Source organism: Lygodium microphyllum, chromosome 5, assembly GCF_053477565.2.
Source record: "Lygodium microphyllum isolate KBCC chromosome 5, Lygodium_microphyllum_v1.1.10, whole genome shotgun sequence".
In the NCBI taxonomy this organism is placed as follows: Eukaryota; Viridiplantae; Streptophyta; class Polypodiopsida; order Schizaeales; family Lygodiaceae; genus Lygodium; species Lygodium microphyllum.
In genome coordinates this window covers 171,547,727-171,608,674 of record NC_141139.1, presented here as the reverse complement: position 1 = coordinate 171,608,674, position 60,948 = coordinate 171,547,727, and the positions used below count along the sequence as shown (strand labels likewise).

The window sequence follows — 60,948 nt, the reverse complement described above, 5'->3', positions numbered from 1 at the left end:
TCTGGGTGTCTTTTCATGTAGGTCATATATCTCAATGCTCTCCTTGTGAGTTCTAATTTTCTTCTAATCTCTTCCATTGTCTCTTCTCCTTCAACCTCAGTGACATATAGCACTGTGTTTAAGAAGGCCTCTTGCTATGCTAACATCCTTGTCTCTAACACCTCCGCTTTTCCTTTAGCAATTATGTGCTCACTTTCTAACAATGCTAGGCATTCTGGTAGGTCTCTGATCCAAGCCTCATTCGTTTCTGCCCATCCTTTCACTCTCTCTTTCATCTATTCCAGGCTCTAGTTCTATTCTTGTGAGAGGGTCATTACCATCTACTCTTGCTCTTCTTGTCTCTTTTTGCATTCCTCTTTGAGTTTCCTAGATTCTTCTTCAACCCTTCTCGATTCTCTACCTCCTTCTATGGTGGACCTAGTTCTCCTCATGGGAATCTTCAGCATGATTCTTTGCATGTGCCCCTAGCTAGATGGTGCTAAGCCTTGCTGCCTTGCTCACTCAGTGTTCTTTTGCTTGAGGTTCTTGGTTGTTGAGGTTGATGGTTGACTTGCCTTTTCTTGGCTGCTTTCTCCTCTTCCTCTCATTGAACCCTGTTAGCATCTTCTTCTCCGAGGTTTTCTGTGGAAAGAGAGACTGGAGGGCTCACTAGAATGGGTTAGTTGAGCTCATCGATCGATTATTATTATGGTGTCTCCTCCTCTTCATCTTCTCTATCCATTTCTCTCATAGCCTCTTGTACTAGTGTTGTTAGCACTCCTCCAAATCCTCCATAGCCAGCCCATCTTGTGTAAAGACAACTCGGGTAAGACTATATCAGGTGGCATGCCAAAACAATCTTAGCTCATGGTTTGAAAGAGCTTGTAAAGCCCACCCTCCATCATCACATGCAATCAAACTCATTGGTTCCTTCTCCTCTCAACACCCAAATGACTAGGTTATTCTATAACAACAAGGCAATGTGCCTTCAATATCCAAGCTTAATGTTCCATCATATCCAAGCTCATCATGTAGTAAGGACAAAAATTGAGGTAAGTCAAAGGAAGTTTGTGATGGAACCACGTGAGACCTTCCGTATAGTTTTTATTTGAAAAAACCCACAAAAAAGAAAGGCGTCCATCTTTTCGTCAGCAGTAGCAAGAAGAGGCATAGAAGCAGAAGTAGGTGTGTCCATGATAGAAGAGTAGGATAAGCACGTATAAGCAAGAGCAAAATAAGCAAGATGACTTACTATCAGTGGTTACCATTGTTAAGTGGGCCTAAAATTTGAGGTATCCTACATTCAAGGCTTATCGTCGGGCAAGGCCTCAAAATATGCACTTTAGATGTGATGGCCATAGATTGACCCTCTAGCAAGGCAAACTTAGAGTAGGAATCCTAGATTGATTTGATGCAAAGAGAGGTAATTATTTTGACTATAGGAACTTGGCAGGCTCGTTTTGACGAGCAAAGTTGACCACAAATTATCTTTTAAAGGTACTAGGATCCCCCCCCCTCCCACGAGTGGAGGATTTTTTTTAAAAAAAGTTGACCACAAGCACTCAAACAGTTGTGAGGCCATGGACTTGTGACTTGAAGGGTTGTGACTCCAGGGACTTATGGGGTTGTTCACTTGCACTTGCAGTGTAACAACACATAGTTGTAAAGTTGATCGCAAGTACTTGAAGGCTTGACTGCAAGATGGGATAACATACTTATTTGGGGATCTCGTGCCATGGTGTACTTAAAGGGTTGTGACTCCAGGGACTTGTGGGGTTGTTCACTTGCACTTGAAACATGACAACACGTAGTTACAAAAAAAAAGTACTTGAAGGGTTGTGATTCCAGGGACTTGTGGGGTTGTTTACTAACACTTGCAACATGACAACACGTAGATGCAAAGTTGACTACAAGTACTTGAAGGCAAGATTGCAGGATGGGATAACACACCATGATTTGGGGATCTTGTGCCATGGTGTAAGGTGAGGGGTACCATGGTGGGGGGAGTGTCATGTCATCATCTAATGGCAAGGTCAAGGGAGATGACACAATGCAGTGTGGATCACACCGAGGGGAGCATCACATTGCATCATGGGGAGGGGTTGACATGGTTCTAATGACAAGACATGATGGCATGCCATGTCATGCCATAGAGGGTGTGGGCAAGAGAACATGGAAGCCCAAGTTTGGAACACATAGAACCTCCTATACAAAGCTCAATGGATGATGTAGCAACACAACTAGCACCACAAATAAGAACCAAAGAGATATCATCAATTGTGATTATTATATCCTCTGAACAAAGATCCAAGAGTCAATCTTCTTGAGAAGTCATATGACACGAAGGGCAAGAGTGTGTGTGCATGGTATATGACACTAGGGTAGTGTGCTATAATGCAGTGCACTAGGGTGGGGCTAGTGCACAATGTGTGTGCACTAGGATGCAATCTACAAGAGAAATATACTAGTGTCCATGTGCAAGTGTGAGACTAGTGCACTATGAACTTGGGTGTATGTGAGTAGTGTACGAGAGTGTAGTGCACATGGGATGCTAGTTGAGATTCATTTTTCTCTTATAATACTTGATGATCATGGAGTTCATGGACTCCTTAATGCCATCAATTGATGCAGAAGGGATTGCATCAATCCTAAGAACAATTGATGTTCATGGAGTTCATCCACTCCTTAATGCCATCAACTGATGTATAAGAGATTCCATCAATCCCAAGAAGGTCACGCTTTAAGATCCTTGAAGAAAATGGTCGTATCAAAGGCTTTTTGGCCTAGATCAACTCTTTCCAAGTTGACTATCTCAATATTTAGAGTGATCACAAAAAAGGGCTACTCTATGAGTTCAAGCAAATAGTTAACTGTTGGAATAATAAAAGCTAAAGCTTTGTGAGGTACCCTATGGAACCTAAGCTCTCAAAAAGGCACATCAAACTCTAGATCCAGATCTTAATCAAATGGTCAAGGCTAGGATCCTACAACAACACACACACACACACACACTGTGTGTGTGTGTGTGTGTGTGTGTGTGTGTGTGTGTGTGTGTGTGTGTGTGTGTGTGTGTGTGTGTGTGTGTGTGTGTGTGTGTGTGTGTGTGTGTGTGTGTGTGTGTGTGTGTGTGTGTGTGTGTGTGTGTGTGTGTGTGTGTGTGTGTGTGTGTGTGTGTGTGTGTGTGTGTGTGTGTGTGTGTGTGTGTGTGTGTGTGTGTGTGTGTGTGTGTGTGTGTGTGTGTGTGTTGCTATAGTTTATTGCTATTCTCCTTTGTGCAAAGTTCATAAGATTTAGGGTATGTAGAAAATGTCGAATCAATCAAACTTACTAAAAAGGACGTTGATTGAGAGAAGGGTCATTAAGACTCAAAAAATTTGGGAAAATTGTTCTCACCATCACACTCCGGAGAAAAATAATAGCCTCAAAGTATCATTCAAGCAACAAACATGGTGCATCTCCAAAAGAGAGTGGATGTAATTTTCATAAGCACACACATCATGAACCCCACCATCACGTTAACTATAAGTTTTTTCACTTCTTTAGAATAAGCACTCTGACTAATTACCACACTTGAGCTTCTTAAGGTACACATACATTTTTCATTGGTACTTTGCAAGAACATCCATTTCATACACTTTTAGTCTTGCATGCATGAGATCCTAAAACTTTAGTCTTGCATGACATCCTGAAACTTTATTTGGGCTTTATATTGCACTTGGCCTTTCATTCTAATCCATCTATTAAAGTATCACATCAAGAAGCAATTAGGATGGTAGTACACTATATCTAGTTGTGGGGTGGGTGATGATCTTAGAATATGAAAGGGGTGCCTAACCAAATGAAGTTGAATCTACGGGGTTTTCTCAAATACCCAATAGCAAAACAACCCAACATGGCTCGTAGATATATAAAAGACCCACCTTTGCACATAGCCTCCTCATAAGTAAAGGTCTCATCAAAATCACTCACCATCAAATAATGCATAGAGGGCTCATATCGATCATGAGGACATGAGGCTCTTGTCAACCATCTCCAAGCCAACTATGGGGCCTATACAACATGTCCTTTCTATCTAACATCATGATCTTGCACAAGTGCGTCGTAGACCACTACATCATCATTCGCTATATGCTATCTAATTTGTGTTGGTTGTACTGTAATAGGAGTTTCCTCTTGAAAGATCACCCTACATTCCTCAACTACTTGCTTTGGTCTCATATGCATCTTTTTCTCATAGAACACAACATCATGGCTACGAATAACCTTCCAAGCATGTGCATCCCACAGGTGATAGCCTATCTCATTTGCATCACCATATCCAAGGAAGATGCATTTAACAAACTTCAAATCCAACTTGTTACATTTGTCTTTAGAAATATGGCACAAAGTCTCACATCAAAAGACTCACAAGTGTTTACACAAGAAACGCTTACCATACCATAATTCTTTTGCAACTCTACCACCAAGAGAAGTGCATGGGGATGTGTTAATCAAATGAATGGATGTAGTAACTATCTCAGCCCAAAAGTGTTGTGATAAGCCTCCCTAAATAAGCATACTTTGGACTCTTTCTTGAATAGTCCTATTTATGTGCTTTGCAAAACCATTCTTGTGTGCAGTGTATGGGGTGGTCAATTGGCGCTTAATACCCCTCTCATCACAAAACTGCTCAAATGCCTTAGAGACATATTCACCGTCATTTTCACAGCATAGGCATTTCAACCTATGTCCAATTTGATTCTCAACCATAGTAAGAAAGTGTTGAAATGTAAGAAAAACTTTTGACTTTACTTTTTGGGACATGCCCAAAATCTTATGCAAATAATCATCAATGAACGAAACAAACTACTTTGTACCACCTGATGAGACTGACAAGGCATGGGACCATAAACATTAGAATGTATAAGAGGTAATTGTTCATCCATGTGCATAGAACTAAACTTTTTCTGCCAGCTACAAGTTTACCTACCATATAAATGATGATCACATGAATCAAAACATGAGTAGTCCAAAGCTGGTAAGTACTCTAGACAAGCAAGGACTTTCATTACTTTAAGGGGCATATATCTAAGACAGCAATGCCAAATAGATACATGTGTAAGATTGGTCACGACCAAAACATGATCAATGGATCCAGATACAAGCAAGCAATATAGGTTGCCAACCTTGGCACCTCTAACAAAAATGAGGTTGCGACATGCAATCTTCTATGTAGCATCACCAAAAGAGACATGATACTTGTCATCATCTAACTTTGTAGCTAAGATGAGGCCTTTATCAAAATTGGGACATGATATAAATCATGTAGCACAAATGGAGGACCAGCACCAAATTATAGTCTCACATCACCTATTCTGACAATGTCAAATACATGATCATCACCCAATCTAGCTGAACCTGTAATAGTGTGGTAGGTATAAACCTAATAATGACACAAGGTAATATGGAAGGAAGTCTCCACTGAATCAAGAAGTCAACACTAAGAGCAAGCAGACCGAACATCAAGTAACTAAGTAGTATCAAGTGAAGAAGTAGTAAGTATGTAATCATTTGAGGTGTACTATAATGCATTTATCTCGTCTAGCTTAACACTAGACTTAGGAACAATGGTGCAATCATTAGAAGACTTGGCATTATCCTGTGTTTTCCCTTTGCCTTTTCTGCGAGACTATCATTGTGCATCTATGGCACTATGGCTTTATGTGACCTTGCTGCTCACAATAATGACAAGTGAGTGAGAACTTAGGATCACACGATTTACTACATGATTGCTCATAAGACTTAGACTCACCCGTATTGGGCTATGAGCCTCTACCAATATTATTATTCCCTTTCCCAGCATGTCTATCTCTAACTATAAGTGCATGAGAAGTATAGGCTGCATCATTATTCTTCATATTCACTTCTTTTGTAAGCAAATCTCCCTCTACATTGAAGCATTTAAACCCAACTTTAGGGGGATTAGCACTCATAATAGTTTGGAATATATCCCAAGACATAGGTAGTATAACAAGTAAGAATAGAGATTTTAGGTTATCCTCAAACTTAATGCCCTGCAAGATAAGCTAACTCATAATGGAGTGGAACTCATTTAAATGAATGGACATAGGAGCACCCTTCTTCATACAAAGGTCCACAAGCTTCTTTAGCCAATACAACTGCAACTGAGATGCATGACTTTACCTGTCATGAATATCACATATCTTTTGCCGTAAATCATACACACCACCTTTTGTCTCAATAACATTGTAATAAACATGCTTGGACAATGTCAAGATAATAGTGGACTTGCATAGCTAATCCAAATCTGCCCATGTCTCTACCTCAAACTCCTCAAGCTTTATGCCTTTTCATTTCATCGTTTGGATTTGCTTCTTTTGCACCAACACTTTCCAATTTTGGGTCTTCCAGTAATTTAAATTGGTGCCATCCAACTTATCTATGTTAAAGATGGTATTATCCCCAATAATAGCAAATGCCATGATAACTGCAAAGAAAGGAGTAAATGGGCTGCTATAATAGCACTAAAATAGCCCCAAAAATCAACAAAAAAAGGAAGGATATAATGCAAGATATAGTTGTCCACAAAACAGATGCCATAGAGTTCCTGTATCCAGTGTCTACTCTCAAAGGACTGCTTAAAATTGAAATCACGCCATGGCTGATCATGAAACAATAGTAAATAGGTGTGTGACTATGGGCAAAAAACCAAAATGCAAAGCTCCCATTTGTAGGAATATCCAAATAGTAACCTGGATATGCAATGCAACTAGCAGTGCAAGATAGGCATAAACTATCAGAGTACCAAATATTGTCAAAGACCCAAAGACATTAGAGACATATATACAATCTAAAAGAAAAGAGTAGCATGTACATAAGCCAACTATGCATACAAGATCTCCAAAAGCAACAGAGATCCATGAATCTACAACTAACTCATTGCATATGCACAATAAGGCTCAAGTATATAACTAAGCATGCATCCGAAGTTGAAAAATCCATCTAATAAGAGGAAGTACCAGGTGTACAAACCAAAGCCAAGTTTGCCCACAATCATCAGTATTTTCATGAACAATGTAGACCATAACTAGCTATATATATAGGCAAGTAAGAGTCTCCCATTGACTCAAGAGTCCAAGCTCTACAAAAAAAGAATCAAAGTGCTCCCATAGAAGCAAATCGGAATATTCAAGATCCAAGCAAAGCTCAATACATATGTCTCATAGCATTTTGTGCCCAATGATAGGAAACAATGCAACTAGTAGCATGTACTTGCAATAAGCCTTCAAGCCCATAATAAAAAAAGCTTCAAAACAAGTAGCCATTGCAAATATGCAACCCTTGGAGCTCAAAACCAAAGCCTAGAGCTCAACATAAGCATATCCGTGCATAATAACCAATGCCAAGCATCAATATATCAATGTAGCATCCCAAAAGCATCTGTAAGTAGTCAATACATAAGCCTTCATAGACAAGCTCTGATCCATCCAAAAGCCTTTCATCTTGAGCATTAATACATCATTCGAGCACAAGAAACGAGCCCCATAAGCATAAGTAGAGCATAAATCAAGCAAATACTTGTTGTCCAAACAGTGAATATCATGTCTTTGGTCTTGAAATGTAGGTCAAAGGCTAACCTCAAATACTCCAAATAATGCTCAAGATCAAAGCCACATGTGTCGGGGATGATGCCAAGTAGTTGAAGAATGATGTTGGAGCTCAACAACAATTAGAGAAGATGCAAGCGCTGGTTGATCCTAGGGTCTTGTAGGCTATGGTTGAGCTTGATGATCACTTGTTGCAACTCAAAGCAATCCCTAGAGAGTCTTGATCAATGATGGAAAGGATGGAAGGTATCAGCAAGGCAACAGAATTGATGCATGCCTCGTCGAGTGGCTACCGTGGAAGCTATGAATGAAGCTCTCTCCCTAATTGAAGTGAATATCGGTGAAGCTCCTTGAATGCTAGCTTTGATACTAGTTGAAAGGTGAAGCAAGAGGAGGTGAGAGCACAAGTGGAAGTAATAAGTTGCAAGAGCTATGGAGGTTCAGGCAGGAGAGAGAGTAAGATGATATGTGGGAACTCCAATAGTTACAATGTGTGACCTACCTACCCTTCTTCTATTGTCATAGAAAGAATAAAGAATAAAGTGACAGTGATGGGCGGCCACCACCTACAATATATAGGTGTATGAGTAGGGAGTATAAGTAAATGTAGGCAGTTAGCCAAAGACAACCTTTAACCCCCAACATTGCTACTCCTAGTCTCAATCTCAAGCTAATGAGAGGATATTCTGAGCTCGCCTATGGCTACTCGCATCTCTTGTGGCATGTATATATCTAGGTATTAGGGTCTCACAATGAAGCCATCCTCTATAGTCTTCATAAAGTGATCCTTGTAGTACGACATCTTCTATGGAAGAGACTATTGGGGTGAAATCCATGTGTGATGTGCATACAACTAGTAAAGGTCTTATCACATGACCAAGTTTCTCTTAGTGTGGAAGAGGTGTATGGAGGGGAAATTAGGATTGTATTGAAAGGGTAGGGAGGTAGTCCATGTTGATCCCATATCCTATGAGCCACTCTCATGGACCTATGCATACCATGAAACCCCATGTCCTACCTGAGCTAGCTATTGAGAGGCTTCACAGGCTTTCCTAGGTAGTCTATGTGGATGCATGTCATGTAATCTATGTGCGAAGCTAATGGTATGAAAAAGGGCCTCCTTCATCATGGGGGGTAAATAGACTCGGCTCTAATGACCTCATGTGGTATTGATGTTTATTGTGGATCATCTATGAGGGCATGATGGCTTGTGGTCTCTCAATCTATGTCCATGGGCATGTAGGACCAAGGGTTCCAAATAAGAGCACTATACATCATGGCTAGTGTGACCAATGTGTCAAATAGCCACCTCTGTGTGCATGGCTCCTGGAAGTGTGCATGGTGGCACTATCTCTCCATCATGGCCAATGTTGCATATCCTCACATGAGTCAGTCTCTAGCTGCTTGTTCCATGGTGAATCTCCTAGCCAATTCAATGAATGTGACCCCTAAGTAGACATATGAGTCCACGACCTCCACATATTATGCTTCTAGGGTGAACAATGATCACCTTCTCATTGGGGTTGATGTGTGGAAGATCAGGATCTTGGTCTTCCCAAGATTAACCATCAATCCATGTTGTGCGCAAAAGCCATGAAGGCATGGAGATGTCGTAGAATCTCTTGTGACTTAGAGACCAGAATAATATCATTGGCATAAAGCATAATAAAGACCGATATACTTGCTATCTCCATCCCATCCCCTCCTTCTCATGTGACATGGTCTTCTATCTCATCGATATTGTAGATTCCAAAGAGTGTAGGGGAAAGGGGACATCCGTGCTTCACTCCAATGGTGTTACAGACCATGTTTGAAAGTCCTCCTAGGTATCTCATCTAACTACCATCCTCTCATACAGTGCATGGATACCCTAGATCATGTAAGATGGGATCCCCAGTCTTTGTAACATCTATAGTAGTCTATCTTATGGAACTGTATCAAAGGCTTTGTGGAAATTCCACAAAGCAACAGAGCAGAGTCTCTTCTTCCTCACATTAGCTTGCTCAACCATGTCCCTCAATGGTGAAGATATGGTTAAGTGTATATAATCCCCATTTGAATCCAGCCTATATTGCTACCTTGATCTCCCTCTCTCTACATATGCACTGAGCTGTGTCTCCATCACTACTTCATATATCTTAACCAATGTATGGCCTGCCATGATGGTCTTGTAATTACCAAGATCTAGGGAACGCCTTGATTTATGGATAGGCATGACGATATGCATGGCTCACTCATTTGGGAAGCCTTCCACTAGAGCCCTGCTGAACGTAAAAGCAAGGAGACGAGCCAAAATGTACATTGCATAATTGAAGTGCTCACCCTGTGTATGTGTGTGGTTTATCGATCATCCATGATGTAGATGCACTATTACTCTCATCACCATATCATGTGTGAAGAAGGTGGATGTGGTAGGATGAGGCTCCGGTGGGTGAGGAATTGGTGGTTGGTGTGGTACATCATATAGTCCCTCTACATATGAGTGCTGTGTCTCTAGGTCTCTGATGGGTGCAGTGCAGCATGGTTCTTGTAGCATGTGCCACACTATGGCTACATCTTTGTTCATGAATAAATGGTATGGATCCCAATACCATGCATCCTCATATGCTTGTCGCTTATGGTTCATTAGGGTCCTCATCTGAATATGGGTCTCCCTCTCAGTGATAGAACCTAGCCCTCTCTAAATCTAGAGGTGTTTGTATAGCTCCATGCACTCATCATCATACCTTTTGTTTTAGGGCATGGTCCTAGGACTTGTGAGTTTGCTAGTGTGTGTGGAGTGTGGGAAGCTTTGGAGAGCACTAGAGAGAAAGAAAGAAAGAAAGTTATATTAACGTCTTCTAAAGACCAAAACTGGCCTATGAGACAAACTGTGATACAACTGATGAGGTCCAACTATCCAAAATCAAAGTGCTGAATGAAAAGCTAAAAACTGGAAACTGAAAATACGGTGCTGTGAGTGTGATAAGTGTCGTGTATGTGTATGTGCGTATGTAGCTCTGGTACTCCAGATAATGGCTACAAAAGGGGAACAAATGTCAGATGTGATAGGGGAACAACTGTCGGCTGTGATAAAGTGGTGCGATGTGTATATGTAACAGATGCAGGGAGATATACTATCCTGGGATGTAGTAGCAGTCGTTGAAGTCGCTAGTAGGTGATCCCTCCTGGATGCAGGATGTGGTACATCGGCGGTGGAGAAAGAGCAAACTGGAGATCTAAGATCCAATGTGTCGAGTGTCGTCGGATCTCAGTCTGCTGTCGATGTAGATCAAGAATCCTCCGGATCTCCTGTCGGTGTGGCTGTGGGGTCCAAAACCCACGGATCCTCGTGCGGCGTCGGGTATGCTGGTCCTCAGCCTGTTGTAGAGTGAGCCCGGAGGTCTGGCTGGAGGCTGGTACAGTAGCTCTCACTCTGTCTGTCTGAAAGAACTGTGTAATAGTCGTCTGGGTGGGCCCCTCTCTGACTAGGATCCACTGTGTGCTCTGCTCTCTGATGTGCCATGCCTCTCCCAGAAAACGGCCAAATGATCTCTGATCCATATCAGTCATACAACCCTGAAGTGAGCTGCTCAATGTGTATCTAGATCTCAACTCTGAGTATGCCGGGCATCTGAGAAGAAAATGCTCCTCACTCTCCACCTTTGATCTGCAAAGGGGGCATATCCTCTCCTCCCGCGGGATGCCACTGGCTCTGCCACTCTCAATCATAAGCTGATGTCATGATACCCTGAGCTGTCCAATAAGAACTCTCAATCGATGTGACATATAGATCTGCATATATCTCGGAATCTCTATGAATCCCTGCTCTGATATCCTCAAGAACTGTGTATAATAATGTGCCATCTTCGATGGCAGTGGTTGTGCAGGGCTGACCCATGTCCTCTGTATATAAATATGCCATATCTCCTGTCTGATGACTCTGTTCCTCTCAGAGAGAGAGAGGGTGTAAGTGGGAGCCTGAGTATCATATAGAAGAGGTGGGAGTCTATCAATGTCCAGCCCATGTATGTCAAACCAAGCTCTAGTTTGTGCATACCATGATGTGGTATCCCCCGCTCAAGCCATCTCTTGAGATGCCATATATGCTCTATATGCAATGCGATCTCTGTCCATATCCTGAAATCTGTGTAGGAAGCAGACTGTCTGAAATAATGCCTCGACTAGCATGGGCGGTGTGGCAAGCTCTGCTCGCACAATGCCATGTGGGACTGAGGCCTTGCTGTGAATCAATCTAGATATCATGATCACCTGAGGTCTCTCCATCAATGTCCATACATAATCGGCAAGGCCTGGCCCCCATATAGTTGCTCCATACATCAGTGCTGGAGTGGCTAGAGTATCAAAGAGCCACCCCTTGGTGCGGGGCTCCTGGAAATGTGCCTGATGACACTGTCGCTCCATAAGAGCCAATGCTGAGTATCCTCTAGTGAGGCGGTCACGAGCTGCCTGTGTCATCGAGAAAGTCCCTGAAGCTGCTGTAAAGGTGACTCCCAAATATACATATGATCCAGTGACCTCAATACTCCCTCCTGCTGCCATGAAAATACTATGTCTGCGTATCTGAGCTGATGTATGGAATATAAGAACCTTGGTTTTACCAAGGTTCACTGTCATGCCTCTCTGTATGCAAAAATCATCCAATGCTGATAAATGCTGCTGTAATCCCTGAGTTGAGTCTGAGACCAACACAATGTCATCTGCATATAGTAAGATATGAACTGTGGCTCCACTGAGATCTATACCTCCACCGGCTCGCTGTTGAATAAACTCTGCTATCTCATCAATGTATAGCCCAAATAGAGTCGGTGAGAGTGGGCATCCTTGCTTTACACCAATGGTGCTCACAAGGGGATCTGATATACCTCCTAGACATCTGACTCTGCCAGTGACCTGCTCATATAGTGCATAAATACCCCACATCATGTAATCATCCACCCCCAGATCAAGTAGGCGTCTGAAAAGCCTCTCTCTTGGAACCGTGTCAAAGGCTTTGCGGAAATCCACAAAGCAACAGTACAATCTCTGTTTCTTCACTTGTGTCTGGTCGATCAGACAACGGAGAGTGAAGATGTGGTCTATGGTAGAAAATGCCCGTCTGAACCCTGCCTGTCCAGGTGTGCGCATGCACTCTCTCTGCTAGCGTGCTGAGCTCCTCCTCCATCACCGTGCCATAAATTTTGGACAAAACTTGCCCAATCATGATGGTCCTATATGTGTTAGGATCCATAGGATCCCCTGACTTGTGGATAGGTACAATGGTGTGCTCTGTCCACGAGTCAGGGAACCCCTCAGACAATGCATGGTTGAAGAGGTGAGCAATGAGTGGAGCCAATGTGTCTCTGCCATATATAATATGCTCTGCCTGAAGATCAAACTGGTCTCGAGCGCGGCCATGCTGTAACCGTGAGATAGCATGTTTCACCATACTAGTGGTGAAAAAGGATGAAATACCTGGTCTCGGTGTACATGGTGTGGGTGTCAGCGGCTGTGAGGGTACATGATATAAACTCTGTGCATATCCATGCCATACTGCAAGGTCATGTATCGGTGTGGGTGAGCGTGGTTCTGTGATCTGCCTCCATGCCTCTGCACAATCTCTGCTCATAAGAAGGTGGTATATATCCCAATATCTCTCCTCCTCCCATTCCCGCTTTTTACGGCGGGTCAAGCGGTGCATGCGTCTCTGCACCTGTCTGTGTGTGATCTCTCCTCTGGCCTCCAAATCGCGTAGTTGTCGACGTAGATCTCTGCACTCATCATCATACCACCTGTTCTGTGGCATGGTACTAGTCCGAGGGGGGTGCGTGTATGTGTGATGTGGAAAACTGAGTGTAGCAGAATCATGCAGAATGCGTGTGATATCAGTGGGTCAGTGTATCAAGGGGTGCGTATGGATCAAGTGACGTGATGTGCTCCTCCAGATGCTGTGAGTAAACATGTGAGAGCTCATGAGTGAAGTGTATGGTAGTATGCATGTGGGGTATGATATCTGCAGGTGGTGATGGTAATGAGGTGAGGAGTGAGAAACTGAGAAAGGTGTGATCGGCACCGAGTGTAAGTCTCCAAGGCCAAAGGACTCGATAGTATGCATCCCATCGATCGGTCCGAGCAGATAATCTACAGTACTCTCGGCCCCCCCCATGTGGGAAGCATGTAAGACCTCCTGAATATGGCCATCGTGCCATCCGTTATAAATAACGAGATGATGTCTACTACCAAGCTCAAGTAAATGCCCTCCATACCCTGTGGCATCTGGCCCAGTATCTGCTAACTCCCTACTGATCCCCAACTCCTCAAGGTCTAATGCTCTCATGATCTCTGGTTGCTCCATATCAAAACTCTCACACTGTCGGCTCTATGTGCACCCATTGAAGTCCCCCCATAAGGAAGACCTCACCCAAACTAGAATACAGAATAATGTCCTTTGAGAGCTGTGAATAAGGGGAGGGGGAATCTCTGGCCTGAATATCACCCTACGTAGTAGCATATCTGGACCCTCGTGGTGAAAAGTAGCATACTGCCATATAGATCCATCTCTCATCTAATATCTGCACTCTGATCCATATGTAACTGGCCTCCTCATCTCGTCTCACTAACTGGATATGTCTCTGTATCCCCTGACGGAATAGAACTGCCACCCCTCGTGAGCCCCTAGATGTGCTCTGCCTAGTAGTAGCCCGGTATGCAGATACCCAATCAAATCCTGTAATGCGTGGGAGTCCTCTCTCTGGGCTCTCATGTGTCTCTGTGAGGCATATAACATCATAGTCGGGTAAAATCTCCTCAAGTCTGTCCAGTCATGACCATAGGGAGCCGTTGCAGTTCCAAACTGCCACACGTATCGGGGTCTCCTGTACAGTCCTCTGCCCCGTCTCATAGGCCATGCCCCCCTATTTGGTGGGGCGTCCATCTATAAAAATCCGGCCATCTCGATAGAAGGCCTTACGGCCTTCTCTACGTGCTTGGAGTATCTGTGGCATGCATGCTCGTCTGTGTGCAATTTGCATCTGAGTCAGGTCCTCATCCATGAAGATGGGAGCCCCAGTCATCCCTCGGAGCGAAATCCGCTTCCGAAAGAAAGCGGCTCTATCCTCCAGTGTGCTCATATGTAATATCAGAGCTTTGACCTTGGTAGTATCTCGTCCTGCACGCCATGCTTGAGTAAAGGGCATACTCGTGTACCCTAGTCGGGTGCATAGCCCGCGTGCGTCCTCCTCCGGAGAGGCCCCTTCGGGGAGCCCAGTAATACGCATGTTCAATCTACGCACGTTCCTGAGCCTCTCCTCCTCTAAGGTCTCCTGAACCCGGACTACCTCCTCCTTTTTATTTTCTTCCTGGACCTCCTTCTTAATGTTCTTCTTCACTACCTCAATCCACCCCTCCTTATTCCCTTCTAATTCTTCCTTCATGTTTGCTTTGATTTTTTCCTCCATCCCTCTCTCGAAGCCTCAACTTCGGTTTTAATGCATACCTGGAGGTCCTCTCAGCATTCCTTTGTGATAGCCTCTCGGAGGTCCGCTTTGAAATCCGCATCCTCTCTTGCCTCCCGTAGATGTGACACTTCCATTTGTAGCTTGTCCAGGTCGGTTTTGAGATCCCTCTTCTCTTCCGTGAGTGTCTTCACCATCTCCTCTAGTCGCCGGATCCTCTCATGGAGCCGGCGGGTTTCTTGGTTCAAGGCATTATCTACATCCTTCTTGAAATCTTTCTTCGCCTCCTTGATAGCCTGGCTGATTAGAAGCTCCACGTTATGGAGCTCGAGCGGCATGTCGCCTCACGGGGAAAAAGCCCCGTCGATAGACCTATTGAATGTCAGAGAGACCATCTTCAATGAAGAAAGTTTCCCACTTTTCACCTTCTCCTGAAACTGCACATCCACAAATGCTGTCCCAGCTTGCACATTCCAGGAGCCTTCCTTCTGCAATGCCTCTAAGCTTGACAATGTGTAACCCTTTGAAAGAACAGAAAAATCCTGCACACTACGAATCTGAATGTATGTGACCCCAGGCTAGGCAGGCTGTTTTAGAGCATGAAAAGCGAGAGCAAAAATGCCAGATCCTCCAATGCCCAAAGATGTGAAGTCGTATACATGACCTCTTTCTAGAGAGAGAGAGAGAGAGAGAGAGAGAGAGAGAGAGAGAGAGAGAGAGAGAGAGAGAGAGAGAGAGAGAGAGAGAGAGAAGTTTTTTGAAATTCAAACAGATTTAGAAATTGCTATAGGCTCAAGAGACCCTTTAGAGGTTTGGGACCTCTTGAGCCTCTAGCGAAAATAATATATAATAGATGATTCAAGTTGAAAATTTAAACTCAACATCTAAGCACATTGTTGTAGTTGATGCTATCATTGGAGAGTCCATACGTATCTTTCATTATGATTGTAGAGGTAGATCACGGTACTATGATGATAGATAAAGCATTGCATGTGAAACATGATATTGTGTATGTGTAGTAAAAGATAAAAATAATAAGCATTACATGCTTACTGCACATTCTATTTGTGCAAATTGATTTATGAGATGATCTCTCTCCTTTCTCTCTCTCTCTCTCTCTTTCTCTACACACATGTGTGAATAAATAAAATTTTATTCAATAGATTATTTTCAATGCTTTGTTTTAAAATGGTTGTGAAGCCTCTTACCACACAAAGTATGGCTTTGGACTCAAAGTGCCGTGACTAGTGATGTATCGGATTGATAAGACTAGTGCTTTCTGAAAGCCTTAAAGCAGCCTTAAAAGACAAAGAGCGAAGCATTCATTTAATATGAGTGCGAAGCACCAAGAAAAATCTATGCACCAAGCGCCTACAAAGAACCTTAACGACCAACACGCCTGTAATTCTATGGTGAACCTGAGAATTCTTTAGCTTTTCCGATATATGTTGTTGCACCAGGCGTGTTCTTCGTATGCACGGAAATTTGCGTTTTCCTGCTATGGACAGTAGCTCTACATCCTCTTCTTCCCTCTCAGCGACTGTCTCAAACGCCTCCTCATCGCCTGACACAGGGTTGCTTCTTCAATCAACCCCTGCCATCAAGAAGTTTCTATATTCCTCGTCTCAGATTGAAGCAGATGATGACGCGGTGCCTTACAAGCTGGTAAGGGATGCATGGATCAAATCACCTCCTTCTTCCAGGCCGCCGCTGCGCGAGATTCTTTCAGGCTGCAGCATCATCTTCAGGAGTCCCGAGCCTCGGAAGAAGGTAACTTCTTTGTTTTGTTCTATCGTTGTTTGATTTTTTATATCCCTTTCTGTTTGATCTCTTGCTCTTTTATTGTGTCTTTCATTGTTGTAATTTCTCATTTTCTGTTTCCTGGTTGTTTTTGGTTGCCCTTCCCTTTTATGTAGTCTGTCGTTGTTGGTTGTGTTCACAAACGACCAAGGTCGACTGTCGAATGAATTGTAAACCAGGAAAAAGAAAGCTGAAATCCTCATATTGGAGGTCTTCAATCTGATAAAGATGAAGTCATGTATACAAACACTGAAAATTAAAAGTGAAATTTTCGTGAAAGTGGTCTTAAATTTGATAAAGATGAGTCCATTTAGTTACTCCCCCCTTTTTGAACACAGTATTGTTACCGATCTTGCTCTCTTTTTCATTTTTCCTCCCAAAATTCTCTTTGTTTGCCATTTACTTCTTACTTTTCTAGCCTTAACTTGTTCTTCTTCGATATTTTTTAGAGCGAAGAACTCAAAGCTAGACTGGAAAAGCTGCAGGACCTTGCAGACAGGAAAGCCTACAAAGATCTCATAAAGGATGTTGCTCCAATTCAAGAGGAGATAGAATACTTTTCATCTTATAGGGACCAACTTGGTTTTGGTAAGCTATTATTTGCTTGTATTTTACAAACAATGCTTTTCATATGATTGAGGGTAATGCAAGACAATTAGGTCTGGCTGTGCATAGATCATAGAAACTCACTTCCTAGGTGCCAAGTCCTCATTATTAGGGTATCCTCGCATGCCAGGCTGTGAAAATAAAGCTAGCGATGGTATTGTGGTTGTGCATACTGGTATTCTATGACAAATAGTTATTATACTCACTCGAATCCGTAGGTATGATACCGCTTGATAGCATGTAATGTAGATGGTAGTCAAAATTTCCCAAAGAGCTATCTTGAATGGAAAGGTTGGAAATGTGTCTATTAATCGTGATTATGAGGCTCATTTTAGAGGGAGCGTATGGAATGTCACATGTTATGTCGAGTGGCATGTTCACGTCTGTTGCATTGTGTGTCCTTTTTGGGCCTATAAAATAGTAGCCTATGTAATATTGCCTTGAACCAAATTTTGCTTTCATTCATCTTAGAAGGACACATTCAGATGCTGAGCTACTTACACAGACACAGGTCTCATGCTATGAGAATTGTTTTGAGCATATATGAGTATTGCCACATTAGCTGCTGATTGAGGCTATTTGACCAGGTGGGTATACCACAAGAGGATAGAGTTTGCATATATCTCGTATGGGGAAATTAGAGTTAGAGGAGTACCATAGCTTTAGATGCCCCGTGGACCGTTTCTTGAATATTTGAGTCTTTAGACCAAAGATACCTTGTACTCTTCTTGATACAGGTGTGATGTCCTAGAGACAAGTTAGCAAGAGTAGTAGGTGTCTTTCATGGTTTCACTATTAGAAGTGCATTATGTAATGAAATAATGAAAGAGAATCCACATAAACTGTAAATAAATAGTATAAAATCACACGAGAATAGGAATTGGCTAATGCGAATCAAGAGTATTATTATTGTGTATATGTGGCCAGATACTCTCATTTGTTAGGCTAAAGGTGGGATGACATATGTGAAGTGGATCAACCAGAAATTGAATATCAAAAAGAAAGCTGGCTGCAAGCTAGGCCTTGGTGCTGTATTAAAAATATATAGACAACTTTTAACACTCGCGAAAGCAGCCTTCATATCCTTCAAATCCTTCAGCTTTGGCTTCAAATGGGGGTACTTTTACCAACACTTCTCCTCGGGATGAGTGCTCTTTTCACAGTGCGGGCACTTGGGCTTCTTCTCCTTCTTCTCATCCTTCTTGTCCTCTTGCTTCTTGTCCTTGGCCTGCACCTTCTTCTTCCCTCCACCTATACCTGCAGTAAATGCCTTGGTGGAGCCAGAACCACTAGCTCCAACCGCTCTGAGTCACTCTGTGAGAGTATATACCGGAAATATAGAAACAAAGGAATAGAGAGAGACTGCAAGAAAGGAAGAATGAAAATTGCACTGAACAAGAAAGAATGCTGATACAAACAGAGGAGATTGATCAATCCACGCATGCAGCCCATAATGTTTGTGAGGGCACCGGATCAGGCTAATGACAATGGTAGCACCAAGCATGAAGGAGATGGAGAGTGAGTGTGTGCACCTATTGGAGAGGAAGAAGACCGATTGAGATAAATGACTACCAAGTGGGGACAGCTATAAATAGCCACAAAATCCCCAAATTGGCCAACCAATGGCTATTAATGCCATAAGTGTTGGCTGACCAGCATTTAATGTTGGTCGTGGCACAATAAATGCCTGAAAAATGGTAGGTGGTCACTAAAAAATCTCGACTGGCAAAGACAATGTTCGACAGGTGTGGACAACTTGGGAAATGCAGAAACTATTAGAAGTCGATGTAGTGATGGAAGCATGGAAAACTGTTGTAATAGTGTTGCTGAACACAAAAGACAAAAGGAAAGAGAAACAGTGCACAATAAAAAACCACTACTCAAAGAACACCGAAGCAAAGAGATGCTCGGGAAATGGAATCCATATACCAAGATATGAGATAGTATAGAACGAATGCGAGCCACCGACTGTGAAGGCACTAACACCTGCTTCTCTCCCTCCACCAAAACTTACTAGATGATGAATGACAGATGATGCATAATGGTTGTGGAGGAGGAGTGTGAATAAATAGGCAAAAATAATGCCATAAATGGTACTATGTTGTTGAGTTAAAAATCACATCAGCAGCCTCTTCTTACTCTTTAACAGTTTTTTTTTTCTATCACAATGGCTTGAATAGACTTCCACCAGTCCCTAAAAACGTTTTTTTCACTTGCATGGGCAAGTTTTGCCAAGTGGTAGCCTTTTAATCTCATTTTCCAGCATTATTTAGCTTATTAAGTTAATTTTCAAAATATTAATTTTGAAAATTAATTTACTAATTATTTTAGTGCTCAAAAAATTAAATACACCAACCAATAATTAAATTGGCTAGGCCAATTTGTCTTCCAGATACCTCTGAGCAATTATTGATCCTTATACCGGTGTTAATTAATGAATTGATGCCTAGTTTCTTATGTCACTATTGACATTAGTGGCCAATAAATTGGTCTAGGCCAAAATTTGACACAAAGTACCACCAAGTACTGTCAGAAGTGGAGCAGCGGTGGAAGCATAAACATGTGCTGAAATAAACTGCTGAAACACAAGACAAAAAGAGAAAAGAAAGAACACGATACAGATGAGAACTCAGATGTATGCATAGGAAATGGAATCCATATATCTGAACACGAGACAGTCGCATACAACAGTGAGTCACTGGCTGCGTGGGCACTGGCACTGGCTCCTCTCTCCACAGAGTCTGCAGATGGTGAAGATGAAGTGACTGACTGAGGAGGAGCCACTGAGTATAAATAGGCTGAAAAAGTGGGGAGCAATAATGCTGGTCGGACAGCATTAATGCTGGCCGACTGGTGCATAAAATGTCCCAATGACATAAAATGCCATACCAGAAAAATACCTAAAATACCTAATAAAAATGCCCAACCCAGATCAAGCTCAGACTCACACATGAGTTGACAAATACTCTGCTAACAAGTACTTGCCAGTCATAACTTATTACAACTTTTGCCTTTGGCACCCATAGCATCCTTGGGGTCCTTAGCTTGTTACTATGAAATAACTGCAATGTGCATCACATGTGCTAAACAACCTTGCACATTTGATCAAATGTTATTGGCAAGATTAAAACATCTTAAAATTTCACGTCCCCATGACAGACCTTCCCTTTAAAAACCTTGCAATTGTCCTCGATTGCATTGCATTGTGCCAAAGGAAAGGGATATTGCATTCAAAGTTCCAAAAGGTATCATAGTTACAACATTAGTCACTGTTGTCCAACTATGCCACATGTCCCAAACCTTGCTGAAAATTTCCAGCCAGCATAAACATAACATAAAACTGAAAATTAGTCAAGAGTTGTTGCTAGAAACCCATTGGATGCATCCATCACTCATCTTTCTCAACAGTTTTGACTTCAAAACCATAGTAAGCATATTTTTAGCGTAAACCATGGCTGAAACTGTCAATGGCATTTACTAACATGTTGTTGTCCATGGAACTAGTTGTAAACCGTTGAAAATTGAGCATAAATTGATCATAAACCGATCACTTGCTGATTTGATAACTGATCACAAACTGTTGCAAATGTGACCCCAAACTGATCAGAAATTGATTGCAAAAAATGATCAATAACTCATGTAAAAATTGATGCAAAATTGATCCCAAAAGTGACCATGAATAGTTTTCGAACTGATAAAAAACTGAGCTAAAATTGATCAGAATTTTTGTCTCAAAACTAAGGCAAAAACTCATGCCAAATTGATCATAAATTGATGTAAAAGTATAGTTCCAATGCCCAAGTGAAACTCATACTCATTTGCATATATCTCACAGTGACTAGTACATTGAGTAGTGACCTCATGGCAAACATACTGTTAGCATAGTACCTTGGATGCATGCTAAATACATCCGAGATCCACTACATATGAGAGCTGTCCACAACTGGTGGAGTGGAAGTGCTACCTCTCCCTTGAGCATTGGGGAATACTCTAGACCCTTGCTTTGTTGAACGTGTTTGAGCTCGAATTGAAGTCAACTGTAACTAAAAGGCATCTAGGTAAAGTTGCAACAACTGAGGTGTTGAGAAACCCTTGACCCTTCACCCGCAGTTTGTTTTCTGTGTTTTGCATTTAGGGTTTTTGTTTAGGGTTTGCAGCCCCCAAAAGGGACGCCATCCTAGACTGACTATGCCTATTTATAGGCCACTCTCTCATTCATTCACTACGGCTGATTTATTTAGTCCGTCACCTCTTCTCTCCAACCTCTCCACTACCCTCACACCCCTTTATGAGGACATTGCGGTTTGTGGTTCGTGGCTGTCTTCATCATCTTCCTTATGCAACGGCACCCGCACCCTTGTTCCCTTGTATCACATTCACTCCATGATTCAAATCTTCATCATTCCATTCATGAGAGTTTCTTCTCTCTTCTCTTCTCTTCTCCATGTTTGCCGAGTTCACTCTGTGTTCCTCCCCGCAAACCCTAGTGTCTTGCTGGTACGTCATCTTTTGATATGGTATCAGAGCTAGATCTGCTCAAATAGTAGCAAAGATCCTTCACTCCAATGAAGGCAAAGACCGGTGGTGGATTCGGCATCCACTTCTCTTCTTTTTCCACTGCATCAAAATCTCGTTTTTGCAGGTTTCAGGTGTTTCTCGCTTGCTGCCCACACCCCTTTCGTAGAGGACATCGCAGTCTTAGCTGTCCTTTGCTGTCATCTACAGTCTAGCACCTATTACCAGCCTTCCACCCGTAGTTTGCAGCCGTTTACAGCAAAGTGACTGTTGCTGATCACTTTCCATTCAGAAAACAATCTCGTTTTTGCAGATTTCAGGTATTCAAGCTTGCTGCCCACACCCCGGACATGCAAAGGACATCACAGTCCAAGCTGGCCATTGCTGTCTACAATAGTCTAGCGCTTGTTTCCAGCCTATCACACACTGTTTGGAGCTGATTTCAGCATGCTGATTGCTGTTGCTGGGTTTTCTTGCGTTTTTCTCTCTCCTGCAACTTGCATTTTTAGTCTTTCTATCTCCTCCTCATTAGAGAAGACAAGGACCAGTGGCGGGTTCGGCATCAACATTTGATTTCTCTATCATTTCTGCTGTGCATTGGGAGATATCCTTTTTCTCCCTCCTACCCTCCCTTATCTAGTTTACCACACCGGTACCATGGCGTCTCCCCTGATAGATTGCTCTTCTACTAGGTGTTCCTACTGTGGCACGAACGGTCATCCCACCGAAGACTGCCGACTTCGACCTTTGCTCCCCATCCCCCCGAAGTATATGCGTCTTTCACCAGGCACTCCTTGTGCCACCTCTCCTTTCTGGGCCACAGAGATCGTTTTGCATCGGCTATCAAAGTATTATGCTCAAGGCAATAAGCCGCACCCGACACGCACTAAGTCCTTTTGAGCATATGGAGGCTCTAAGACCTTACGAGGCGATAAGCCCTCTTGGAGACCACTCCACATCGCGAAGGCTCCCCCCATCCACTTCCGGGTACAGTGGCTTCCACGGCTTACATCTCCTCCACAGTCCACTCTTGTAAGAGCACGTGACTGTTCCCCACCCTTGGCTCATCCTGAGCCTCCTTCTCCCCCACCCTCTTCCACTCAGGTTCAAGAGGCTCCTTCTGGATGCTTTCCGGCTTCTTCTTCTGAGCCCCAAATACCTTCTTGGGCACGACCAGTGGCACTATCTTCGATATCAGATGCTTTGCGGTCCATGAGCCATGAGTGGTTGGATTCCCTTTCTCTCTTAGACTGGGATTCAGAGGGGGATTTTCCTCGCCCTTAGAGGGGGCTTCTAGTTCTTTGGCTTCAGAGGGGGCTCCTACTTCTACTGCTTCCGATTCAAAGAGGGACCCTATGTGCCATGAAGTTCTTCACACACCACCACCTTTCACTTTCGAGGAGTGCGTGCCTCTCCTTTGAGCAATCATTTCCTCTACTCATACCTAGGATCTAGAGGATCTACCTAGATTGGTGCCCTTGGATCTTCAGCAGCGACTTGGTGGCTAGGCCTTTGTATTCCTTCCAGCATGGAGTCACGGCGCTAGTGACTTCTCTCTTGAGGTTGAGTTTCAGGTTCTACAACTCATCCAGTCTCCTGATTATCTTCAAAGGTCTCCTTTTAGGTGGTATTCTTAGATTACAGGGTGGATCTTCTTTGTCCCTTGGTTAGCATGGAGCTAACTCCCGAGATCAAGTACGGGAGCATCCTTATGGTTCTTGGCACCACACAAAGTCTGACATTCCTCCTATGTATTGCATGTTTTCATCATCTTTGTACTAGGCGCTTGGGCAAGTGAACAATTTTCCCACGAGGGACACTATCCAAGTGGCACCTCTTGCATGAGCATTCTTCAGCATGTAGCATTGCATCTCCACCTCACTCTTCTCCTGTTCCCCTTTTTGGGCCTGAGAGGGGGTGTTGAGAAACCTTTCACCCGCAGTTTGCATTGCTACGTTTTGCATTTAGGGTTTTTGTTTAGGGTTTGCAGCCCCAAAAGGGGCGATATCTTAGACTGACTATGCCTATTTATAGGCCACTCTCTCATTCATTCACTACGGGTGATTCATTCGGTCCATCACCTCTTCTCTCCAGCCACTCCACTACCCTCACACCCCTTCATGAGAACATTGCGGTTCGTGGTTCGTGGCTATCTTCATCATCTTCCTTATGCAACGGCACCCTTGTTCCCTTGTATCGCATTCACTTCCATTCATCAGAGTTTCTTCTCTCTTCTCTTTTCTTCTCCATGTTTGTCGAGTTCACTCTGTGTTCTTTCCCGCAAACCCTACTATCTTGTTGGTATGTCATATTTTGACACGAGGATGGTCTGCCAAGTCATCCTCTTCCATCCATTTTGTATTAGCATGTGGAAACATTACCTCTAATTGTACTTGTCTCAAACCTCCACTAGGTTGTAGGCCTTTCTTCTCGTTAAGCATTGTGATACTTTATACTTCCACATTATTGCAATTCCAACTTAACTAATATACAACGATGCATCTAGTTGACTAGCCCCTAATGTATACTTGACATGCTAGGAGCACCAGATGCATAAGAAAATATTCTTGTTTTCATGCTTTGGACCATTGCAATGTGATTGTGCATGGAAATTTGCATACTACCAGTCATACCAAGATACATTTTCTCATACATTGTTTGCATCACTAGCAATATTTTTCTCATGACCAACACTATACGGAGCATTTGCATGACCTCCTTAGAGACATCGGATGTGAGTCTCGTTCACATCAGCGAGTTGTCTCCTAATGTGGTGCATGTAGTAGCCGACTTGTCACAACTAAGCACGTCAACGCCTGTTTGGCTTATGGACAATGGAGCTATCCATCATATGACTTCTAGAGCAGATATATTTATTTTCTGAGCTCTTGTAGCCAGGAGTATTCGCGTAGGAAACAACTCCTTGGTTAAGATTCAAGGCCAGGGTGGCGTTTGTTTTTCCACGAACTTGGGTCCAGATCTCGCTTCGTTGGATGATGTCTATTATGTCTCTCAGCTTGGGGTGAACTTGTTATCCATTCATCAACTTTGTTAATTGGGGCAAGCAATTTTCTTCACCGCAACCGTAAGACTAGTCTAGAAGACATCGAATCGAGGAGATGGTAGCTGAGTCAAAAGGATCATAGCTATGTCTTCGGAGGATATCATGCGACCAAGAGAGCTAAGCTCACTTTTCATGTCTTTCATCTTCGTGATGTGCTTCTTCATAGAGGAGGAATTATCAAGATTGAGCATACACAATTTCTTCTCAAGGGAAATCTTATAGGCAAACATCTTGTACTGATACAAAGATGCAAGCTTCTTCCACACTTTTGCTGTGGTCTTCAACTTGCGAACATGCACAAGGACAAAATCCTATAAACTCATAAAGAGAAAGGATCGGGTGTTGAGAAACCACTTTTTCAGTTTACACACTTCATTTAGAGTTTCACACTGACAGCCCCAAAAAGGGCTGGTGTTCACATTTTGGCCACTTTTTCAGTGGGTGCCCACATAGTGGTGCACCACGTAGACAGCACAGCTTATGCCAATAAAATAGGCAGTCACTTCATTCATTCACCACTCTCTCTTTTGTTATTCTTCACCACCTTTTTCAGTCACCACCACCACTTCCCTTCTCTCACCAGCCCCTTCCACTACCCTCACACCCCTTCCTCTTCTGCTTCAGGAGGACATTATAGTTTGTGGCCCGTGGTTGCCTTTATCCTTCCTCTTCTGCTTCAAGTGCTCTCTTCTATTATCAAACCTTGCGTTTGGAGCATCTTCCACGTGGTGACACCATCATCTGCTCTTGGCGTCAACACCCTTCTCCTTCAAGCATCACCTTCACCTGCGTTTTTCAATTTGGAGGTCTTCTCCTTGCTTGGGGTCATCATCTCCAGCTTGGTGTCAACATCCTAGTCTCTAGCGACAATCTATACCACCTAGCGTCAGTGATTTTATCATTCCTCTATCATAGGGGCTGTTGGGACCTACGTTTTTGCAGTTCGGCTCATCCTCCATCATCTGATGTCATCATTATCCACCTGGCGTTAGCATTTGGGCTGCTCCCCCTGCATTTGACTGCTTCGACACTTTGGGATTTGCGTTTTGCTGCCCAGGTTACTCCCTGGCATCAGAGGATTGTGGTTCTCACTCCCTCGATTATTGGTGATCATCTTCCTCATCTCTGACGGCATCAAAGGACTGCGGTTCATTACCTCAACAACTGTTCTTCACCTTCTAGTGATTAATTCAATAGGCCACTGCTTGGAGGGTTGTGTTTTGCTCCCTTCACTGTGCAGATTTCCCACAAGTACTACTGTCTGATTTAGATAGGACAACGTGGTTATGTTTTGAGCTTCGGCTCCGTTGTATTAACTTTTCTTCTCATAGCACGGTTCAATGGATCATCATCATGTTCTTGTGTTTTTGAGTTTCTCTTCTCTCTTAGTGTTTGCTGTACACACACTGTGTTACTCCCTGCAAACCCTAATATCTCTTTGCACTGTCGCTTATTTTGACATGATATGAGAGCATACATGTTATTTTGACATTGGGCTCGAGAGTTGAGCCGATTCCACAAGGTTGCTTGGTCCATAGAATTCCCATCTGCTTGATTCTACTTAGGACGGGGATAGAATCAGAAGCAAGAGCCGAAAGATTGAAGGTGTCGAGTATGCACTTTGCCTTACACGACCAGAGTGAATAGTTGGAACCATCGAGTTTGTCTTCTTTGGATAATGAGGTAAGACAAGCACTTGCATCGAGGCTATCAAGGAACAACATCTTCACTAAGGATGGAGCCTTCTGTGATAGATGAATAGAAGGGGGAGAGGTGGTAATAGGGGTCTCCTCTCACCGACTATAATTGTGATAATTGTGTCTCCATTCAGAAGAAGGTTTGGAAAGAAGCTCCTCCTCTAAGTCATCAAAGCGCATGAACTGGTAAGACATCTTTGATCTTGCAATCACTCAAAAAGCTACGTTTGTCAAAGGAAGGCTGTTGCTTGCCAGTAGAAGGGGGTCATCTGCACTAGGAAGCTGTTGGCTATGCTAGAAAGTTGTTGCCTACACTAGGAAGCTATAGCCTACAAAATACAGAAAATAGGGGCTGTGGAATGCCTGGATGTTGATGCCCAATCTTTTGGAGAAGTTGCCTAGCTGCCAAGAATGTCAAATGGGCAGCAGATCACCTGTACGGGTTGTAAATGCAGGCTGAAAATTTGCATTTAATAAGTTTGGGCTGCTTCTCCGTGATGAATACCTGCTCTTCTATAAGAAATCTCCAGACTTTGTCCTCACTTAGGCGATGATACCATGTGAGTGTGTGCAATGGAAGAGAAACACGAACACAGAGAGAAGCAGAGAGAGAAAGAGAGAGAAAGAGGAAGTAGAAGATGAAGGAAGAATACTACATTGATTGAAGAAGAATGTTGATACAATGGGAATCGATTGATCAGTCCTTGCATGCAGCCGAATGCGTTAGTGAGGGCACCGGATCAGGTTGATGACGATGGTAGTACCAAGCACGGAGAGTTGGAGTGTAAAAGTTTGCATATGCAAACAGAAGATTAAGACTGAAGAGTGTGTGTTTGCCAAGTGGGGGTTGCAGTTATAAATAGCCAAAACACCAAAAAACTGGCAGATCTGCTCTTGTAGGGGCCCTAGATGCTGGCTGACCAGCAAAAAATGTTGGTGGGGAGCAAACAGGATTAGATACCTTGGTACATCGAAGAGAAAAGTGCCAAAAAAACAAGGGAGACCTCGAAAAAATCCCAAATGACAATGACAATGTCTAGCAGGTGTAGGCAGACTATGGGAAGCAGATACTGGCCTAAGAATGCACACGAAAAGTCGACAAAGAAAGAAAATGCACCTAAACTACCAGAGCTCCCATGTCTCCATCAGACTCTGACAAGAGTTCACAACCAGGAGATGATAGACTGACATGACTAACTTAGGTAGGCTAACAGCATGCAGCCTGGATAGAGAGTATGTTGGAATCTGCAAAATGAATCGAGGAGGCAACTGTATGAGTGCTGTTGTATATAGCAGCTGGCTAATAAAGTGGCTGGCCTGCAGTCAGCTCTATTAATTGCAGCTGACCTGATGCAGGCAGCTGCAATTAATGCAGCCGACCTGCAAAATCAGTTTGCCAGCCCTCCTCTAGTGCGAATGCAGGGTGGCACTACAATAGAAATGCACCAGGACTAGTTCACTAACCAGCAGTGTGAACACACCAAAATGTGTAATGACTAAAATGCTAGGGCTGGAAACTGAAATGCATGAAGAGTTAGAGCTCCAATATCTCTATTATACTTAGACAGAGCTCACAACCACAAGATGACAAGCATGGAAAACACATGAATGTTAAGACCCCATTTCAAATCATAGGAGTGTTTGAAGACCCGATAGTCTCATGTATAGAAGCTTGAGATAAAGGGTTTGCGAAGAGATCTGTTGTGTTGTCCTTTGTGGGACAGACCACTCAGCATTGCTAGCTTGGAATCCACGATCCACTCTTGAGCATAATGATACTAAACCTTCATGTGTTTTGTATAGGCATAAAACACGAGGTTCTTTGTCAAAACCAAGGTGCTTTGGTTATCCATGTGTAGCATTGTGGGTTCTATTTGTGAAAAGCCAATCTTTGCCAACATATGACAGCACCATACCACCTCTTGTGTGGTAGAGCAAAAGGTGTGATACTCAGCCTTCGTAGGTAGTGGGGTACATTGGCAGTGTAAGGAAATGCTCGACTACAAAGTACAAATACAATTATATGACAAATGCACATATTTTAAAGAAACACAGTTAGGGTTAGGGTTAACATAGGGAAATACCCTGAAACACATCTTGGGATGTTAGGGAGTCATTTCCTAGACAGCAGTGTGCAGAACCGTACGGCCAAAGTCCCACGTTAGTAGAGTAGGTGTCGAGTAGGAGCCACGTCAGCTGCCGCAGATGCCACGTGGCAGCAAACTGATCAGTCAGACAACAGTTTGATTAGTCGGACAGTTTTTAGCATTATTTTATGCAGTCGGCTGCATTTACTGCAACCAACCAAGTGCTGGGCACTATTTTTTTTCTTGGCTATTTATAGTCAGTTTGTGGCACACACTTAGATATTCTGATCTGACATCTGACAGAGTCGGCCTGTTGAGATTGACAGCATTCGGGCCGACGGAGATTGAGGATCTCGAGGTGGAGACACCCACAGATATTTTCTATGCACCTATGTATATTTCTGCACTCCTATACAACATACTACACTACAGATTTTCTGTGTTTCATTGTCTCCTCTCCCTCTCTCTTCTCTCTGTGTTCACTCTCTCTCAGTCTTTGTCCTATGCTTTTGCATCGCTGCACTCTGACAGGGAGGACTCGAAATGCTGAAATATAAGGAGACGAGTCTAAAACATGTTTCCCCAACCAAAAACGTTTTCTCTCTAGGGGAAAGAGCTGCCACATGGCGTTTTGGCTTGGGGACATGTTTTGGGCTCACTCATTTTCCCACATGCTCAAAACAATTTTTGTAATGTGGTTAATTTTAATGTTAATGTCTAATGTTTTTCATTTTTCATTTTTAATGTTTTGTATTTATTATTTCTAATGTTATCGTTTTTATCCTTTTAATGTTTCCTTTCAGTCATTTTTAATTTTATCATTTTAAATGTTCCACTTTTCTTTTAATGTTTCACTTTTATCCTTTGAGTCAACAGGGCTTCGTGGCACAAACCAGTCCATAGGTGCACAACCCATTCCAACTTCTCAAAGATCATGGCTAATTGCGATAATTTCTCTCTACCATGATAATGGCCGCTATGCTAAGAATGACCAGATCAGATCCTCTCTCTCTCTCTCTCTCTCTCTCTCTCTCTCTCTTAGTGACAACTTGGAAATTATAAAGCTTTGATTTTGAGCATGCAACTTGTATTCTAAGTTCTAACTTCTAAGCACCTAGGCTCTAAGATCTCCCCCCTACCCCTCCCGTCTTCTGATGATGTGGCATTTCTGTTTCTCGGTTTCTGTTTCCATTCCCCTGTTTCCCTCAATTATGCTTCTAAACCCTTTAAAGTTGATGCAATCTATTGAATTGGGCTCTAGAAAAGAGTCAACACCAGACTCTTGAAGTAGTGTCCTCATTCAGCAGGTATATTCTGTGTTGTGATCTTCTGCCTGTGAGTCCTATCACTCTGAGTTGGTGGGGGGCATTATGAGCTCTATCCGCTGCTTTAGAGTTTAGGACAGTTTTTAGTCAGCTACTTTGATCCTCCCTTTGTTCTCATCTCGCACGTATGTGTGTGCCTATATATAGTCAGCCCTAGCATAATTATTGTTTTGGAATTTCAGTTCTTCCTTCTTGGGCGTGTTCTCTTTGCATCAGCACTGCATCCTTGTCATTGTGTATCCTGAATCATACCAACTCAGATTTATTCATGGATCTCATTCATTCATTTGGAGCTTCCTGTCACAATGTTTCAACATATGCATGTTTTGACAGTTTTTCACTAGTCTCTTACATTCCTGGCAGAAAGTCGAGCTGCAGAGGCTCAATTGACCTATTTGATAAGTTATCCTCCAAGCCTTGCCTCTGATGATGACTGTTTGCCTGTCTTAAGGCTTGTTAAAGAGCTCTTTGCTTTGGCAATATAGTTATTCAACTTCTTCGTTATACTGTAGTGGAAACATTCGTTTAAGGGAATAGACTAGGCTATTCAAGTGGATAGGCATGACAAGATAAATGAGTTTTTGTGACCTTATTTGCGATATGGTTCTAAGGCTGTTAGGTGACAATAGATGACGATCACATCTTCATTTAAAGTGTAGCACTACTCAGAGCGAAGTACTAGGACCAAAGTGGATGTTCATATTAAGGACGCCTCTATCTCACAATCATTTGTTGTCTTGAAAAAGGTGATTTTACACTTATGAGCTCGTTGAAGTGTCACTTAAAGGAAAGAGTACAGTACAAAGGTGTTAGCACATGTTTTTCAAATTAATTATTAGGACAGGTTATTAGCTACTCTCTAACTATATATAGCACATGGTTTCAAATTGATTTTGTAAGGATTACAAGCTAATCTATAACTATATTTCAATCTTTGGTTCAAATATACAGGACTTCACGTGGTGGTCATAATGTTCACAGGCTACCTTTGTGGGCATGCTCTTTTCCGTTCTCAATTTGGAGGCTCGGCAGTTTTGGTGAGCAATAAGCGTATGTGATAGATTTTGGTATGCAGTCATTCTGGTTTAGGTGACTTGATTTGGTGCATTGTACAAGATTCTGATAATGTCAGATTGGCCACTTATGTTAAAATGCACACATGAAGTTGATTAATTATTCTTCTTTCTTGCTCGTTGGCAGCATGCTGCAGGTGGAATATTTGGTTTGGTTCTGGGCATGCTTGTAGAAACTTTGCTTTTCATTATAAGGGCTTCTAAGCTAGACAAGCAGCAGCCTAAGCTGAAGAAAAAGGCAGGCCCTTATAGCAGTTCAAGATATAAGGAAGACTAACATGATGTCATTGTGTCGCAAAGAAGAGTGCTGGGTACCTCTCAGAGCAGAAATGATCAAATGATATATTGTTTAAAAAGAGGTGCTGGGTACCCCACACAGCAGAAACAATCAAATGATATATTCTTTGGATTTATTTGTACATGAAACAGATTCTGTTTGCTTCCCAGCAATCCTGTTAGATTCAGATGGTGGATGCTTCACATCTTGAAACAGACAGTCATGTTACATTGAGATACTGGACAGTCCTGTTACATTGAGATACTGGGTGCATCAAGTCTGGAAAGATGCTGTTCTGCAGAGTTCCATGACTACAGCAACTGGAAGAATGAAGCCAAAAACTTCTCACAATCATTTTGATATTTTAAACTTTGGAATGTGGTGAAGAATCCGGCAGAGCTTTGTCCCATTGTAATGAAAGCGATGCTACTGTGATCATTGGAGTGGCAAGAATAGGTTTGTTATTAGCTCTTTGTTTGATTTTTGCCAGCAATCAAGGAGTTTGCTATCGGCATGAACTTCACCAAGTGAGGAATAAAGAAGATTTAATGTTTTAAGGGACATCTGGCAGAAACTTTCAAGACATAAAGAACAAAGTATTTTTGATCCATAGTCAAGTAACCTAGTATTTATGTTTTAAGGTCTCACTAAGGGTGTAAATGGGCATGGTTTGAGATCTGGTGTAAGTATTTAAAATGTGATTTGCATTATACAGAAGCTACCTTTGTACATAGTCTGTCTCTTCTGCAAAATTTCAAGCCAACTTACAGCAGGACATTGCCAGTATAGATAGGAGTCATCCATCATTCATAGAAGTGCTGGAAAACGTGGGATTGCTAGCTGATTTACCCAAATGGAGGGGAATTTTGTATACTAGTCTGAAAGGATAACAAAAGCACTGCTTAGTCGGTTAAAAGGAGAAACTAAGTAGCTTAATGGGTTTTAAAAAAGGAAGCATTGTGGTTGCATGGCAAAAATGAAATGTAGTGTTGTTACAAAAAGGAGTTTCCACTTGAGTATTACACTTGTGCATGCACGCACACACTCTCCCTCCCTCCACCTCTCTCTCTCAGCCTGTTGAGCAGGCACTACACTGCTCGACAGAATCAGTTCCAGCATTGACCATGGCTTGACACAAGCAGACCTACCTTTGCTCCTAGTTTGAGAAAAAGCTGTGCCAACTTGACATGGTCAGCCTCAGCTTTCCTTTAGCTTGACATATTTAGGTAGCCACATGAAAGGATTTGCCTCTCAAAACAAGTTGGCGTATTCTTTTTATCTCCTATTCAATTGTACATGACTTTGTCTATGGAAGAGAATTGCTTGCAAAGAGCTTTGGCAGACTACTGAGAAAACTGCCACTTCCCCGAATAGAACTCGATAATTCACTATGGTCTTTGCAATGGCATTTTGTTGGATGCTGCCCAGATGCTTAAGAAGATGTCTGTCTGATGATGCCCTTAAATCGGTTGTAAAGCTCTTTGAAGGGCTGAAATTTTAGTTGCCCTCCCATAGTATGTAAGGGAAGATGTAAGTACTTTACCAAATAATCTCTCACTTTTGCATTTAAAAACCTTAAAATAAATTTAAGAAAATCACTATGGCTTTTATGCCAGCCCAGAAACCACTTCTAACAATAGTGACTGTTTATCATTAGCAAGCTGGCTCACAAATCTAGGACCGATCCAGTTGCCAATTCTTCTAACTAACTAATGAACTTGTAAAACCATAGATCAGACGGGGTGTTAGTGAGTCGTATACATAAAACAAGGTGTTAGTAAAGGCATGAAACCAAGATCAAGATATATACAAAGTGCCATATCTTAGAAAGCCTACTTTTATCATGCTAGCATTGGCATATTTGTTAATGACTATAGTAACTTGTAGGTTATATGTTTTAAACTATTTCTAGATAACTTGTCTTGGTAGGACATATTTGAGAATGTCAAGGAAAAGATTTTTTAGAGTTTCATGTTTGAGAGAGAGGAAATACTTTATTCATGTTCACAAAGGGTCAAAATGACCCTTGTGAGACCATGAGCTATAACGCCACAGCCACACCGATAGGAGATCCGGAAGATTCTTGATCTACATCGACAGCAGACTGAGATCCGACGACACTCGACACATTGGATCTCAGATCTCCAGTTTGCTCTTTCTCCACCGTCGATGTACCACATTCTGCATCCAGGAGGGATCACTTGTTATTAGCGACTTCGAGGACTGTTGCTACATCCCAGGATAGTATATCTCCCTGCATCTGTTACATATACACATCGCACCACTTTATCACAGTCGACATTTGTTCTCCTTTTGTAGCCATTATCTGGAGTACCAGAGCTACATACGCACATACACATACACGACACTTATCACACTCACAGCATCGTATTTTCAGTTTCCAGTTTTTAGCTTTTCATTCATCACTTTTATTTTGGATTGTTGGATTTCATCAGTTGTATCACAGTTTGTCTCATAGGCCAGTTTTGGTCTTTAGAAGACGTTAATATAACTTTCTTTCTTTCTTTCTTTCTTTCTTTCTTTTTTTCTCTCTCTCTCTTTGTGGGTTGGCTCTTTGCCTACGTTGTCATGGTCTATTGGTTGGGTAGTATGCCTCTTAGATATGTTTGTGGATGAAGCACATTTTAAAGATCAAATCATGGGTTGCTCCGTCCATCATTTGGTTATGTGGCAACGTGTGGCTTGTATAGAGGGTTTGCATCCAAGTTTCGTAATTGGCATTAATCATGGCTTGTTTAAAGTGGGTTGTGGGTTGCTTGAGATGGGTCATGGGTTGTCGGTCACATCCTACAAATCGTGGGCTATTGGTGGTAGCCGAGTTATATTGGTTTGTGGGCTTCCTATGGTAAGTGCTAGCTCATGGGCTTCTTAAGTTGAGTGCTAGTTGGGGATGGATTGTATGAACTTGTAGGAAGTCATGGAAAGCGAGGTGCAACTTAGGGCAACATGTAGGCTAGCTTTTAGGTGGAGAGTAAGAAGGGCTATTTTTAATGTGAGGCCATCCAAAAAGCAAGTTGTAGGCTGCTTACGAACAATTGTGATGAAGAGATGTAAGTCATGGGGGTTAATAATACAATCGTTGCCAAAATGGGATAGGTTTTGGGCTAGAAAAAGTTTTAGAATCACAATTTTAAGATAGAGAGAACAAAAAGCAACTATTATTTTTGGTGTGTGATCTACTTAAAGTTAGTCGTGATCCATTTGCATAATTGTGGGCACCATTGTTGATCATGGGATGATCTTGGTTACACAAGATAAACTAAGACTCAAAAAGCAAGTTGAAATATGAAAATCAAGCTCTTGTGTTGGTCATTGACCCCAATTGACATCCATGCACTCTGACTCTTGCGATTATGTAGATACACCTAAGTTAGTATGGTGGTAGCTAGTCGTGGAGCAGGTAGATATATAGACTAACCTTTAGCTTGGTTGAGACTTAGGTAGACTAAGACTGGGGTAGACATCTAGAAAAGTTATTCGTTTGTCAATTGTGCTCTAGCTAATGTAGACAAGTAGATAGACTAGCACTCAACATTCAACAAGTAGATAGAACACCTTATCCACTCCCAACCACTATCTTATCTTCTTCTCAAGCTCTCAATCAAGTGAATTTTGAAGCATATACCAAATCTTATGCGAGTAATTAATGAATCAAAATGCACAACAAATCTCATAAAAGATCATAAAGTCAAATTTTCTATGGCACCTAATCTCATTTAATGTTCTGCCCTTTAGGGTGCCTTGAATTTGTGCTGTAGGTTGAAACGGAATAGGGAGTTAGAGATGAAGCTAGTAGATCAAGCCATAGGGCATCTCTAGCTTGATAACCCTTATGTGAAATGCTTGTGGGTGGACCTATTCTATGTTAGAGCTTTTGCTCCCTTTTTGTTTTTATTTATTTATTTATTTTTCCTTTTCCCCCTCCTTTTTTGATATATATAAAGTGAAAATCACTCTTAAGGGAGTGGTAGCAAGGTTCATGAGAGGAAACATGCTCTTTTGAGAAATTCTCATAATGGAGTAGACGAGTTCAAGAAGAACAAGTGTGTACATTGGGCAAACTTGTTGTCAACGATATCTTCCAAAAGTGCTAGGTAGTATGATATGAATAGCAATGCTCAGACATGGATCCATGCCATAGCAACTTGATCACTCTTCTTGGCATTGACATCAAAGGCAATGCTAGTAGCCTATCTTTGAATATGATTGGATCTTGGTTTAGTAATTTGATTAGAAGCATTAAGTAATTCCATGATACGATGAAAACTAGATTATGGCAACAATTGAGCGTCTTGTGAGATGAAGCTAAAAAACGACCCCTTCAAATCTCTTGGTTGAAATAGGTATACTATTTTAGGTTCAACAACATGCACATTTGTGATCTTAGGGAAGTTGTATCTCCCATGCTCCTCTGGATTCTAATCAAAACAATACTACTTAGGATATAGAAACCAATGACATCCACCCTTTCTAAGCTTTTTAAGGGAGAAGTGTAGCAAAGAGCACGCCAAGCATGCTCATCTATATCTAGGAGATTAGAGTGCCATTTTGGTGTCATCTTCTACCGCTTCCTTAGGCCTCATGTCGAGGCTAATTTCCAGTCTCTTTTGTTCTTGCAAACTTTAGCAAATTTGTTCATTTCCAATGTTGACAATAAGTTTTGATAAGTGCTTTTAATGCCAAATATGTTAGATCCTTAATCCTTAGCTCTTGAAGTCAAACACGACATAAAGTTTTTGATTTGTCATTGTTTTACAACCATTAAAGTGCCTCTTCAAGGTCTTCTCATTCTTCTAATGCTAAGAGGAATATTGGTAGCAAAATATCTAACACCATCTATGTTTGAGCACTAATGATTTTGATCATCCTATCGTATCGCTTGAGTGTATGTAGATGTCTCTAGCTCCTCCTAGGACTCTTTGGTGCACAGATCGAATGCTGTATGCGTACGTAGCGAGCGCTGGAAGGTCCCCAAGAACAAAAGAACTCTACTTTTGCACAAAAAACAAGAGAGAAGACTTGCACGACATGAAGCAAAAAACTAATTGGGTACAATCTCCCCCTATGCCTTGTGTGAGCGTTCCACAAAGCATGTATTTGATATATTATTCATCTCCAAGCTCAAAAAGTAGCCCAATTTACAATTAGCACACTTTAGCTTTTGTGTTTGCTTTTGTCCAACTAAAAAATAAAGCGGTTGGGCGCCCAAAGAGTCAGGCTATACCCAAATACAATGTCCAATAACAAATATTTAAATCGTGTGTCCATGCACATACAAAATAATAAATAAATGTCAGGCGCTTCAAAATAAATATTGGCGCCTAGCTGAAGACTGCTAGGTATTCACTTTTGTCGATTTAATTTTATTATTTTCTAACAATTGTAAATACTTCAGTTGATGTGTAGAGCAGGCAGTGGTGGCATTGGGGGAAGCACTGGGCGATAGCGTGTATTCAAGTTATTTAGAAGAAATTATCATTTTGATGGACGCGCATCTTAAATAAATAGGTTAGAACTCAATCCATTAAATTAACAAGACGCTTGAAAAAGACAGGCGTCCCCATCGACTTTTCACACAAGGAATCCACCTTGTGTATAAGCCCCGGCAACAAATATAATTTTTTAGAATCCACCGCAAAATCTCACAAAATCCACCGTGGAATATGCCTCCTGGTATCATACCCCCGGGGTGGGATAGCAATTGTCCTCAATTGCTATTAGCTCAATGTGGAGCCAACAGTGAGGGGTAAGCACTTGGGTCTCGAGCGTGCATCCGTTGGGCCTCTTCAACATGATAATTTTTAAACTTAACCAAATATCTAGAATATCTACGGCCAGTTCTAGTGGTCATAAAGTGTTGAGTGTTGAAATGACTTATTTTTTGGCTGATTTTTGTTGTTTTTAAAAGCTGAACGGTTGATTTTATGAGATGATTGATTGATTTGGAAGTGGTTTGAGAGTGTTTTGGATGATATTGATTGTGTTTTGGAAGTTCATGATGTTTATCAGTGGAGATATGTGGTTCTGTGATGTTCTGATAGGTTCTAATTGGTTCTGTATACCTTTTGTTTTGTTCTGTTTTGGTCTGTTTTGTTCTAATTGTCTTCTGTAAGGAGGGATGGAGTATTGATTGATGAAGATTGAGATCTTGAGAAAGCTTATTGAATGGTTTTGTGAGAGTTTGGAATGGTTTGAGTATGAGTTATGTGGTTTTGATGACCTTCTGTAACCTTCTGTAGAGCCTCTGCCTCTGTCTCTGTTCTGTTCTGTATTGTAGTTGTTCTGGTACTGTTCTGTGTGACTGTTCTATATGCTTCTGTATGTTTCTGATGGATGGGAGTGTAGCTTGGGAAAGTTTTCTAGCCTTGGAAAGAGGTGAATACAAGTGTAAAAGAGCTGAAAGAAGTGAAAGAAGTAGTTGCTGAAGACTCAAGTGAAGACTAGAGTGAAGTGACAGTAGTGAGCTATGAAAAGACACTGTAGTGGCTCTGGTGACTCTTCATATTAGACATACCTCTTGGGAGAGGTATCCACGACCTAAGAAGGATTATTGAGGGTGATTTTGGGAGATTGTAGTGAGGATATGATGTATTATTGATGAAGAGAGAGAGAGAGAGAGTCAGAGATAGCCAATTCTACTCAAACAGAGTGATTGTATATGAGAGATTGAGAGAGAAGACTATGGAGATATTGAAGATGAATACTATGTGATGTATTTCCATTCAAAGATGGTGTATTCCTTTGCTTTCTTTGTTCTATTGATGGATTTTGTGAAGATATCGAAGAATATGGTTGATTCTATCAAATCCATGGGAGATCTACATGATGCTGCATGAAGATTTGTTGTGCATGGTGTTCTTTTCTTCATTGTGATCATATGAAACATGATAAACAAGCTTGTTTATGTTACAAGATAGATTTTCTTGCAAGAGAATTCCCTTTCCCTTGGTGTTCCTCTTGGGGCTCCATGTTTTTGGTACGCAGAAACTTGCTGTGGTGGACAGTTTCCTCTTCCTGTTGAAGCAGCAGAAACTTGCATCTTGGTGGCAAACTGTTTGGGAATAAACTGAAGAGCAGAAACAGAGAGAATGACCATCCATGGAAGATTTGGCATTCATTGAGAAGTTTCCAGACAACATCAAGTGGGAGATTGTGAAGAAGCTTCAGGAGTCTTGGTCTGTAGAGGTTCACAAAGACAAGAAGGAAAAGAGTTGATGCTCAACAGCAAGATACATGGGATGCTTGGTGTACTGATAATCTTCTGTTTGTTCAATTGGCAACCCACTGGAAGTTGGTAGATAGAGTGTTTTTCACAACATACACTGTTGAAACCATCAGAAGCTAGCATTACTATGATGATGGCACTACCACAATGCTCAGACATATGCATTTTGACACTTTCAGAACCGAATACCTTCCTTCGTGCAGTGGAATGAAAGCAGAATTCAGGGACGTTGAAAAGAAAGAAGTAGAAGAAATGTTGGCAAGAGAGTCCTCCAGAGGTTGAAGTCTTCTGTCAACCCTCTGTGGAGCACTAACAACATAGTGGAGCCAACCCCTTGATGAATGACGCAATAAAGAGGCAAGCGTTAGAACGAGTCCAGAGGTACGTGAGAAGAGAGAAAGCAAAAATCAAGGCTGAGAACGAGCTCGCAGCAGAAGCCGCCTTTGACGCCCTTGCGGAACTCTTTACAGAAGTCCCAATGGCACATCAAGTCCTTCCTCCCCCTGCTGGGGGTCCACTTCCAAGCCAGATCTGTCTTGGAAATATTGATGACAGGCCAGCGAATGTAGTTCCATTGCCAGTGTTTAAGGGAGAGTACAATGAAGACCCCGATCTTCATGTAGCAGAGTTTATGGTAGCATGTGTGGCTAACAATGCCAGAACCCCTGAGCATTGGTTAGCAATATTCCCCGCCACTTTCAAGGGCGCGGCGTTCCAGTGGTATGAGAGACAAGCAGCAGGAACTTTTGGCACATGGGACGACCTGAAGTTGGCCTTCCTCACTAAATTCAGGCATGAAGGTTTTGAAGAGCGGATACGAGAGGAATTTATGAACCTAAGTCAGTCCTCTGGAGAAAGAGTAGAAGCTTATGTCTCACAAATGGAATCCATCCTGAAGAGATGGACTAACCATAATCTAGATGATGGCATTCAGAAGCGGGTGTTTCTCAGAGGATTACAACCAGAAGTCCGTAAGTTTGTGGAGCTACAAAGACCAGCCACGCTGCAAGCTGCAACAGAAGGTGCACGACTGTGTGATGAAGTGAAAGCTAGATTAGCAATGAATATAGGAAGAGGATTCCTACCTCCTCTTATGCCAGGAATGATGTACCCACCAAATGCAGTCCCAGGAATTGTCCCCTACCCCTACCAACAAATGCCTCCAGTATCACAGTACAGTGCACCAAATCCACAGTGGCCACAATCCATGCCTCAAATGATGGTTCAACCACAACAACAATGGTCCCAACCAATTTCCTCCATGCCAAATCAGCAGCAGCAACAGTGGAACCCTACCAACTGGAGCCAACAGCCAACAGTTCAAACAGGAGCTCTAAATCAGAATCAGAGCAGAGATCCCTCTGCACCAGCCCAACCTGTTTATGCAGTGATTACAGAGACTCCTCAAAACCCTCCTGCCAGTGTCTCAAGAGGAGAAAGCTTGAAGGACTACTTATCCAACTCGGTTGCAAACATAAAAAAGGAGTTGATGGATGTGATTACAGAGCAACTACAGACGCTAAAAGTGAATACCGCTAGCATATCCAACGTTGCAGGAGCAGGAAGAGATGTGATGCGGTCAAATACTTGGTGTGGTAAGTGTCATCAAGTAGGCCATTTAGCCACTGAATGCATACGAAAACCAACCATTTCTGGAGCCTTTTGTTCCTACTGTTTGCAGAAGAACCATACAGAGGACATTTGCTCTTTGAAAGAGATGCATGATAAGAGAAGGAAGGAAGAAGACACAAGATTCAACTTGTTGGAATCCAAAATGACAACACAGGATATTGGACCCAAGCCCAGAGAGTTTGGCCCTAATTTCGGACCCAGAAGATTTCCTTCTCAAAGTTACAGAGGAAGACAGTCTGGCGGCGGTCAGAGGACAGAAGTGGAGTGTTACAGATACAGAGAAAATGGACACATCTTACCAAATTGTCCAAATCCCAGAAGGTCAGTGAATTACAAGCCCTTATGCAGTCGATGCAAAGGAGAAGGCCACACTGCAAAAGACTGTCCAAGCCCAGTCCCAGTGAAAAACAGTGCTACTGATAGTCCGGCCAAGGCCCAAGAGCCTACCTCCAATTTAGTGGAATTGGAAGTTGCTGCCATCACTCGTGCAAAGCAGAAGGAACCATCTATCCAAAAAGAAAATAACCCTCCAGTCAGAACAGTGAAGTTCAATCTTCCACCAGAAGAACAGAACAGAACAGAGCTTGACAGTGCCGTACAGAGCACTACACTGCCACATAGAGTTACAGAGACAGGACCAGAGGTCTAGGAGATAGAAGAGGAGGAAGTGCCACAAGTGGCAGAAGAAGTTCCTATGATGCCTTTGTTGGAAGAAAGAGGAAAAATGAAAATGGGTGTTGCCCCATTCCCTAACCGGTTAGAGAAGCCAGTGGATCCTATTAAGGAATACGATCTGGTCAGAGATCTAGATACCTTTAAACCAAACCTCACATTCCGACAATTATTGATGTTGTCTCCCAGTTGCCGAAAAAGGTTCAAAAGTATACTGACAAGAAGACGTGGCTTAAGGATTGCTCCCTCAACAGCAACAAAGTCCAATAAGGCTCCAGAGCCTGTCAAGGAAGTGGACGTGGCTAACGCCTTCCTAGATCCGGGTACCCCAGAGACTGGCGTGTGGATAGAAGGCTGCTTCATTGTAAATGCACTGATTGATGGTGGTTCATCAGTGAACATTATGACGGATGTGACAATGAAGGATCTAGGCCTACAAGGTGTGCAACCCACCCAATGGCTCATCAAACTGGCGGATCAGAGTCGAATCAAGCCTTTAGGCATTCCCCCATATGTGAAGACTATAGTGGCTGGAAAAGATTATTGGCTAACCTTTGTTATTGGGCAGACCATGGCTTTTTGAAGCCCGAGCAAGGACGGATTGGTTCAAAGGAACCTTGACCTTGGGGAGAGGACCAAATAAAGTGGTGCTGGAACTTTATGGTTCTCAAAAAGGACATGGATCTACCTCTTTGGAATTATCTTCTGACTCCCCTAATGAGGCTACGGATGGAACATCAGCAGACGAAGATGCTGTCAAACAGATCCTTCCCAAGAAAACAGTGGCACGTTCCTTAACAGTGGATACTATAAGTCGACTTCCAAAAGATGCAAAGCCATTATCAATGGGTGAATACTTCTTGCCTGAACCAGGAATGACTTCTGAAATCACTTTTGACAATGAGATAGAAGCATGGATGTACTGCTCTCCCTGTTACATGGTCATATCAGAAGCAGAGACAGAGGTAGAAGAGGAAACAGAGAATCTGTTCTTCTGTTACAGAGCTCCTACAGAGACAGAGACAGAGACAGAAGCAGAAGCAGAAGCAGAGACAGAAGAGGATGGATATGATATGGACGAAGAAGGTAATGAAAGTGAGCCAGAAGAATCTATCCCACCTGCAGAGGATACATTTGGAGAAGAAGTTTCGGAAGTAGGAGAAGCAGACGAGCTAATGCTATGGGACAGAATGGCGATGGTACCATTTGGTCTGGTAAATGGATCTTCTTATATGCAGAATTCTTATAAGACGTGGGTTAAGAAGAACAAGCCGTCTTTCAGCAGTGGCTCATGCCGTCCTAACCCATCTTTGCCAAAGAAAGATGATGATGATGCACCGTGCCAATGAGCACTAGTCCCACAAACCCAACAGGCACCAGAGGGTCCCTGTTATGTGACGTTCTTGGATGTGTCATCTTCAGAAGAGGAGTCTTCAAGCCAAGAGGTAATTAATTTTGAAACCAAACCCGAAACGGCTCTAATCCCATTTCAACATCTTAAGGAGCAACCTAAGTCTCCACCAAAAGAAGAAGTTGGTTCTAGTGGGACATCAGAAGAGGATACCACTCCTTTGAAGGAGTTGGATCTGTACCCAGAAGCAGTCCGCGGGACCTTCATCCGTGAAGTAGAAGGTGAAAGGCAGTTAACTTTTGTGGATGCAGAAGGCACTGAACGCCACTTGAAGGTGGGTAGCAGTCTCCCAGAAGAGGAGTTGTCAACCTTGTACAACTTGTTGAAAGAAAATTTGGATGTGTTTGCGTGGTCCTACAAAGACCTAAAGGGGATTGATCCCACAATATGTCAACATCATATTGATTTGGAGCCTGATGCCAAGCCAATACGGCAACGACAGAGACGAATGAACCCGAATTATTCCACATTGGTGAAAGTAGAGCTGCTGAAGCTTCTGGAAGCCGAGTTCATCTATCCAGTGGCAAATAGTGAATGGGTTTCACCCATCGTGGTTGTACCCAAGAAGAATGGCAAATTGCGAATATGTGTGGATTTCCAAAAGCTCAATTCCAAGACGAAGAAGGATCACTTTCCTATCCCTTTCACAGACCAACTGTTGGGCACAGTGGTAGGACATGAGCTTTATTCCCTTCTGGATGGATTCAGCGGATACAACCAAGTCCAAATCGCAGAAGAAGACCAGTCCAAAACAACCTTCACCACAGAATGGGGGACCTACGCTTACCGAGTGATGCCATTTGGGCTCTGCAATGCCCCTGCTACTTTCCAACGAGTCATGATGGCCGCATTCCAAAATCATCTGCACGACTTTATTGAAGTATATTTGGATGACTTCTGTGTCTATAGTTTGATCCGTGAACACTGGGGACACCTGGAACAATGCTTCGACTGATGCCGGGAGTATGGGATTTCCCTCAACCCCAACAAATTCATCTTTGGAGTCTCTTCTGGAGTTCTGTTGGGCCACATTGTCTCTGCACAAGGGATATCAACAGACCCTGCAAAGATCGAAAAGATCACAGCTCTGACAGCACCCATCAACCTCAAACAATTGAGGGGATTTTTAGGCCATGTAGGTTACTACAGAAGGTTCATAGCCCATTTCGCAACAAAGGCAACCTCCTTGCACAAGCTTCTGAGGAAAGATGCAGAGTTTACTTGGATGGAAGAATGTGACAAAGCCTTCCACACTCTGAAGCAGTGTCTGATTGAGGCACCCATTCTGCAACCTCCTGATTGGACGAAAGAGTTCCATGTACACACTGATGCATCTATTGAAGGATTAGACGCAGTCCTCTGCCAAAAGGGTTCCTCGAAGCTGGATCAACTGATCTATTATGCAAGCCGAAAAGTCACTGATAGAGAACGGAATTACACAGTGACAGAGCTGGAGTGCTCGGCAATGGTGTTTGCCCTAGAGAAGTTTCGTCACTACCTCCTATCCACCCACTTTAAGTTTTATGTGGATCATGAGGCCCTGTCCTTCCTGATGAACAAAGCGGATGTAAAAGGACGAATGATGAGATGGCTCCTTCTATTCCAGGAGTTCGACTTTGAGGTGATTACTAAGCCTGGTCGTTCCCATGTTCTGGCTTATCATCTGTCGCGTATCCCACAAACTACAGACGAGGAGCAGGATGATCCAGACCTCCCTGATGCTTCCCTATTCCTGGTAGAAACTGTAACTCCCTGGTATGCAAACATTGCCAATCTGCTGGCAATCCAACAATACCCTCCTGGCATTTCTAGTCGGGAAAGGAAGAAGCTTATGCTAGAATCAGCCCCCTACACCCTGCTAGATGGTGCACTGTACAAGAAAGGCAAAGATGAAGTGCTCCGAAGATGTGTTGCAGGAGATGAGATTGGGATTGTTCTGAAGGCTTGCCATCACGAGCCATGTGGAGGCCAATTTGCAGGAGAAGCCACATCCAGGAAGGCTCTGCTAGCAGGATATTGGTGGCCTACCATTCACAAGGATGCCTATGATTACTGTAAAAGATGTGATGCTTGTCAGAGAATGGGGAAACCCACCAAGACAAGTGCCATGCCACTGTAGCCTATCCTTCCCCTGAAGCCATTTGAGAAGTGGAGCATTGATTTCGTAGGCCCAATCGATCGTCCTACCAGAAGGAAGCAGAACCGATACATCCTCGTATGTACAGATTATGTTACAAAGTGGTGTGAAGCTAAAGCCCTAAAGCGGGACGATGGTAACATCGTGGCCCTGTTCATGTACGAGAATATCATCACCTGTTTTGGTAGTCCCTTAGAGCTGGTAAGTGACAGAGGCACTCATTTCCTTAATAAAGTCATGGAAGAGTTGACAGAGTTGTATAAGATCCGCCATCGCAAGTCCACTCCTTATTACCCTAGAGCCAACGGCCAAGTTGAAGTCACCAATCGCATCCTCTGCTCGATTCTGACAAGAACAATTGCCGCACATTGTCGTGATTGGGATGATTGACTTACAGAGGCCCTCTGGGCATATAGAACCTCCCATAAAGCCGCAACAGGACAGACACCCTTCCAGCTAGTGTATGGTACAGAAGCTGTTTTTCCTGTTGAACTGGAATTACCCTCTTTGAGAGTGGCTATCAAAGAGCGTTTGGGGGACGATGATTCACTGCAACGCCGTCTCCTGCACCTAGAATGTTTGGACAAAATTCGCAGGATGGCTCTACAGTGCATGAAAGCCACGTAAGCTCGATGCAAGGCTTACCATGACAGCTTCATCAAGCACAAGGAGTTCAAAGAAGGTGATTTGGTCCTAGCCTATGATTCACGATTTGGCAAGTTTCCTGGCAAGCTCCAACAACGGTAGATGGGTCCATATAAGGTACTTGCCGTCAACCCTAATGGCTCTGTCCAAGTGCAGCCCGTTGAAAAAGTTACTAGACTTAAAGAATAGATTCCTTGGAACTTCCTAAGCTTTTTAAAGCTGCTGATCCTGATCAATGGATATCGCTTGAAGAAGCACTTCCCTCCTTGGGGATCTTGACAATCACGGTCACTTGATCCTTTCCCTCGTTGGCGTGGCACTGTACTTCTTATGATGCTACTTTTGATAGCCATTCTTCAGCCACTCCTGATGAGGTGGACGCAACCCTTTGTCCCCTCAACCCTACCTTCCAGCCGTGATCTCTTATCCTCTATTTTCCACCAGCGACAGTGGCGAGGTTGGTTCTGACAAATGGTCTTTCTACCATTCCCTTGCTCAATTCGAAAAAAAAAAAACAAAAAAGAAAAAAAAAACATATCGGTCATGGGAGAAAAGGACTTAGGTCCCTGTCATGCCGACCTATTCTTTGAGAAAAGGTGGAAACACCCTCGGGCATAGGGGAAAACAAGAAAAAAACGAGAACAAAAAACAGAAAAACAAAACTGTTATGGAAGAAAAGGAAGCAATTCCTTGTCATAGCAGGCCTCGTTCCAAGAAAATGTGGCAAACACCCTTGGGCGAGAAGCTGGATGTGGAAAAGGTGGCAACACCCAGCAGTCCAGAAAGTGAATTCATCACTTGAAATTTCCAGGATCCAATTCCGAAGCTACCTCCCTTGGTACGTTGTGTCCTGGGTCTCTCTGTAGAGTGTCTAACTGTCCTCTAGCAGACGACATGTTTCTGTCCAACACAACGTTCGATTTGATGGCTACCTCCCTGGGTTCGCCTCTTCAACAACTGACGACGCGATCTTCATCGACAACCCCCTGAGTGACGTGAGCTTTCATCCTAACCGGATGGGGATGTGAGTATGGGTTGCCCTCTGTAAATATCAACAGAGTGTGAGACAGAGGGTGGGGCGAGAGACCAGTCTTTTCCCTTCACATCCAATGAGAGGTGAGAAGTGTGAATGAAGTGTTGCACGCACGGGATGGACCTCTCAATGCACAAAGCACAATTTGTTTCTGTGCACTGCACCATAAGGCTCCCTGGCCTTCCTTCTTGCACCGTATGCCAGCACAGGGCGGGATGCACAGTTGCACCATCAAATGCGCACAAGGCATACAACCTTTGCACAAGTGACCGTGCGGATTACATCAATGGGTTTCAGGAAAAGGCTGCCCTCCTGGATCTATCAACAGAGTGTGAGACAGAGGGTGGGTTGAGTGTGACTGGAATTTCTTCAATCAATTACCGAGAGGTGAGATTGAGGGACGTTACGACACTTAGAGTCAGGTATGCTCATGTTTCCCTATGCACCCACGGGATGGGTCTTTGTTGTCATCACAAGACACATCACCCTGTTCTGTACATTGCACTATAAGGCTCCCTTGCCTTCCTTCTTGCACTTATGCCAAACGGGTTGGACGCACTAATGCACCATCACCTGTGCACCCTGGCATACTTCCTCTGCCCCATTTCCCTGTCGATTTCTCAATCGGATACGAGATATGGGTTTCAATCCTTATTCCTCGAGTGATATTAGTCATGGGGTGAGTGATTGTTCTTTCATTCCATTTGAGTGACTATGAGTTGAGTGCAACATTCCTCATCATCGACAACGAATTTCCTGCGATTCCTTCAATCAGCTACCTCCCTGGGTGCTGCCACATGGTCCTTGCCATGACGGACGTGTGCCGAGAAGATGCCTTGGTACCTCCAGCAGCCGACAACAATACAGGACGTGCTATCGACAATCAACTGTGATTCTTGACAAAATGGGCCAAGTTTTTCTAACCCTACACATTCAGTTTCTCTGTGACGGTCATGTTTTAAGTGTGGGAAAGTTAGTGGATGGTCTGTGGCGTGGTCCTAGGTCCCTGTTACTCGGTTAACCCTATCTGTTAAGGTCTTAAGTGTGGGGACGCGTCCCTGCGCGTCTACATTGCATACCCTTCTGCATATGCCTTAACCTGCTCATGCATGTATGCCATGACTCGCTTTTACCCTAATGGGATCCCTTCCCACCCACCCGTTTATGTTCCCCCCACCCTTGGGGCTGTTCCCTTGCAGTTTTCCTTCATTCCTTGCTTTTGAGGTCCTGCCATGTGAATGCATCCTACGTTCACCGAAGTCCAAATCCAACCTCATAGCCCTGTTCCTCCCTCTGAAATGACCATTTTTCCTTTTTACCTACCCTTGTTCCAGTGCACGGTTTTCGCGTTATTAATTTTTGAAGCATTTTGCGCAAATTAGTCGATTTTCCATGTGAACGTGCTTTGCTTGCTTCGGACCCGTGATCTGATGTCATAGCCCTGACAATCACTTTTCCCCTGACATTTTTCCTTTTTACTCCGAGTCATTCCGATACACGGTTTGTCCAATATTAATTTTCTGGTTTTTTACGACTTTTTCGTGCGTCTTTTTGACATTTTTCCATGTGAACCTGCCCTGTTTGCATCGGAATTCCACTTTGATTTGACAGCCGTGTTCTCGTGTCTTTCCCTACCTTTTTCCTTTTTCCTCCATCCTTTTTCGACTTTCGAATTTTTACTTATTAATTTTTAAATGAGTTTTTAGGCGTATTTTTGGAGTTTTTCACATGTGAACCCCTCCTACTTCCACTGGAACTACGGTTTAACATGATAACCCTGTGCCACTCCTTCCTACAGAGATTTTTCCTTCTTATTACGTGTCATTCTGGTGAACGATTCGTCCGATATTAATTTCTGATCCCATTTTCGGGTTTGTTTTTTGGGTTTTTCCCATGTGAACGCGTCTTATCTCAGTCGAAATTATGTTTTGATGTGATAGGATTGTCGGGCTCGTCTTTTTGCACAGTTTTCCTTTTTTCTACACCTCATTCCGCTGTACGGATCTTTCGATATTAATTTTTACTTGCTTTTTTTGGTTCCTTTTTTGTGTTTTTTGCACGTGACCGCCCTTTACCCCCCCAGAACCTCCGTCACATATTTTCCTTGTTTTCCCCCTATCGTCCTGCCCACTTTTTGTTTTTACGCTATTTCGTTTAGATGTCCGGATTGGGAGTTATTTATTTTTCTTTATTTTTATTGGTTTTTACGCGCTCCGTCCCGTGCGTGAACGCGCTCGTTTTTTATTTTCCGCATCTTAACGCGCCCCGTCGCCTCTGCGTGCCTCGTCCCCGCATCCTGGCGCCCTTTCAATTCCGTCACGGTAAATTTTTTTTACCCCCGCCCCGCGCACTCGCGTGGGACGGGGGGGTACGCCTCCTTTTTGAATCCTAACCCTACCCCACCCTTGGGCACCCTCCCTACCCTACCCACTACCCCTAGCACCTAATCCTAATCCTAACCCTATCCCACCCTTGAGCTACCCCTAGCACCTCATCCTAACCCTCCCCCACCCTTGGGCTACCCCTAGCACCTCATCCTAACCCTCCCCCACCCCCTGGGCACCCTGCCCATCTCCATTTCCACCCCCCCATGTCTTTCTCTCTCCCCGACCCCTCCCACACCCTAACTGTTTCCCCTCCCCTCTTTCCCTCTCTCCCTGCGCCTTGCGTGCCGCATTCGCCTCCTCACCTTGCAGCAGTGCCCCGGCCACCACTCGTCGCCATCGTTGACACCCGCCATCGCCGCGCCCCCGCCATTTGCCCCGGCCTGGCCTCGTCCGCCCTCGACGGCCGTCCTGCGCCCTCGTCCACCTGCGTTCGCCCCCTCCCCTGTCGGCCTCCAGTCGCCCCGGCGTCCTCCCCCGTCGGCCTCTAGTCGCCCCGGCTTGGCCTCGTCCGCCCCACCAATGTATTGTTCTTGATGTAAAGAGAAAGAGGGGAGGAGCACGAAGGCTCGAGAGTTTACGGGGAGAAAAAGAAAACGACAAATGGGGATGGGACGAGGGCATGCTTTCGTTTCCCACCGTGGACAAAGCCGCACACGAGCACGTCCATCGGCCATCGCCACCACCACGCACGAGGCGTGCTCCACGTTGTCTTGTCTGCCACATTCCGAGCTCGTGTCGAGTCGAAAGACGATGGAGATGCTCATGCATTCCACTGTTTCGCATCAACAAAAGCCCATCATGAGGCGCACTCAACCCCACCAGGAACAAGCCCCGCCGACGAAGAAGCACCTCCATCACATCGTTCCATCGGTTTCGGTCCATCCGTATCGATACAAGCCGCACAATATTCACGACGAGAATCGCCGTTAGCATTGAGAACCATGGAGCTCGAACACGATCTCGCCACAAACGAGACACGTATTCAAGGCACCGCACTTCGCTCCTCACCGCCGCCCGCCCGCATTCGCCCTCGTCGCCACGGTCGCCCACCGCCGATACTTCCGCCCGCCCTATCGGTGCTCCTGCTGCCACGTGCTACCCCTATCCCACCACCCTCTTCTACACCACCCTCCCCATTAGCCCCCCTTCCTACCCGACATTCCCCACCACCCTCTTCTACACCACCCTCCCCATTAGCCCCCCTTCCTACCCGACATCCCCCACCACCCTCTTCTACACCACCCTCCCCACTAGCCCCCCTTCCTACCCGTCATACCCCTCCCACCCATTCCACCCTATTAAACCCCCCACTACACCCTCTTCCCACAACCCCCATACCCTACTCCCACTACTCCCTGTTCCCACCACAACCCCACCTCCTACACTAATCCCTATTCCTGCCCACAGCACCCACTAACTACCTTACTTCCCATTAGCCCCCCTTCACACCCTATACCCACGCACACACACCCCCATTAACCAGGCCTTCTTTCCCCCCCTTTTTTGCACACACCCACCTCTGTCGTATCCCTTCCTGAACCTGTGTTCCCACGCAGCTACCCTTTTCCATCCGTCGACATGCGTGCGGGTGTGTACGCGCTTGTAGTTGATCGTGTGGTTGTTCGTACGTGGCTGCGGGATTTTGATCGTTGGTTGCTGACACGCAGTTGCCACACAGCCTATTGCTGGGTATTTTCCCAGATTTTTAATTCACACACCCGCAAACCCTTTTACAATTTTTTAAAAAAAAACAAAAAACAAACACAACCATTGAAAAATACAAACCAAATCATTAAAAACTACTTTCAATTCTGAACAAATCCAAAAAAATCTAGAAAACTTTCCTATTATTTTTGCAACCCATGGCCATATTTTTCTAAACTTGTAAATTTCACAAAAATATTTCTGCGTGCATTTTAAAATTCCAAAATCTTTCAAAATACCCAAAAATATGATTAAAAATTCATTAAAAATGCTTACAAGTTTCAAATTAATTTTTGAAAAATTCCTAACATTTTATTTAATATTTTTATTTATCTTTGGCATATTTTTCTCAGCTGTCATAATCTTTCCTTTCACACCTAAATTCCTTGAAAATAAAAAAAAATAAATCAATAAAACCTTTTTCATCCAACACCCCAACTAAACGTCTCGAACAAATCCAGATATTTTTGGATTGAGGAGAGCACATTCATTGCTTTTCCATACACCCACTACCAGGTATTTCCCTTTTATTCGTTATTTTAAAAAAAAAAACAAAAACAAAAGCTCCCCCAAACCCCACGGTTAATATAAAAATACACAACCCAACCGCGAAAAACAAACACAACAAATAAACGAAACCCATAATTAACATAAATAAAACCTAACTACTACCATGGCACGCGCATTCCCGCTACACACATATAATTTTTAATTAAAATAAACCCACCGTTCACTTCGCACGAGCTACGTGCGCTACAGAGGCACTTTAATTTTTAATTAAAATGAACCAGCCATCACATGAGCACGCGCTGGCAAAAAAGTGCTCCACATCACCTTAATTTGTAATGAATGAACTTGCATTTAGAGACCCAGTCTGGGTATCGAAGTCCGAGATTCGAATTAAAGCACTATTTTCACCTAATAATTGGTAATTAAATTTATAAGAAGGAACCGCTGTTTTCTTGCTAAGGTTTATCACTTAATAAAAATTCACCCATTTTTTAATAATTTTTTAAAATCAACCCTTCATTAAATTAATCCCCCCTCACTGCACTTCATTCCCATTTTTAACGAACCCGTTTCGTGGGATGGGTATGCGCAGTCTTTGGAGTTATTTCCATGGTCCAGTCCTGGTTTATCAACGATGTAGTCTTGATATGTGTCGGATGTGGTGATGATTTGGTTTACTGTCTTTGTTACGGTTAAGGGTACGGTGTGCAGTTTTTTCTTTTCTTGCCTGATACGGGGTTCTGGGTGTTTGTCTGATGCATAGCATGAAGCTTTCGGTCGCATTTGTCTCAAGGTCATGTCGAATTTTTTCTAGGCTGTGGTTTGCTTGGGGTTAGTTGGTCGAGTCACGTTTTATTGTTTTGGTTATTCTCTTATCCTTGGATTTTTGTCTGTTGCTTTGTTGGCATTCTCCTTGATTGTCTGTGTTTGTGGTGTGTGTGTAACCATCTGAATGGCGCCTTCTCACGCTCCTCCCCCTATCCAGTACGTCCCACTAGTTAGTAGGGATTACTCTTCCCTACTTACTTTTGAGCCTCTCACGAAGGCGGAACTCGCTGCTTTTGTGGCTACTTCTTTTCCATTGCTTCCAGAGGATCCGTTGTTATGTTATGAGTTTCTGGCCTCTTACAGTGAGAAGACAGGACTAGTCCAGGGAATTTCTATGACTTTGACACCTCGAGGCTTAGGGAAGGCTCTGTCTCTACCCTCCAAAGGTGAACCTTTTGTTACCACTCGTCAGCTTTTCTCTAATGAAGAGATTCTGAAGCTGTTGCAAAAGCAGACAAGGGAAATGCTGGATGTTAAGAAGGTGATCAACTCTTCAAGAGTTTCCTTTTCCATGATCACTGATCCCGTATGGAAGATGATTTGTCAGTTTCTCCAGGACAGGTTTATGCCTGCCAAAACGCCATCCCAGTACTTGTCCAAAGAGCTTTTTACAACTTCCAGGATGGTGTTGAAAGGAGTCGCTATTGATTGGAGCACTTACCTCCTCACTAAAATGGATCAACATTTCATCAAAGTCACCAGGGGCAATGTTACCAATGTCACATATGGATCATATTTGTCTACCTTCTTGACCTATTCAGTTTTACAGAAGACTATGCCTCCACCTCCTCCATCAGATCCAGTACCTCCTCCTCCACCTTCAGATGAGTCAGAACCTATTGACATAGAGAATGATGCTTCTCTGCCTCCCCTGGTCATACAACGCAAATGCTTGAAGCGGGTAGCGGATAAAGCTCCTTCAGTACTTCCTTCAGTACCCATCCCTGCTACCTCTGGCAGTGAACTCCCTGGGTATCTCACTTGTAATAACCTGTTCAGAGCACATCGCGAAGAATCATTGGACATATCAGTTCCCTCCCTGAACAGTCTCGTCTCAGGAGATGCAATTCCTTTCCTCTGTAAAGATATTCAAAGTTCCATTGAGTTGTCAGTGACAGCCTGTGTTCAACAGCTGTACGCGTCTTTTTATGAAGAACTCATGCAGTCTAAGGACCAGTTGCATAAGGCAACATCCGAGTTAGCTTCTGCTAAGAATACCCTAGCAGATTTGTTTAAGCAAATGGAACAACAAACCCAACTGGTTGCCACCCAAAGCGATGAGATCTCTTCTTTGAAGATCCAGTTACTAGAGGCTCAATCCCAGGTTACTAGCCTTTCAGAGGAGAAGGAGAGGATGTCCAGAGAAGCGCAGGAGTTCCAAGCTCTCTTAGATGACAAACTTTCAGCTTTATAGATTGCTAATGACACGGTGGCATCCCAAGCCTCCCAAATCCAGCAGTTTCAAGATCAACTCGCAAAGTCACGCTCTGTTCCTCCAAGCCCTAATGTTCCCTTGATCCCTTCTGTTTCACAACAGGACTTGGCTGCTCTTCAGAGACAGGCTACCTTGTGCCCTCTATTTCAAGATAAAGTGGAAAGATTGCAGTCCAGAATGGACTTGTTATGGTCTACATTTGAGCAGTTTCAGGAATATGTTCCACCAGATCATTCTTTCTTTGTCCACTACCACTTACAAAAGTTGGTCTTCTACATGAAGCTTTCCACGATGGATTTACCTCTTCCAGAGGATGGAGTGGGGCTTGGTCTGCTGAGTTGTTGACAAAGGTAGTAAGGATGGTGTTTGAAGATTTTGTCACGCCAGATACCATGTTGATATCATACATGTATCTACGAGGAGACTTGTTAATTCCAGATGAGGTGGATATGGCATGGTATGTGGGGGATGTGGTATTACAGGCTGTTTTATATGTCAACCATTTGGAGTTGCACATAGATGACATGTTCCAGAGTTACTCCTCCAAAGTGGTTGATTGTCATGATAATTCGTGGCATCCCATGATTGACTCTGTGGTCCTGAATCAAAGACAAAACACAGCTCCTACCTCTACCCAGAGTACTAATCAATTGAGGATGGATCTCTTAGCCTATCTTTCCAAACATAATCTGTTTGATTCTTCCTTCTTTGATGCCTATCATAGATGATCTCTCTTAGGACCTTCTGTTCCTACCCTCCTCTATTACCAACAAATGGCTCACCGATATGCTCTATATCTTTCCCTTTGTCAATCTAATTCCACAATTATTTTACCCCTTCTTTTTCAACCTTCATCTTTCCCTCAAATTCCCATTTTTACATATTGTTCCTTTATTGAGGATAGGGCATTTTCCCCTTCTTCGCTCTGTCCTTCTCCATCCATTCATGTACCCTCCACATTCCCTATTTATCAGTTAACACCCTTCCTTAGTGATTCCGTCCAAATTTCTGCCACTCCTTCTTTAACATTTTTTTCCTTTTATGATTTTGCCTATCCCTCCCTTCATCCACTTTTCCTTATTCCACTACCCTCTCCTAACACTTCTATATCTCAACCACCTCAGTTGGTTAGTGATTGTGACGGGTTTGATAATCAGATTTCCAGAAGAAGGGGATGGAGTTCGGATGATTCCCTTACAAGACCTCAGATTAATTGGCCAGTAATTCCAGGAGAATGGACAGCTTCCAGTCGAGCTTATCAGAACTATGTTCATTTTGCTCAGCAGTATTCACAGTCTGCGGATCCCTCAGTGAGATTAACTGCTCATTTTGCTTGGTACCTGGCGTATATGCATAGGCACTCTCATAATGATTCCAAGCCTATTCCAAAGTTGTGCATGAATGTCAATGTGAGCATTGATTCCCAGCAGCTGGATATTTTGTATTTTCATGCCCTTTGTTTGCCTAGTAGATACTTGGTCCTGTTGGAAAGGATGTGATGTCTTCAGTTTTCTCAAAATCCTCCCAAAACCTTTGTAGATGAATCCTTGTCTATGGATCGTTTCCGACAACATCAATCTTTCAAGAGGGATCATCTTCATTGATACCTTTCCAATGTATGGTGGAAGCTTTTTAATGAAAATCTCTCTTTTTGAAGGAGTCATTCAGATGGTTGTGTATTAGTGTTTGTGTTGTGAGTTCATTTATGTAAAACGGATGTGGTGGCTTCCTATTGGCTTGGATTTCGTGCGCACTACATTTTAGAGAATTGTGGTGATGGGGTCGTGGTTGCAGAGTTGAAGCTGATGCTGATGAAGCAGAAGAAAACTCTTATATCCTTTACAAATTTGTTGTGATTTTCTAGTTTGATAAGAAGTGTTAATGTATAAAGGGTTTTCCTTTCTTTGTATTTTTATATCAGATACAGGTTATAAGTTGGGGTCGTGGTGGATGGATTCTTTTTGAAAATATATTGAAGATCAAAGTTGAGCTTTTCCCTAAACTTGTATTCCCTTTTTCCTGGGTCGCGAGGACGCTTCCTTATTAAGTGTGGGGATATGTTGAGTGTTGAAATGACTTGTTTTTTGGCTGATTTTTGTTGTTTTTGAAAGCTGAATGGTTGATTTTATGAGATGATTGATTGATTTGGAAGTGGTTTGAGAGTGTTTTGGATGATATTGATTGTGTTTTGGAAGTTCATGATGTTTTTCAGTGGAGATATGTGATTCTGTGATGTTCTGATTGGTTATGTATACCTTTTGTTTTGTTCTGTTTTGGTCTGTTTTGTTCTGATTGTCTTCTGTAAGGAGGGATGGAGTATTGATTGATGAAGATTGAGATCTTGAGAAAGCTTATTGAATGGTTTTGTGAGAGTTTGGAATGATTTGAGTATGAGTTATGTGGTTTTGATGACCTTCTGTAACCTTCTGTAGGCCTTCTGTAGAGCCTCTGCCTCTGTCTTTGTTCTGTTCTGTAATGTAGTTGTTTTGGTACTATTCTGTGTGACTGTTCTGTATGCTTCTGTATGTGTTCTGATGGATGAGAGTGTAGCTTGGGAAAGTTTTCTAGCCTTGGAAAGAGGTGAATACAAGTGCAAAAGAGCTGAAAGAAGTAGCTGCTGAAGACTCAAGTGAAGACTAGAGTGAAGTGACAGTAGTGAGCTATGAAAAGACACTGTAGTGGCTCTGGTGACTCTTCATATCAGACATACCTCTTGGGAGGGGTATCCACGACCTAAGAAGGATTATTGAGGGTGATTTTGGGAGATTGTAGTGAGGATATGATGTATTATTGATGAAGAGAGAGAGAGAGAGAGAGAGTCAGAGATAGCCAATTCTACTCAAACAGAGTGATTGTATATGAGAGATTGAGAGAGAAGACTATGGAGATATTGAAGATGAATACTATGTGATATATTTCCATTCAAAGATGGTGTGTTCCTTTGCTTTCTTTGTTCTATTAATGGATTTTGTGAAGATATTGAAGAATATGGTTGATTCTATCAAATCCGTGGGAGATCTACATGATGCTGCATGAAGATTTGTTGTGCCTGGTGTTCTTTTCTTCATTGTGATCATATGAAACATGATAAACAAGCTTGTTGATGTTACAAGATAGATTTTCGTGCAAGATAATTCCCTTTTCCTTGGTGTTCCTCTTGGGGCTCCATAAAGTCATTATCTAGAATAGTTTCAGATTCAAGAATTTCAGTTTCTTCTTCTAACAAAGGAGGGTTTTCATAGACAGGATGTACAGGTAATTGGCCTCTAAAAGGTCGTAATAAACTAATATGAAAAGTATTGTGGATTTTCCAGTGTTGTGGTAATTCTAGTTTAAATGCATTGTCATTGATTTTGTAAATGATCTTGAAAGGTCCATAAAATCGAGGAGCTAACTTTACAACAGGGTGTTTGTTAACACTTTGTAATCTTTGCTTTTCAATGTGTAACCAAACATAATCATCAACTTTGAAACTCGTAGCTTTTCTTTTCTTGTTAGCTTGTTTTGTATATGATTGCTGGGCTTTCGCAATCATATCTTTAACTTCATCAAAAATAGTAACATACATGTTAGCAATATCATCAACAGTTTGAACTTTGTTTGACAATGATGTAACTGGTGTAAGTAATCTATATCCATAAATGATTTCAAATGGTGCTTTTTTGTGTAGCTGTATGTGGTGTGTTATTGTATGCAAACTGAAGTAAGTGTAAATATGTGTCCCATGTTTGTGGTTTTGAAATTGTGTATGCACGCAAAAGATCTAAAATTGTATTGTTAGTAGTTTCTGTTTGCCCATTTGTTTCAGGATGAAATGCATATGAAAAATCAATCTTTGTTCCTAAATTAGTAAACAAAGCAATCCAAAATTTATTGCAGAATCTAGAATCACGGTCAAAAATAATAACTTTTGGCAAACCATGATTAGCGAAAATAGTTTTCAAGAACAATTGAGCAGCTTGAGATACAGTTAACATTTTCTTGCATGGCATGAAATATGCTTGTTTGCTAAACCTATCGACAATAGTCCAAATCATATCATGATTAGCTTTAGTGTTAGGCAAACCAGTGATAAATTCCATTGAAATTTGTTCCCATGGTTGTTCTAGAATTGGTAAAGGCATTAATAAACCATATTGTTTACCATGGTGTCGTTTAACTCTTTGGCAAATTAAACATTTAGATACAAAGTTAGATACATCAGATTCCATGTGTGGCCAATAAAAATCTTCAATCAGTGTATGCAAAGTAGAAATAATTCCTCTATGGCCTTGGTATGGGGGACAATGAATTTCGTGCAAGACAAATGATTGAAATGGAATAGTTACACATAATCTTTTTTCATAAAACATAAATCCATCAGCATAAGACAATGAATCAATTGGAATCCAGTTATTTGCAACTAATTTATTCCAATAAGCTTGAAAACTAGGGTCTTGGTCATAGGTATCTTTCATAGGAAGAAGAAAGTCAAAAGATATCACGGAGATATTATGAATAGTCGGTCTTCTACTTAAAGCATCGGCAATAACATTCTCTTTTCTGGGTTGATATTGTATGAGTGGATGAAAACTTTGAATAAAAGCAGCCCATTTAATGTGTCGGTCAGATATTTGTGGTTGATTAAGGAGATGTTTAATACTTTGTTGGTTAGTTTTGATCATGAATTCAAATCCCATTAAATAGTGTTTCCATTGACGTAAAGCTTGTCCTACAGCTAGCAATTCATTATCATAGGAGAATACTTAAGTTCAGAGGGTTTAAGTTTGCAACTAGAGTAGGCTATGGGATGGGAATCTTGCATAAGGACTGCTTCTATTCCAGATCCACTAGCGTCAGTGAGACTACTAGGAAAAATGGTCTATTAAAGTCAGGTAATTGCAATACAGGAGCATGAGTTAAAGCATGTTTCAGTAAATCAAAGGACTTTTGTTGATTGTCGGACCAATGATACACAATGCATTTCTTTAATAATTTTGTCAAAGGTAATGCAAGCAATGAAAAATTTCTCACGAATTTTCTGTAAAAGCTAGCAAGACCTAAGAAAGAATGTAATTTGTGCACATTTTTAGGTATCGGCCAATTCAAAATTGCTTCTATCTTTTTAGGGTCAACTTTAATACCTTCAGATGAAACAATATGTCCTAGGTATTCAATTTTTGTTTGGAAAAATTCACTCTTTTCAGGATTAGCATATAATTGATTCTCTTTCAATAATTTGAAAACCAAAGATAAATGTTCATAATGCTCGTTTTCATTCTTACTGAAAACCAATATGTCATCAAAGAAAACAATGACACAATGCTGATACTTCAAAAATATGCGATTCATCATATGATTGAATGTGGCTGGTGCATTAGTTAAACCACAAGGCATAACAAGGAATTCATAGTGTCCAAATTGTGTTCTAAATGCAGTTTTGAAAATATCAAATGTGTCCAATCGTACTTGATGGTATCTAGATTTAAGTTCTATCTTGCTAAATATTGCAGACCCTTGTAGTTTGTCCATAAGATCGTCTACCCTAGGAATAAGATATCTATTCTTAACAGTGATCTTATTTAGGGCACGATAATCAATGCACATCCTTTAGGTATTGTTTTTCTTCTTCACTAATAGGACATGTGCACCAAATGGAGAACTATTAGGTCTAATGAGTCCTCGGGTTAACAATTCTTCAACTTGGGATTGAATTTCTTTCTGTTCAATTTGGTTATGTCTATTTGGTGCTTTACATAGTGGTTGTGATCCAGGAATTAGGTCTATTTTGTGATCTTCGGGACGTATAGGTGGTAAGCCAGGTGGTAAGTCAGTAACAAAACAATCTTGAAATTGTGAAAGAAATTGTGCATGCTTAGAATTCATATGATTTTCTTTAACTTCAATTTCATTCACCCATATTAAGTAGGATTTGCTATCTTTTCGTAGTGCACGTTTAGCTTATGTATGACTAAGCAATGAAAATTTATCGAAAGTGTGCATACCGTGCAATGTGATTTGTTTCCCATTAGAATGAATCTTCATTGAATGCATGGAATAATCTATATCGGGATTATACTGATGCGCCAAGGCATTCCTAAGATAATGTCACTAGATTGCGAAGGCACAACCAAGAAATTTCTACGTTCAACATAATCACCAATCATGCACTTATTGTGTTCCATTATATCTAGTGCCTAAGAATGCAGCCTTGATGCAATAATGAGTGGAAACAGTACGCAATTTCAATTCTTTGACCAATTTTGCAAAAATAAAGTCGTGTGTACTCCCATCATAATGTAAAATAGTCTTTTCTCTACCATGCACAAGACATTTCATCATTAATAAAGAATGGGGATTTGGCATACCTGGTAAAGTATCTGAAGTAGTACCGACATCGTCATCGTCTTCCGTGAAATCTGGCATTTCTTCATGTTCTTCATCTTCTGTCGCTTCTAAATAATTGATGTAAATAGTCGTCTTTTTGGATTGACAATCCGTTGCTAGAGGTCCAAGTTGATGACATTTGTAACAAACTATGGGTTTGGCCTTAGACACATTATTGGTAATAGCAGGAAGTTTAGGAATGTTGGGATTTAGCTGGAAAGATGGCTTAGGGTTTGGATTTGTGTTTGATGGTAAAGCAGGGGGTCGTGTCCAGGTTTTACGGAATGAAGATAGAAGGAAATGATTTTGATTGAATCTTCGAAAATTTGAATTGAATTATTTTGAACCAAAGTTACCATTAGTTTGAAATTGTTGTGGTCGCTTCTCTCGTCCTCAAATTTTGTCTTCAGCATCATGGGCCAAGGAAATTGTATCTTTGAGAGTCGTTGGCTTGAACATGTTCACCTCCGCATAAAAATGTCCAAGTAAGCCAGACAAAAACTTGTGTTTATGGGTTGCCTCAAGTACATCTTCGAGCATTCAAAGTTGCAATAAAGCATTGCAAAAACACTCAGTATATTGTGAAATAGGCTCACGATCCCTCTATTGCAAAAGATCCCACTGTTTGATTGCTTTTTCATGGAATTGGGGTGGAAGGAAATTCTGCAAAAATTTCTTTTGGAAAGTCTCCCAAGTAGTAGGACAATCAATGCTTTTGTGGACAACAGTCCACCATAGGGATGCTCTGTCCACTAAATGATTAGTGACACACTTAATTTTGTCTTTCTTAGCATACTGTTCTTCATGGAAATAATCATCAAATTGACTGATAAAAGCAAATACGGTCTTTCCATCGCGTGACCCATTGAAAGTATGAAATTTAAAATTTCTTTTACTTATCTTTGTTTCTTTCCGAATAGATTGCGCTTCAAGTGTCGCATCGATCGTACGTCGTATAAGATCTTCAGATTGCGGTCCATCTTGGTCAGCGGTAGATCGTTGCAGATTGGCCAATTGAGCTTGCAAAGTTTGACATGCTCTTTGTTCCTCTTGAAGTTGCATCATAATTAGGTCCAGTTTTTGCTTCATTGCTGGTTCCGTTAAATCACCTTCGGCCATAAAATCTTCCATGGTTTGATCAGACATCCTGCAAAATTCTAAAAGACCTCACACACTCGAAATCTTGTTAGCGGGACGAGAGTAGCTCAAAATCGGGTTTACAATGATTTTTTTAAATTTTAAAAAAATGACTTTTTGCATTATTTCTTCTTTGTGGATGCTAAATTTGATATCACGGTCTTCTTCCAAGAGGATACTTCGTGCGTATAGTTAGCGTGTAGCAATCTGTTTGCTGGAATTGAACTCTGTCAGACCATAGGTGTGAACATGGGCTTGCAAAGAAGTATGAAACTGGTTCGAGAGTGTTGTAGTGTGAACAACCTCTATAATAAGATTGGAATTGAATTTTTGAGCCTTTGT

The 60,948-nt window shown here is 42.4% G+C and overlaps 1 protein-coding gene across 3 annotated transcripts; it reads left to right on the top strand.

Annotated features, from left to right (window-relative positions):
- The first annotated feature begins 16,315 nt into the window (after nt 1-16,315).
- Nucleotides 16,316-32,024, top strand: LOC148036695 (ER-based factor for assembly of V-ATPase). 3 transcript variants are annotated; one of them, XM_087678749.1, is made up of 4 exons: nt 16,316-16,789; nt 17,269-17,407; nt 31,065-31,163; nt 31,314-32,024. In XM_087678749.1, exons 1-4 carry the CDS (start codon nt 16,493-16,495, stop codon nt 31,388-31,390), a joined length of 612 nt encoding a protein of 203 aa, XP_087534875.1. In that variant the 5' UTR covers nt 16,316-16,492; the 3' UTR covers nt 31,391-32,024. The 3 variants fall into 3 exon arrangements, with proteins under 3 accessions (XP_087534875.1, XP_087534876.1, XP_087534874.1); XM_087678750.1 differs by having other exon boundaries at nt 16,319-16,789; nt 31,065-31,180; nt 31,314-31,450; XM_087678748.1 differs by having other exon boundaries at nt 16,324-16,789; nt 31,065-31,150.
- Nucleotides 32,025-60,948: the final 28,924 nt, after the last annotated feature.

Bases quoted from the DNA above. Each gene is read 5' to 3' on its own strand.
- LOC148036695 (XM_087678748.1), top strand. From the start codon at position 16,493: ATGCACGGAAATTTGCGTTTTCCTGCTATGGACAGTAGCTCTACATCC. The intron at 17,408-31,064 runs GTAAGCTATTAT...TCAAATATACAG, and splicing joins TAGGGACCAACTTGGTTTTG to GACTTCACGTGGTGGTCATA. The intron at 31,151-31,313 runs GTGAGCAATAAG...GCTCGTTGGCAG, and splicing joins TTGGAGGCTCGGCAGTTTTG to CATGCTGCAGGTGGAATATT.